The following is a 54,369-nucleotide window of genomic DNA, read 5'->3' as shown; positions in this document are numbered from 1 at the left end:
CGGGGGGGGGGGGGGGGGGGTCTGTGACACCCCCACCCAGTCTAAACCTGGGGTCGCAGCACGGTTCCCTCATCGTTCTTACCATGATTCATTATATATTTATACAGTTGCATTAAGGACTACGTTTCCTGTTTTGTCCACGACCTGTGATACAAAGTAGATTATTTTCTACGCTTGTTGCATAGACAGGACGGAAGAGCTGGCGGAGAAGCCATTGCGCTAAAGCAGGGCAGCACCGTGGACTCTTCTCGATAAACAGTTTCCGTTTCCAAAGGATAAAGAGGGCAAACTGTCGCATTAGTCTTAATTTAGACTGTCTGGAGCGGCAGTCACCTCCTGTCCCTTCAACATAGCCAAGACTGATAGTCCCTCCCCCTAGTGAGTGGTAAGGACTCCCAGGATTTACTCACTAGAATTTACACGCATGATCCAATACGCGTCGAGAGAGTTTGGGGCCTTTTTATAGATCCAGAGACCACGCACAGAAATGACGCGGTAGGAAGACCACAAAGAATGATAACATGCAGGCCGAATTCAGTGACCCCTCATGCAGCAAAATGAGACAAAGTGAAAAACACCCACCTGGAAATTCCAGATACTCCAGAATTGGCTTAAAAAAAAAGCAATTGTGAACTTCGTAGACCAGGACAAGGCCAGAGTGGACAGAAGTTGTGGCTTGAATAGAAAAAGATAAGTGGACAGTTGTCATCTCAAATAGTGACCGGAGAGGAGGGCGTTACGCAGAGGTTAAAGCACACCGAGTAAGTGGTGGGGTTCATCGTAGTGCCAGAGCCCCACGCTGGCACCATCTTACACTGGACCAGGCGTAAGGGGCTTTTCAGGGCGACAGCCAGCCCACACTGACCCCAGGGACGAGGGCCGCTGTGCCTGTGCGCGGGGGCCGCGTGCCCTCCTGAGCCCCGGCACTTCTGAGTTGTGACGGTTTTGAGGGGTCTTTCCGAGGAAGACGTCCATGTTTAAAACCAACACGCACCTGGGTGGGACAGGGCCACCCTGGGAGTCCTCACTTAACCCGCAGCGCCGGCTTCCAGACCGCCTTCCGGGACTGCCGTCTGCTTCCTTTCAGCCAAATGACTTCGTAACGAAGCCGGTCTGCAGTGAGCAGATGAAGGACTTTCTTTACGCCCGGTGTCATGAGGCGCTCTGACCCCCTCGTGACCTCGCTGCACACGGTTTTCATCTCCCAGAGCCTTCATGCGCCTGGACCACTGGCTAGAAGAGATTTCCCATTTAAGCAGCAGGCCCTTCCCCCTCATTTTGCAGACGCATTCGCCCTTCCTAGCTTTGCAGCCAGGACAGGTACTTGAAGAGCTGAAAGGAAATTAGACCCAGAAAAATCAACCAACACTAAAAATAGTTCTAAACTATGGTCATTCGCTGCCAGTGGCTGGTCCAGTGTAAAATGGCGCGGCCGCGGGGCTCTGCTTCCCTCCCGGGCCGGCCGCAGCCTCTCCCCTTTCTGAGAACTGCCTGGTTTCTGTGGAGGGGGCTTTAGCAGATCCAGATTCTGACCCAGGCACCAACCACAGTGTTTGCTGCTGCAAACCTTACGTCCTGGAAGGTGGGGAAGGGACCAGATGCCCCTAAATTCTCATCTGCCCAGTGACCTAGCCCCCCTCACCTGGGTCCCTGGTGGCTGTGTTGAGGCAGCTTCTTTGCGAGCTCTGAGTTGTTCACAGATGGATCCTCTCCTTTCCTTCCGGAGCTCTTTCTCCCTGCGGCCCCCCAAGGACAGAAGTATCTCCCCCCCCCCCCCCCCCCCGGGAGCCAGAGAGCCCCACAGCAGAGCTCCTGTGTCCTACCACTGTCGCCTATCTTTTTTCTATTTTTATCAACTGTCTATCTGAATGAATATTAAATTTTCGAAATTTGTGTCTTGCTCAAATGCCTGCTTGCCCTGGCCTGGCCTACCGTGTACATGTTCTCCTCCCCACCCCCCCTTCCCGGCACCCTCCCCTGGCAGGGCAGCCTGGTGTCGCAGGCCACCGGTGAGCACCATCCCCCTTCACAGGGGTTCCTAGGCTGGGGTCCAGGAAACTCACAGAATTAGGTGTGAAACCGGACACAAGCCTGAGGCTTTCCTCAGATTCTGTATGGGGACTGCCGAGCCACCAGCTGCCCTGGTGCCGTAGTCATGATTAACAGCTGTACTGGGTGGCATCACCGTCCACAGGAGGCACAACTCGCGCCCTGGCTGATTTCCTTTCTGTTGGGAAAGGAATGCTTGATGGCCCCCACGATGAAGTCCTCTATCCCCACACCCCCCTTCAGAAAGAGGCCCCAGAGGGGCGCCTGGGTGGCTCACTCAGTTGGGCATCTGACTTCAGCTCGGGTCATGATCTCATGGTCCAAGGGTTTGAACCCCGCGTCGGCCTCTGTGCTGACAGCTAGCTCAGAGCCTGGAGCCTGCTTCGGGTTCTGTGTCTCCTCTCTTTTTCCGCCTCTCCCAACTCGAGCTCAGTCTTGCTCTCAAAAGTAAACAAAAAAGTCTTTTTAAACTAGAGGCCCCGCATTTAGGGGATGGCATCCCCTCTGCATTTGAATGACCAATGCCAGCTTACTGCAGGCAGACTCTGCTCACTGAGGAGGAGATATGGCATCCTCTTCCGAAGTCACAGCCTTCTCATTAAAACCACCTGGTGGCCTGCCATTTTGGGCAGGTGCTCTCTAGCCTCCCGGCTAGGGGCCTCTGCCTTGGGCAGCAGCTGCGGCCGCCAGGAGCTTAGGACACAGGCCAGGCCGCGGCCCTGTAAGCAGATCTGCCCGCCTCGCCCTGGCGGCCAGGCCCGATGGCTACCTGGCTATAGCGGCTGGCCCTGCCTGTGGCCGTGTGCACGGGGCCGGCTCCCTCGCGCTGGACTCCAGCGGGCAGGGCAGGCCTTCAGCCTCCGCCGTGGGTCCTATGGCAGGCTCTCCGCACCGGCTCTGCACCAGGGGCCACTGCTTCCCTAGGAAGGGAGGGAACACTCCCGGCTCCCGCACCCCCAAGAGCAGAGCCTGTCACATCATTTCTTCCCGTGCCCACTGCCAGGACAGTCCCGGTCCTTCCTGTAAGACCGAGGGGCCTGAAGCTGCTGCTCTGGGCACTGGGGCGGAAGATGCAGCCCCATCCCAAAGGATTAGCAGCCACCACGGGCCAAGTTCATCCAGCACCGACCACCCCACTGGCACTTGCCTTCTGATTCCGCAAAGGCCCAGACACAAAGGCAGAGCTGAAAGAAAATCTGGCTTCTCTGGCGACCCCCCCACCAAGGCCTTCCCAAGGTCACCGTGTGGGAGGACAGCTTGCAAAGCAGGTGTTTGCAGAAACCCTCGCCAAGGCAACTTGTATTTTTAACTCCGTCAGCCCACGGAAGTCCCTGCCGTTCCTGGCGCTGTGGTTCAGCCCCAGCGGGCGGGTGGGGGCAGGCTCAGGTGCACGTGGGACCTGCCTCCCCTGAGCAGAGCCCAAAAAGCACTTTCCAGGCCCTGGGACAAGAAAGTAACAGAGTTGTTTTGTTCAAGGCCAGCAAGACAGTGCTTGGCCACAAGTCAAAGCGGCTGTAACCTTACACCGTCCCCTGATCCATAATGCATGGTCCCCGGGGCTGCGGGACGCTTCCCCTGAGCTGCTATCAGGTTTCCATCGCACAGCTTTGTGACACTCCCTGACTCCTGTGTCTGTGTCAAACTGCCAGTTCCTTGTAACATCCAAAAGCTGACTTCCAGTAACTTTACCCCTTGGTGACACGGCACCATGGGACTAGATCCGGCTTTCGACCTGACCGCTGGCAAATGGGTGAAGAACAGAGAGAGGGGAGCCCTCGCCCTGCTGGGTCTCCACCCACAGCTGGAGGCCTTCAAAGCAGGACTGCACTGCCTTCAAATATTTGCCTTGATTTCTTTCTGCCTATTTCCTTTTAGTCACCGGTGTGATTCTTAATAGAAGGAAGGCTGTTAAGCAAGTACATCTGTTGATTCATCAACTTACCTCTTTTAGAACAAATTTCAAAACAAACACATCGCTTGCTTCTGATGAGGCACCGCATCCAGGGACCCGAGGGCGTTGCTGTCCTTGCTCAGGGGCCGTGCAGCCACCAAGCCCCTCCTGGGCACCTGGCTTGTCTGGGGGGTAACAGGAGGGGTATCTGAGCCCCTGCCTCTGCCGGACCCGTGGGGAATCAACCTGCCCAAAATGCTGATCAACCCCCGGGATACTGAACGGGCACCCTGGGAGCCGGTGGAGCTCCAGGTGAACTCCGCAGGTTGCGTTCCAGGGGGAAAGAAGCCTTAACCCTCAGCCAACACCCTACGTGACTGGGAACAAATTAGCTTTCTTTTGAGCAGCATGGACTGGGCTCATGGTGAGTAAATCTCATTTTAATTAGCTGCTTAGGTAAGCTGTGGCCCAAAGCTTCAAAGACATGAGGCCAGCCCTCCGTGGCCTGAACAAATGGAAACATCTGATGTGTGCCCACAGAGGCCACATCTCCCAAACTAAAACTCAGGACACTGGGGCTGATGGAAAAGGATTTCCAAAAACACTTTAATCACCTGCCTTTGTTGAGAAGCACAAAATGGAAGCAGATTGGGAGAGTCCCAGAAAATGCAGGCCAACAGTGGCTGCGCCAGCCATCCGGCTCCTCAAAGACACTGGGGGTCCACCACACCCTCTGGGGGTGACGTAGGGGAGGATGCGCGCCTCTGCGAGGCTGCAGCGGGGTCACTGGGCAGAGATGCTTCAGGGAGAGTGCCAGATTCCTGCACACCAGGCCATCCCAGGGACTTGAGATTCTCCCGGCAGCCAGAAAAAGCCAAGGGCGTGAGCAAGATGGCCCCTAGGGGCACCAGTGAGGCAGCTCGAGTCCCACTCCTGTTCCAGGAAACCCGCCTACCAGGCTGCTTGGCAGTTCAGGGTCCCACCAGGTAGCTGGTACCTGGAGGGCAGGAAGCCGGGGCCTCTGCCTTCGCCCCTGACCTTAGGAAACGTCAAAGCCCTCCTTGAGCAGGCGCCAGTCTCAACAGCCGAGCTCTAGACGTGACTTCAGACAGCAGTCTACTTCCCCACAGACGGGGCCCTGCGGCCTCCCAGCCATCCACCAGGACCCGGGGGAGTGGAGGCCGCGGCTTCCACGGAGGGCCAGCTTCCCTCAGGCCCCCTCCAGGGGCTCCAGGCAGTCCGGCTACGTGCTTTCTGCCCATAGGACACTGGCAAGAGCCTGCTCTCACCTCCCAGGTCCTAAGCAGTACCGGGATGACACACACGGTTCCCAAATCCCCACTGTCACGGTGTGCCAGCCTCGGGGCCTCTGCCACACACGGTGCTCCGTCCGCACAGTCACCTTTCCCTTCCACCTGCCTCACTGCTGCGTTTCAATTCACCTAAATACCAATGTGCAGCTCACCCTCAGCAACATATCTGCTCACATCTGCATGAACAGCTCTGGAAAGACGTCAAAGAAATAGGCTGACCCGACGGCCTCGGGGAAGGGCGAGCCGGGGCCTGCCAGCATGGGAGCAGGGCTGACAGCGTGCCTCCCTGCACCTTTTAGATTTTGAACCCCAGAGCGCAGGTATTAGCAAAAACACACTTACCAACAAAGCTATGGGAGTGCAAGAATGCCAATAATGGCATTCTCAGTGACCAGAGCTTTCTGGGAAGGCTGGAAAGGAACCTCCCAGTGAGTATAGATGGCAGGAAGCAAGGAGGCCTGGAATGTCACCAGCGATGAGCGACCACAGTGACGGCCCCAACAAGCACCAGCTCTGAATGTTTGGCCCGTGACAGCCTCTGCCCACCTGGCAGCCACAGCCACCAACCCAATGGACAACCTTCATTTCCCGGCCCCCAGCACAGCCCACCCGAGTCAGAAGGTGACCCTGGAGCTATGGGAGCCATTCACTGGGGACTCCCCTCCCCTGCTGCCGCTGCCACTGGAGACTGCCACATGCCAGCCCAGGAGGGCAAGGACACCCCCAGCCTGACCCTCCGCAGTCAGGCCCGGAGTCCAGCACCCCGGGCACTGTCAGTGGGCTTGGGTGCATCACCACAGGACCCCCTCATCTTCTCCGGCCTAAACGCTCAGTCACAACACCGAGGAAACCCCGCACCCGAGTCCCAGCCACCACGCCCACTAGTAACTAGCCAGCACTCACGCAGGTGAAAGAGCAAACCCTTCACCCAAAATACACCAGAAAAGATACAGAAAAAACCCTCCCCTCTTCCAAACCGACCTTGAAAATTAGCTGTCATCTGCTTGTGTGCCACCAGGCGGCCAGGCCACCGAGCAGACTGCGGGAACAGGAGCCACGTTCATTTACAAACCAACAGTTTTGTTTTTTTTATTGGAGATAAAAACAGCGAGGCCCCGCGTACCGTGCCCTAGGGAAAACAAGACCGCGGAGTGCGGGGGGCTATTTACACGAGCTGCAGCAGGACCCCAGGGGCCTCGGCCCCGCACGCAGGCAGCTCTGCACCACGGCGCGGCTTCGGGGACGGGGGTGCCTGCAGGTCAGTGGCAGAGGGCGATGGTCTCCATGTTCAGGAAGCGGACGTGCATCTTGGTCTCGATGTCTACCCCCTGCCAGATCTGGAAGGGACAGAGCAGCACTGAGTGCACATCCCTGCTGCCACCCGGCCCACGCCGTCCCCACCCCCAGGACAGGTGAAAACCAGAGGCCCGGCTCCACGGCCACGAACCAAGCGTGGAAAAGGAACTTACTTCCATCTGCCTTTCTGCGGGTTAATTTGGCTCTGACATTTGGATCCTTTCTGATACTGTCACAGCAGGTTATTAAGTGCTGAACCCAAGCTCTTCGCTCCAAGTCATTTCAATCCCACCTACCACACTGCGGGCTCTGTGATTTTCATGCAAATTCCCAAGCCCCAGTAAACCTCCTCTTCATCAGTACAATGTGGGGACCACCACGTGCACTGGCCATGTTAGGTCACGCCGTGTCATGGGCTCGACGGGACCATGCACGGAAATGCTCTGTAAACTGTTGAGCACTGTGCATTCACGGTTTCACTGACCCATCCTCGCTCATAAAAACCTCCCTGGGACAGGCTGCCCCTGTTCAGCCTAGACAACCTCATGCCAGGAAGGGCAATTCCTACCCCAAGTTGCCCACGGGCACATACCTGGTGCTGGTTCTGCCATGACAGTCTGCGCTGGTCAGGGCCCCGGGGGACAGCTGGGCTGCCCCGACTGAAACTGCCACACTGCAAGCCCCCCCCCGCCAGGACTGCACTTGCCAGCTCCTCAGCCCTTCGAAGGACCCAAGAGGGCCGCAGATGGAGAAATGGCTGGACATCACTCGGCCCCCCACTTGTGAGGACTTCAGACACTCAAGCTGTTGCCTGCGGCATCTCTGGGGACTGCCACCAGGCCGTAATCGGGCTGCGGTCACAGCCCATGGGCACCCAAGCTGGTTCCTAGGGAAGCAACCGGGGCACACACGGTGCTTTCTGCTAAATGCCAGCTGGTGACAGGTCACTGCCCAGGGGAGGGGCAGGGCCAGCGGGTCAGGAAAGGCCCCCCATGGAGGAGGGACAGTCTTGGGCACTGGAGGCATCAGGGTGGGGTAGAGGAGCCCGCCGGGTAAGAGGCTGGGTCTCGCAGGCTTCTCTGCCCGGCCCAGCCCCGGCCGGTGTACAGCGGGGGAGGCTGCCCCCCACTTTGGCCCAGGAGCCAGGGCAGCCCACCCCGCTTCCTGCAGAGCTGGCTGCCAACTAGCCAGGTAGCAGTGCAGCCCAGGTGGAGGGCCCATCTGAGCTGCCCCGGACTCCCTGGGCCGTGACCGCCCAAGTCGCCCATCAGCGCCCTCCTGTGGGTCAGAGGCTGCTGCGGCGGGCTAGACGGACACCTCTGGGTTGTGTCTCCTGACTTCCTGCCCTCCCTCTCTGATCCCATAATGAACCTGGTGGCCCCCTGCGGGGGTCCTCGGCACCAGACACAGGGCAGGGGGGGGGGTCTCTCCACCAGGTACCTGCCAATCAGAACAGTGAAGGGGTCCCAGACCCCAACCTCGGAGCACGTCTGTGACAGTGGAGGCCTGGTGTCCACCCGCAGCGTCTGGGAAAGTGGGCAACTCTATCCAAGGCATAAGAAAAGGGGCAAAACCACACACAGTTGACTCCAGTGTGTGACTCATAGGCATAGAACATTCCAGAACCTGGTTCCCACTGTCAACAGTGATGCTTCTGAGGTGGGGACTGGGGACTTGTGGGGGAGGGAGAGGGACCGTTTTTGTTGCAGCCCGTTTGTACTGCTCCAGTTGCTCTGACCACACGTAAACATTACTCGTCTAATAAAAACAAGTGCAGCCAGTGTTCAGAAGGCCACACGTGACCCCTCTCCACAGAGATGCCAGTCTCCTCCTGACCACCGTGCAGGACACCCCTCACCCCCACTGCTGCTCCTAGACACCCACCTTCAGGAAGTCGTCGAAGGTGATCCCCTCGTAGACCTGATCAGGCTCCTGGGGACAGAGCACATGCAGAGTGAGCGACCGCCACCCTCCCCAGGACGCAGAGGGTTGGGCCCATTCGGTCATGAGAAGCAGGGATCCCTCTGGACCTGCTGCCTCCAGCTGGAGGTCACTCTGAATTCCAACTCGGCTGGAAGGGAGGGTGCGGACTGACCGAGGGAGAACCTGGCGGATGAGGGTGAAAAGGAAAGGGGTGGCCAGAGAGGCACGGGCTCCCCTTCCCCTCAGCCACCGACAGGTCCTGCCATTTCCCAGGCCTGCCTCCCCAGGCCTGCCCTGACCCTCTGAGCTCACAGACCACTGGGGCAAGGGGAGAAAGACCCGCCCCTCTCGCCCAGTGAGTCAGCGTGATATTGTCTGCCCGCGGGGTGGTGCCAGTCTCCATCTGTGTCCTTCCTGCTCTGGGCACACATGACCCCAGGAGACCAGAGGTGGGGCTCCTGCCCCTCTTAACTGCTATCTCGGCCTCTGGCACAACCCAGCCTCCCCAAACCGCACCCCTGCCTGCAGCCCTCTGTGACCGAAAGCCCGGCTGCCATGCCGTGTCCATCAACAGGAGACTAGCTAAATAAAGCGTGGTCCTCCTTGCTATTGATTACCAAGCATCCATTAAGAAAGGGTCGATCTCTACATGCAGATATGGAAAAGGCTCCAAGATACACAGTGGAACCAGCAAACAAGCAAAAAGACGTCTGCAGAGCCGTGCACGCCTGCCAACTTCTGCCTGAACCACTGACCAGACTGCCGCCATCTGCCCTGGGGACGCGCGGGTCAGCACAGACAAGAGGCAGGAGTCCAGTCCCATTGGGTGCACATCACAAATAAAAGACACGTGTATACATTGCGGGGGGGGGCGGGATAAACCCCAGCCAGGGCTGTTCCCTTTAGGGAGGAGCGCCTGAGGGGGAGGAGAGCAGAGCTTCACCTCTCTTCTTCCCGCACCTCCCTGGAGCTTCGTTTAACCTTTTTTAATGTTTTGCTTATTTTTGAGAGGGAGAGGGAGAGAGAGCGAGAGTGGTAGTGGGAGGTGGGGTGGGAGGAGAGGGAGAGAGAGGGAGGCACAGAATCCGAAGCAGGCTCCAGGCTCCGAGCTGTCAGCACAAAGCCCGACGTGGGGCTCGAACCCACCAACCGAGAGTTCATGACCTGAGCCAAAGTTGGACGCTTAACTGACTGAGCTGCCCAGGCACCCCTGGAGTTGTTCTGATATATTTTTAATAGCAGGTACTCCATGTCTACTGTTCAGGTTCTGTTCTTACTCCCATTTTACAGATAAGGCCACTGAGGTGCACAGAGGCAAGGCCACCCGCTTTTCCAGCTGGGAGCAGCATGCATGGCTGACTCCGAGGGTGATAGGATTCTTCACCCTGGGGGGTTTCTTTACACTTGTTTTTAATACGGAAAACAAATCTGTACGTATGTCTTAATTTTATAAATGTGACCAGTTCTCAAATGCCCGGTTGGGTCCCCAGGGCTCCCTACTCTTCCCAGGCCCCCTGGGGCAGCCTAGGAGAGCTAATTATAGACCAGGCTCGTATCCTGAGAGCTGGGAGGGTGGGGGAGGCTACGCGGGCTGAGACCCCAGCCAGGCAGCCCCACCCTTAAGCCACAAGACCTCCCCGAGGAAGCAAGCCCTGCTCCGGCCATAACTGGCTCTGCAGTCCATTAAAGCAGGCGGGGGATCCGCTGTCCCTGGTGGGCAGCGCAGGCCGGATGGTATTGAACGGGGCGCGTGCGTGTGTGCACAGCGCATCTGTTTATCTGGCTGACGTTTGCATGAGAAAATATTTTAAGAGCACACGGAGGACCCATAAGTCCTCGGGGCCCAGACCCAGGGGGGCGGCATCGGCCCTGCCCCTCCGTGTCTGAAGTGCTGACTTTTATGCCGATCAGGAGCTGCCGGCAGGTTCACTACAGCCAATTAAGGGAAGTGTCCCCCACTGGAACCGGAGTGGGATGGGGAGCAGTTTAAAGGAGGAGAGTAATTCAATCAAGTGGGAACTTGGCGCAACCACATGGCAGGGGGATCCCTGCGCTCCCCCCTGAGGTCACCGACCCTTTCTGCTGCAGTTAATTTGCTGAGTGAGGTGGTTTCACCAAAGCCAGAGGCCTCCCCCGGGGCCCAGGAAGCAGCCAGATAAAACACAGGCCAATAAAATGACCACAGCCCCTGCCACTGGGAGCAGGCCCGGGCGTGCCACCACCTTTGATGGCAGGCTGGGGACACGGCAGGAGCTGGCAGAAAAACACCCCTCCACTTGCTGGAAGCACACAAGTGTGGAGCCGTGACGACCAACCAAACCCTCAGGGAACCGAGCTGTCAAAATGGTCAGGTGCCTGTCCTCAAGGTCCCCAGGGACTCAAAACCACTGTGTCAGAGGCTAGCCAGGCTGGACCCAGTCCTACAAGAGTGCGTCCACCAGGCATGGTAAAGATCGCTGCCCCCTAATTCCAGAACATTCCTGAAGTCCTTGGGCCTCAGTTTCCCAACCAGTAAAATGAGACCAAGAATCTATGAAACCGCGCATGTCTGCACATGCCGTGCAATCACACTCAGGGAGAGGTGTGCACCCGCCGGGGCCCCCACACGCCCCACAGCCACTGCTCGCCGGTCCCAGGGCAGCGGCCGCTCTGCTCACCGTCTGTTTCTGGGCCCCTCTAGTTAATGGCTCCTCACTGGGGACAATCCTGTCCCCCTGCCAGGGTCATCTGGCCGTGTCTGGAGACATCCCTGATTGTCACAACTGGGGGGCGGGGGGGGGGCTGGCCTCTAGTGGGTGGAAGCCAGGGACACTGCTAAACACCCTACAACACACAGGACGGTCCCCACCACAGACGGCTGTCCCCCGTCCTGAGAAACGGTCCAGCCGCTTTTCCACAGTGCTCCCGCCTGCCTGTCCCCTCACCCCACAGCCCTGCCCGAGGCCCTCTGCAGCCATGCAGCACCCTCCACGGCTTCCTGCCTCCTGCCTGCGCGTCCCCTCTGTGGCCGCCTGGGGGCTCCCCCGCCGCAGGCGCCAGCGCTGAGGCCGAGCCCCCTCCTCGGTCTCCATTACGCGTGCCCCCACACACCAGCCCCGCCGCCCTGTCTCACGGCCAGAAATGCCCTCCCAGCCGCTCATCATCAGTTGCGTAGGGCACGCTAACCGCAGGACGCTGGGGGAAGGCGACACAGCTGGGGCTGCGGGGGGGGGGGGGGGTTCTCCACCCCAGGGGTCCCCTCAGGGCAGGAAAGCAACAGGGTAGGAGCAGCGAGGCAGACGGGCGGGCACCTAGTCTAGGCCCTCCGGAAACACAGACTACAAGCCGGCAAGGTGTGGCTGGAGTTAGCCGGGCTCCGGAGGACGGGACTGGGGATTCTGGGGCCATGGCTCCCCGCACCCGGGGACACGGCTCACCATCTGCCCCACGCACACGCTGGCCGCCTCCATCATGGCCCCGTCGGCGATGGAGCGGGCTGACTCCTTCTCGATGTGCGGGTTTCCGGACAGCAGCTCCTCCACCACCTGCGGGGCGTGCAGACGCGGGGTGACCTTGGGCCTCCGCCCAGGCTGGGGGCAGGGAAGGGCCAGGAGCCCTGGCCCGCAGGCAGAGGAGCATACTTTACATTTCGATATTCTTCCAGGGTGATGCGGCCGTCGCTGTCCGAGTCATACATGTGGAACAGAACTGGGGGCGGCAGGGGGAGAGAGAAGGGCTCGGTCAGACCAGCCGGGAGGGGAGCCCCGGGTCCTCCTGCTTCCCTAACTTTCCTGCTCAGAAATCTACCTCAAAATGAGCAAAAGATGTCATAATGAAGCCTAAACGGCAACCGTAGGAGTCAACGGCACTGCCATGGGTCCAGACCGCCTAGGTCCTGCTGGGTGGCCTTGGGCAAGTGACCTAACTTCTGAGCCTCAGCTCTCCCAACTGTAAAACGAGAGCAACATCAGTGTCTACCCTCAGGGCGTAACAGGGGCTCCGTGGCTACCGAGCTGGGGGACGCGGACGAGTGGTCCCAGGCACGTGGTGAGGACACGTGCGACACTCACTCAGGTGAGGACACATCAACTTCGTCCCAGACTATCCTCTCCTCCAAGACCCCAGAAGGCAGCTACGGTCGGCAGGTCGTGCACCCCACTGCTGCTGTTCCAGACCCCTGGCTGATCTGAGCCACTGCCCCATGGGCATGAGGGACATCCGTCTCCTCTGCTTTTCCACGTGGGGACACGCACTCTGTTCCTTCGCTGGCATCGCTTGGCATCTGGCAGCCCGACAGAGGCCAGGAGCTGAAGCAGGAGCCGGGGCCGGGTGGGGGCAACCTCTCTGACCCAGCGCTCACCCTCACACAGTCCCTGCCCCCAACCCAGCCTGGACCAGACGTCCTGTGCTGTGCCACGTGCGGAAAATGTCATTTCTTCTCACCCACACATGACCCCATGAGGCAAGGCTGCCCTGAGCCCATTTCACAGACTGCATCCTTGAAGCTCAGAGAAGTTAACCTGTTTGCCCACGGCTGTCCCATGAAGGGAAGGGAAACCAGGGGCCCCCACGACCTCTGACCCAGCCCTCTGACCCACCAGGCTCCCCCCTGGTCCAGGGCCATCAGAGGACCTCAGGGTACCCAGCCTTGGGGAGTTCCCAGCAGCCCTCTCGCCTGCATTCCAGAGCTAAATACAGCCCAGTCCCCATGTTTACACGTTCCTGCTCCTGAGGCTGAGCCTCCAATGGGGTGGGGGTGGGGGCGGGATGTCAGGAGTCGTGGGAAAGTCTACACAGGGAAGGGGCATGTGACGCTGATGCATGGGACCCTGGGACCCCGTGCTGCTTGGCCGGCCCAAGCCGACTCCAGAGCTCCCCCCCCACCGCCAGCTTGGGAGGAGAGCATAGTGGGGGGGCCCTCCAGGCTATAACCCAGGACTGGTGCCTCCCTTCCCCCCGCTCCAGGGGTAGGGCCCCGATGTCCACGCACATCTCAGCTTCTCTTTCCGGCACAGCTGCACCTGCTCCTCGTCCATGGTGGTGTCGATGGGCCGGAAGTAGGACATGATGGTCAGGAAGTCCTCAAAGTTGATCTCGTCAGCCAGGCCACTGGACCCCTTGCGCAGGTTCCTGCAGGCGTACAGACCGGATGCCGGCAATGGGTTAAACGCTGGGGCCCGTCCTCCAACTACCAATGCTTCAGAGAACTTGGCCCTTCTGGGCCCACACCTCGCCCACAAGGGCTGTCTGAGCCTTGGGTTCTGTTTCCCAGCAACCCGCCTACAGGGGGGCGGGAGGGGGCAGGAGGTGCTGCCCTCCACCCCAAGGGGCCAGGTGGGAGACACCGAGTCCTGCTGTTGGTGAGGCCCGGGGCGGACGGCTGCCTGGGTGTGCAACAGTGCACCGGGCGGGGCCCTCAGAGGGGGGAAACCAAGGCACCAATTCTGTAACTCAGGCTACATCTCCTGACCCTTTCCTTCAGACCCGAGGCCGGCAAACCACAGCCTGCGGGCCGAACCCCCCCCTGCTGCCAATTTTCATACAGTCCGTGAACTAAGAAGAGTTTTTATGTTTTTAAAGTAGTTGAAGCTATCTGTTGGGGGGGAACCAAAATAGTAATAGCACTTCATGACCAACTGTCGTAAAAATTACATGAAATTTGAATTTCAACGTCTATAAATAAAGTTTTATTGGCACACAGCCACGCCCATTCATTTACTAACAGTCTGTGGTTGCTTTCATGCTACCAAGGCAGAGTTGAGCATTCGTGACAGACACTGCATAGCCCACGAAGCCTAAAATATTTACTCTGTGGCCTTTTACAGAAGAAGTCTGCCGACTCCTGCTCTCTCTCAGCTAGCTGTCTGAAACTCTAGTGGGGAGGGGGCGGGGAGGCGGTCAGCTTGACAGAGCAATCGGTTTACTACCGAAGTGAAAAGTTAACTCTAAACTTCAGATTTTTTAGTAAGTCAAGGCAGGCCTGAGGTTGTCCCCCACTGGCATGCTTTTCAGAAGGGGCAAGAAGGGTTCGTGTTCCAAGTGAGGCTCAGGCTGGATCTGCCTCATGGCGGGCGCAGTGCCAGGCACTCAGCGGGCGCTCAGCAAACAGGCAGCTTTCACGCTCTGCTGCAAAGATGCCCCATTTAGACAGTATTTTGCATCCTTCACTTTCTGAGGACCCTGTAAGATGCAGCCCTTAGAGGTGAGGAAGGACCCTGCTCACGCCGCCCTCCAAGACCGGCTTCTCCGACCACAGTGCGGTTTCCTGAGCGTCTCAGGAAGCAAGGCTGACCGCGCGGTTTCTGAGAAGAAAACTCTGTCTCTGGCCCCTGCTCCAAAGTCCTTCCTTGCTGCTTCCCACCCCAGACCTTCCAGGGCAAGAAGCAAAGGATCGACAGGACAAACATGCTCTAAGCTGCAGCCCCCAGGTCCCTCTTCAGAGGCTTCCGGGCTCCCTGCCCACTCGCCTCCCTGTCATGGCCACCCAGCTACGCCACCCCGCAGGACCCTCCTCCGCTGTGCCCAGGAGCAGCAGCTTTGCAAAATGCACAGTGGACCCCATTGCTCCCCTGCCTGAACCCTTCCAGACACTTGCGTTCCTGGGAGCACCTCCAACTCCCCCATCTGCTATGCCAGGCCCGGGAGGTGGGTCTGGGTCTCACCATCCACCCCAGCCCCGGACACCCCCTCCTGCCGCGCTCCGGCCCCCACTGGCCTGTCTGGCTGTCTACCTTCTGGACACTCAACACTCCTTGACCACTGGACGTCACTTCCTCCCTCCTGCGGGCAGCACCACACCTGCCCCAGCCTGCCACCCACTGTCCTAACCCCGGACCCTCTGAGTGAGGAGGGGGTGTCTTCTCCTGCCTCTCCCTGTCCGCCCCGAAGTCCAGTCCCTGAGCCCGGCAGAGGCCTGAGCGCCGCCCCGCTCCCACGCCCCGTCCCCTCGGCAGAGGTCATGGCTCAGTCGCGGCAGCACAGCAGACACTCGAGTGCCACCCGAGAGCTGAAACGCCAGCTCCTGAAGCCGTTCCCGGTTCCCACAGGTGTCGGATGAAAGCTGAACTGTGACCTCAGGTCAGACTTGTTTGAAAGCCCCAGAACATTCTCACCCACGCCAGGAGTGCCCTCTCTCCAGTCTGCGTCCACTCTCTGCTGGGGCAGCGGGGAGGGCAGAAGGGCCAGCCTGCGAGTTCCCGGGCTGGGCCGGCCCCCGCAGGGCTCGCCGGTCCCTCCAGGGCCACCGCCCTCTCCCCACCCTGGGGGACCCCATGCTGTGGGAGACTGGCCCCTCCAGCTCCGCCCCGCTGGGTCCCCGGTGCCCACCAACTACACACGTGGCCAGGTCTGCACGGAACCTTTTGGAAACAAGCCACACACACACACACACACACACACACACACACACACACACACACACGGGCAGGTACCCGTGCACACACCCTCACGCCCCCGTCTCACACCAGGCACAAGGCTCGGATCTCCCTTTACCATCTTCCTGTGGCACCTTGAACCCCAGACCCCAAGAGCCACACCCCCTCCATGTCAGGGGCACCATTTCCAGCCTGGTACCCCCCACCCCGCCTCAGCACCTCCGCACTCCTGCTCCGCCTCACTGCCCGCCCAGGCCTCTTCCGAGACGCTCAGACAGAACCAGGGTCACCGAGGAGGCGGGCGCTCTGAATCCACCGTGGGCCGTGCACCTTCCCTCTGGCGACAGGACAATCCGCCATGAAGGTTCCTTTGTCACCAGCTCGTCACCTCCGACCCCAGACCTCACTTTCACTCCATCCTCCCTGAAGTTGCAGAGCTGCCCACGGATCTCCTTCTCCACTCAGCAGCCCTGCCTCCAGCCTGGGGGACCATGGTCCCGCCCCCTCCCGGACCCCGGACCCCGGACCCCTGCAACGTGCAGGCACAGCCCCGCACACCACACCTCACCTTAAACCCGTTGGCGCCCCCGCCCCTGCTCCCAGGTTGAGTTCAAGACCCCTCTTACTGGTCAAGGGGCCGCATGATGCAGCTCTGCCCTCCACACCGCTCTCCTCTTGCATGGCTGCTCCATGCTCCGGCCAGACCTCCTTTCTGCCACGCACACTTGCTGTGCTTTCTTGTGCCACAGGGCCTTTGTACATGCAGTTCTGTCACTCTTGGTCACTCTCTCAGGCCTCGCCCTGCAGGCAGGCCTCAGCATCCTCCAGGGTAGCTGAGGACTCCTACCCCTACCCCACGAACCGAGGAGGCCCAGAGAGGCTCAGAGAGGGACGCACCCATGGCAGAACGAGAGCTGAGTGGCTCAGGCTCATAAACCTGAAACCTGTATGGGAAGTCACTGCCCATCTTCTGGCCACAGCATGCCTGGTCCCTTCTTCCTCTTTCTGCCCGTTCTCCCGGTTTCTTGGCCATCTCTGCAGACCCTGGGTGTCAGGCCCAGGGCCCTGGTGTGTTTGTCCAAAGGCCCAGGCAGCCTGGAGAGGGTGTACCTGACCCAAACCTTGATAGAGCCTCAGATACAGTGAGCCTCCATCCTGTCACAGGAGCCTTCCAACTTCGACAACACTAGACATTTGAGGACATGAGCTCTGGCTGGAGCCTCAGCTCCGCGACATTGGCCAAGGTGCACCACCTCTCTGTGCCTTAGTTTCTCTATCAGGGCAATGGGCAGAATGATCGCCAACCTGGTACACGTCAGATCAGTGTACCCTCAGCCATCCCGCAAGATAGATGCTATCGTTACATCCATTTTACAGATAATGAAACTGAGGCAGCCTCCAAAATGGCTCTCAATGATCCCCAGCTCCTGGCACTCAGCCCCTGCATGGTCCCCTCTCCTCCTACAGGAGGATCTAGTGACTCACTTCTGATGAAGAAAACACAGCGAAAGTGATGGGAGGGCCCTCGCAAGATTAGTTTATAAAAAGATGGGGTCTCCTGTCTCAGGGGCTCAATCTCTCCTCCTTTCCCCCAGTGCAGAAGTCATTCTGCAGGGACTGCAGCTGCCGTGTGTGAGCACCCTGGGGAGAGGTCCCTGAAGCGTCACTTGCTGACAGCCACACGTGTGAGCTTGGAAACGGCTGCCCCCAGTCGAGCCTTCAGAGGACTGGAGCCCCAGCTGCCCCCGAACCCGAGAACTCAGCTAGTTTGCCCCTGGACCCCTGATGCACAGAAACAGTGAGGTAGTATTTGTTTTAAACTGCTAAGTATTGGGATAATTTGTTACGCAGCTGTAGCTAACTAATAAACAGGCCTAGAGGGATTGAGTTAGCTGCCCAAAGTCAACCAGCCAGAGTTTCCTGACTCCAAGCTGTGCTTGTAACTCCTACCCCAAGCAGCCCCCTCCTCTGCTCAATGACTTAAGGGCCCATTCTGAGCACACGAGCATGATAAGAAGGCACAAAGGTAAAACACTCCCTCAAAGCCAAAGTCATCTGCTATAAGGCTTGTTCAGGGACAGGGGCCCACCTGTTGTCAAAGAAGGCACGGACGATTTTGGATCGGATCGGGTTGAGCTCCAGGTCAGGAACATTGTTGAAGTTCTCTTTGCTGGGTCCCAGGAAGGAGAGGCACCAGGAAAAGAAAGAAGAAAAAAAGATCAGAGGTCAGATGCCATGTCCACCATTTATCGGGCTGTAATTTTTAAGCCTGAGTCCCGAGAAGAGTTCAGGGACAGGACCGGAACTTGCTGCACTGGCCCCCCTGGCTCAATGATGCTATGTGTCCTCAACATTCACCCCCCAGAGAAATGCAGACACAAGATGCACACACCCCTCTCAAGGACTCAGAGCCCACCAGAGGCCCCTCACAGACCCCCGGTAAGGAGACCCTGATTCGGCCATTCTGGAACTGGGGCATCAGAAGAGTGGCCTGGACACTAGAAGATAGTCTGGCCAGTCCTCTGTGGGTGTAATGGAGTGTTACCGCGTGCCCCAGCAATTCCGCTCCTAGATATACGCCCAAGAGAAACGAAAACACGCCTCCATGTAAAAACTTGTACGTGAGTGGTACCGAAGCCTTGCTCATAACATAACAGCCCAGCTGAAACTTCCCAGGCATCTGTCAGCTGGTAAGTGGATACATTGTGGTCCATCCACACAAGGGAGTATATCCAGCCACAAAAAGGAAGAAGTGGGGATCCACGCTGCAACACAGAGGAGCCTTGGAAACACCAGATGTGCCAAGTGACAGCAGCCAGACACTACAGACTGCACAGTGTATGATCCCATTTACACGAAATGTCTAGAACAGATGAATCCGTAGAGACGGAAAGTCGATCAGTGGTTGCCAGGGGCTGGTCAGTGGTCGATCAGGGGCTGGGGCAATGACGGAGAGTGACGGCTAAGGTCCAAGGTCTCCTTAGGGGATGATCCAAATATTCTGAAATGGATGGTGGGGCTGGACGCACACCTTCGAGTGTACTAAAAGCCAAGGCATTAGACATGTTTTTAAGCTTTCATTTTTAAGTGATCTATTTTTAAGCCACCCGCCTGGGTGGCTCAGTTGATTAAGTGTTTGACTCCTGCTCAGGTCACGATCTCACGATTTGTGCATTCGAGCCCCATGTCAGGCTCTGTGCTGACAGCTCAGAACCTGGAGCCTGCTTCGGATTCTGTGTCTCCTCCTCTCTCTGCCCCTCCCCTGCTTGTGTTTTTTTTTTCTCTCCCTCTCTTTCAAAAATACATGAATGAACATTAAAAAAGAAGGGAGGGGGGAATGGGGAAGAGAAGAGAAGAGAAGAGAGAGGAGGAGGGGAGAGAGAGGAGAGGAGAAAGAGGAAAGAGAGGAGAGAGAAGCAGTCCGCCTGGCTCAAAAGGCCACATAAGAGAGAACCCATGTATACACAGGGACCGGAAGGGACAAACCCAGAGAGACAGGAAGCAAAGAGCTGGGTGCCAGGGTGGGGGAGCTAGAGGGGCTGACAGCTAATTAGTACAGGGCTTCTTTGAGTGCAGGGGGTGAGGGGGGAGTGGCAGAAATGTCCTCAAATTGAATGTGTACTTTTTTTTTTTATTAAAAAAAAACTTTTTTTAATGTTTACTTTTTGAGAGAAAGAGAGACAGAAAGTCAGCAGGAAAGGGTCAGAGACAGGGAGGGAGACACAGAATCCAAAGCAGGCTCCAGGCTGAGCTGTCAGCACAGAGCCCGACACGGGGCTCGAACCCACGAACCGTGAGATCATGACCTGAGCTGAAGCCGGACAGTCACCCAAATGAACCCCCCGGGTGCCCCTGACAGCATGCTCCAAATCTGTAAACTGTATGATATGTGCATTATACCTCAAAATGGCATTTTAAAAAAATCCCTAAAATACGTTTAAAAACCAAAATGCAAAGAACTGTGACTCTATTTACATAGAGAACAAAAGGCACCAACACTAACCCCTGCAGCTTGAAGTCAGGACACAGGTCAGCTGCTCTCGGGGAGGGTGACCAGTGGGGACACGGGGAGACTCTGAGGCAGAGAACACTCTGCTCTTGATCTTGCTGTCGGTCATGGGTATGCTCAACCCATGAGAGTCCCTCTCTGTGGGGCGCCTGGGTGGCTCAGTCGGTTAAGCGTCCGGCTTCGGCTCAGGTCATGATCTCACGGTTCGTGGGTTCGAGCCCCGTGTCAGGCTCTGTGCTGACAGCTAGCTCAGAGCCTGGAGCCTGTTTCAGATTCTGTATCTCCCTCTCTCTCTGACCTTCCCCCGCTCGCACTGTCTCTCTCTCTCTGTCTCAAAAATAAATAAAAAGCATTAAAAAAATTAAAAAAAAAAAAAGAGAGAGAGTCCCTCTCTGTGATCCGACACGCTTTCGCCTCTCTCTGCAAATGTCCTCCCACCGCTGCACCGGCCTAGCAGGAGGCAGCCGCAGGAGATGGCAGACAGAGCCCCCAGACCCCTTCGGGGCACAAGGCTCATCAAAGGGGCCACTGGAACTGCAGAGAGAATTTTGGGAAAATGGGAAAGAAACCAGCCCTCCATGCAAGTTAGTACATGAGACCCCAAGTATCCTCTGGCTTTCGCTGGTCAGAGGGTCATGGCTAATCCTTCCTTAGCCTCAGTTTCCTCATCTGTAAAGCAGGCACACAGACGCCGTAGATGAAGACTCCATGCACCAGAGAGCACCGAGACAGGGACTCTCGTTTGCAAAGCACCACATTCTCAAGCCCCCATGGCTGGGGGGGCGGGGGGGGCTCACAGGGGCCCAGGAAGCGGAGCGGAAGGGATGGTGAGTGGGGGTGGGGCTTGCCTCATCCATTCTGTCCTGGACACCCTGCTGGCGCCTAGCTCACTTCCCCTCCCAGGGGTCCAGACCCTTCAGCTGCTCCCAGGACTTCCACTTGGACCCTCGGAGACCCCCAGTCGTGCCTTGCCGAGCTCGGGAAAGGGCTACCAGAGCAGCCGTCCCCAGAGCCACTGATCTGGTTAATTCCCTGAAACTGGGGCCATCAATGGGGAGACTGCGGGTTGTAGGGAGCTGGGAGAACCCCAGGCCTACGCTTGGAAAGGGGTCAAGAGGGGACCCACCGGCAGCCCTCTGGCCACCTGGAAATCCCACAAAGGGCCAGAGTGCCTGCGGGGCTGATTCTGGAAGGAGGGAAGGGCAGAGGGGGGAGGGACCTCGCAGAGCCTGCCTCCCAGTGTCTGCAGCATATTAAGAAAAGAAGCCTGACCTCCCACTGACCGCAGAGGAGGGGAAGCAGATGCCAGGACCCAGAGCACGGACACAGTGTCCTGGGCCTGGCATCGCAGCCTCTGGCACGTCTGTGCAGGGGTCACAGAAGCCTGGCGGCCCTCCCTCCTCTCCACAGGCACCTGCTGCACACACACACCCCCATATCTCAGCTCTCTTTCGTACAGGCACCTTCCTGACACTCTGTGCCTCAGTTTCCTCCTCTGAGAATTGGGTACACACCCAGCACCACCCACAGCAAAGAGGACGTGTGGTCCAGCGCACCCGGGGCCTGGCTCAGGCTCTGATCTTTGCCAAGCCCATCATGGGGGGGGGGCTCCCCACATCACAGAGCCTTGGCTCGCTTATCTGTGAAACGGGGGTCCTGGGAATGTCCAGGTAGGATCATGGGGTTCATGGAACAATTAAATCCCATAAATATACATAAGGCACTTAGCACATTGCCTGACACACAGCGAGCTCTTAATTTTAAAGTCAGAATAACAGGGCATCCGGTGACTCCATCAGTTAAGCCTCTTGGTTTCGGCTCAGGTCATGATCTCATGGTTCGTGGGTTTGAGCCCCACATCAGGCTTCTCACGGACAGTGTGGAACCTGCTTGGGATTCTGTCCCTGTCTGTCTCTCTCTCAAATAAATAAAAACTTAAATATATGTATGTATATATATATATATATATATATATATACATACATATATTTAAAATCAGAATAGCTGCAGCTGACTTACGGACTCCCAAGGTGGCAGGTAACTGCTCTAGAAGCTTTATGTCATTCACCTGCAAGGCAGATGTTTATCCCCATGTTAAACAAGGGGAAACTGAGGCAGACAGCTAAAGAAACATCTTATTGCAAAGAAGAGAGACAGGCAGCAGGTGCTAGGAGGACTTCGGTCTGGCTGCCAGGCTCCGGGGCACTGGCGGATATTTGCCAACCTCCTTTTTGAACAAGGCGATTGCAGGCCTCGAGCCCAGAGCCTGGGAGATGTTGACCGCAGGTTAATGGCCCATAAATGCCAGTTTCAGTCTTGTTTTCCTTCCTTCCCCACCCCCAGGCACCCACCGGGCTGGTAGAACCGGCTCAGCCAAAGGTTCCGTGTATTGGTGTCACCAGCTGAAGGTGTGGAGGCCAGGCTATAGCCGCGGGAAAGGGCTCTGCCTCCCCCAAGCCCAGGGCTGTGGGGCCACAGCTGGGAAGTGGTGGCAAGGGGTCCGGCCACGGGGCCCCTGTGACCAGTGGGGAGGAGGGGTCTCCCACGGAGACCCCAGGAGCACACAGCTTGCACACCTCCTCTGGGTGGGGGGGTGAGCCCCAGGGTTTAAGGATTCCTGCCCCCCCCCCCAGGGCCAGGCTGTGCTAAGCACTTAGGAACACACCCACAGTCCCCATTCTGCAGGTGAGAAAATGGGGCCCAGGCAGGCCAAGTGAGGAGGCCATGGCCCCCCCAGCGGGGAGGGGAGCTTTGAATCCGGCTCTAACCGCCCCGCACACCTCCTCTCACTTGCTACTTCCTCCGGATTGCATGGGTTTACTTGAAAGAGAACACAACTGCAATCATGGTTGGGGATCTGCCCCCACCCAGCCCCAAGGGGCCCCATCCGGGACCCAGAAAGAAGGCAAGACAAGTGTCCGGCCCGCGAGGGAAGGAAAGACTAAGAAACTGCCAAGGAGGGGCCCCCCGCCCCCGCCAAGCCTCATCATGTGGCTGGTTTCCGGTGGCTCCTCTCCATGGGCGGGGGAGCGGCCCGCGGGGTGGGCACAGGGCCAGGCCCCAAGGGCTCCCAGCCTGGAACTCAGGCCTCCCTGCTCCACCCGCTCATCAGAGAAGGGTCTTCACCGTGGGGGCTGCCTGCCCACCCCTCCTGGACGCCCCACCCTGGGGAAACTGGGGCCCCAGGGGGACTCACGACGGTGGGGGGGGACCCAAGCCTCCCTTACCACCTGTCTCCCTAGTCAACCCAGAGTAGCTCAAAGCGCGGTCCCTGGCCTGCAGCGGTCTCATCAGGAGTGTGAGACATGCAGAGCCTTGGCCGGCCCGCAGTCAGAGCCTGCATTTTAACTTGACCCCAGGGAGACTGGTGTGAAGGTTAGGGTTTAAGAAACATGAGGGATTCCCCACATGCACCAGGCGTTTCTCCCACCCACAAGCCTTTGATGAGAAAGATCTGGAAGAGGGGCGCCCAGGGGCTCCGTGGGTTAAGCATCCGACTCGGGCTCAGGTCCTGATCTCACAGTTAGTGAGTTCAAGCCCCAGGGTAGGTTCCATGCTGACAGCTCAGTGCCTGGAGCCTGCTTCAGATTCTGTGCCTCTGTGCCTCTGTGTCTGTCTCCCTCTCTCCCCCCCCCCCTCCCCCTCCCCCACTAGTACTCCCTCATGCTGGCTCGCTTGTGCTCTCTCTCAAAAATAAACAATAAAAAACCTAAAAAATGTATACATCTATATAATGAACCTGTGTGCATGCCAGCTCCCTCTCTGGCCCTCCCTCCCTCCACCTGCTCCTTCCCCACTTGTCCCCACTCCAGACAGAAGTCCCCGTTGCCTGCTCTTGCAAGGGCTGAGTCCTTAGCAACCCTCCAGGGGAGAGGGTCTCTGTAAACACTTGCTACCCGCATCCCTGCCAATCAGTCAGGTCCACTTAGAAAGCCTCGTCCTGCCTCAGGGACCCCTTGGCACCCGTCACGCCAAAGGGACTCCCGCTCGGCTCTCCGGGTCACCTGAACGGACAGGAGAGCGGCCTGCTCGCACCCATGTGGCCTGGGGCATTTTACAAGCGACTGTGCGTTTTTCTTTTTGGATGAACCTGCATCATGCCAGCTGACGCCTGCAAGGGAGGCCGTGTGAACTCCCAGAACATGTAAAACCCTGACAGCAAATCGGCCTGAAGATGAAGGCAGGCCCTCAACTCCTTACTGTTGTACTTTGGGAAAAAACAGCAACAACAAAAAAGGAAATTTCTAGCTATTTGACAAGTTAAAAGCAAAGTGACTAGATTAAAATTACTAAAGAGAAATGCAATATGATCACTGTAGGTTCTGGCTTTTCTTCTAAGCAGGGGAAGACCCGCCCTAAGTAAACCCATCAAAAGATACAGCTTTTAAAAAAGTTTTTAATATTTATTTTTGAGATCATGAGACAGAGTGCAAGTGGGGGAGGGGCAGAGAGAGAGGGAGACACAGAATGTGAAGCAGGCTCCAGGCTCCGAGCTGCCAGCACAGAGCCTGACGTGGGGCTCGAACCCACAAACCACGAGATCATGACCTGAGCTGAAGTTGGACGCTCAACCGAGAGAGCCACCCAGGCGCCCCAATACAGATTTTTTAATTTTTAAGTTTGAGAGAGACAGATACAGCATGAGTAGGGGAGGAGCAGAAAGACGGAGAGAGAATCCCAAGCAGGGTCCAAGCTGCCAGCACAGAGCCAGATGCGCAGCTTGATTCCACAAAACCGTGAGCTCATGACCTGAGCCGAAACCAAGACTAGGACGCTCAACACACTGAGCTACCCAGGTGCCCCTAAAAGTTTTAAGTAGTGAGGAAAACATTTATTTGGGGGCCTCCAGCTCTGCCTCTGAACCCTAACCCTGCTGGGGGACCTCATCCTCTGGAGCCTCGGTTTCTTAATCTGGAAGATGGAATAATGGAGTGAACTTCACAGGCTTCCTGAGACCCCTGGGACCACGCCAGTGACCATCAGCGCGGTGCCCGGCACATGGCCAGCCCTCAGCTAACGGCAGCTGGGGCTCCTACGTATGCCCTTGACTGTGAGCTGACATTTAACACAACAACGCAGGGTAAGTGCTGCCAGGGATGCAAAACAGGACTCAGAGGTAGGACTCTGCCAGTGCCTGGCGGGCGGCCTATCAGAAGGCTGCTCTGGGTTGTGGTGACAATCAACCACGAACCCCGCTCCCCGTCTCTTAGCCTTGTATGTCCGTGGTTCCGTTCATGCCACGACTCACTCCACGTTCGGGGGCCTGACAAATCTACAGATATTTTTGGAGTGTGGCTCTATCTAATCAGCCCTCCGGCCTGCACCGCTACGTCTGCCGTATCCCACAGCATCTATTTCTGGGGCTTGAGAGCCTGCCCCGGGTCCCTTCAGGAAGTCAAACTCACAGTTTAAGACACTCACCAGTCAAGCGGCCCAACCTCGGAAAGAAAAAGTGGGAGAGGCAATTACTGTATGTCCCTCACTATCTGAAATTCGTATCGGTTCCTGGGTTCACTTGGGGGGAGCGCCTCCCCCCCCAGAAGAAGACCTTTGTGAGGACAGAAGTCTGCATCAGGACTCCATCCATGTGCCCCGCTGACCGATTTCTACCCAAGCATTTCTCCAAGAGGCCATGGAGCTCAGTGCTTTGTGGTCAGGGTGGATTCAAGGTTTTGGGGGTCCTGAAACATGTATAACTTAGAGGGGCCCTTCAAGAAAAATAATGCATCTTTATGAATTTTTGTTTTTTTAAATCAGATGCTGGACCTTCTAAGAAACACATGTGTACAGAGCAGGATCCTGACACGTCAGCTTTTTTTTAGTTTATTTATTTTTGAGACAGAGACAGAGCATGAGTGGTGGAGGGGCACAGAGGGAGACACAGAATCCGAAGCAGGCTCCAAGCTCTGAGCTAGCTGTCAGCACAGAGCCTGACACGGGGCTCGAACCCACAAACCGGGAGATCATGACCTGAGCCAAGGTCGGACACTTAACCGACAGAGCTACCCAGGTGCCTCCTGACACATCAGCTTTGAGGCCTCAGGGAGGGCATACCTGGACACCCTTAGATAATTTTCGGAAGGAGAGGGGACCAACTAAACACAGATAGGAAACCGATGGGTTAACGTTAAACCTCTTTTGGCGGTTTTTGCCTTGTGGGATTTTTTTAAAGCTACATGCAATTTATCAAAGTCACAAGTTCAGGAGCTCCATTCTTCATTAAGAGTTTCATATATTTTTTAAGTTTACTTATTTATTTTGAAAGACAGAGCAAGTGGGGGAAGGGCAGAGAGAGAGACGGAGAGAGAGAATCCCAAGCAGGCTCTGCACTATCCACACAGAGCCTGACGCAGGGCTCGAACCCACGAACCATGGAGATCATGACCTGACCCAAAACTAAGAGTCAGATGCTTAACCAGCTGAGCCACCCGAGGGGCCCCTCTTCATCTTTTAATGCAACTTACAAAACTCATTAGGTCCATGTTTAAAGCCTGCAGGTTTACATGGCCACTGTTAACGGGACTTTCACGCTGCGGGTATTTACCCCTCCCCCCCAATCACTGCCCTATGGGATCCTAGGCTCTCGGGCACCTTCATTTTCTGAGAAGGCCGGGGCAAAGGGTGCTGCTCCCACCCCCACCCACACCCCTCAGAGACTGCGGTGCTGGGTCCCCACCCAGTGGACCTCAGTCAATGCCTTTCACAAAACTCAACCCTAAGGAAACGAAGCTCCTTTCCTTACTCAGAAACCCCAACATAGCACACAGCCCTGCAGGATGTGCCCAGAGAGGCTGATGGCCCGGCCCAGGGTCCCTGGGGAACCCCGCTGGCAGTGTGGGGACAGGGCCAGGGAGGGGATCACAGCCCCGGGGCCGCGCACCACTAATGCCTGCAGGACCAGAAACCTGTCTCCCTTCTCCAGCTCCTGAGAGGCAGGTTAGGGGCCGGCAGAGTGGTTCTGGGAGGGGCCTGCCTGTTTGCAGAAACACTGTGGCCTATCACCTCCTTCCTGCTGGGCAGGGCTGGCACTGGGTGCCGCAGAGACTGGGAGACTCGGGGCAGGGAGGGGATTACCCACGCCCACCCTGGGACGATGGGGGCAGACGGTCCTCAGAGGCCGCTCACAGGTTAAGGCGATGTCCACAGCTTCCTTACGGAGGATTTCAGCACTGGGCTCCTCTGCTTATGAGCTGTGTGACTCAGGAACAGCTACATGACCTCTCTGAGCCTTACTTTCCCCTCTGTAAAATGGGGAGAACAGGTGTTCCTACCTGTGGGGTCTTGCAAGGCTCAGTAACGGGGCTCCAGCTACGCAGCCCAGAAAACATGCTCAGATAACAACAGCTCACATCGGCGAACACTTCCTACGAGCCAGGCCTCAGATAAGTTCTTTCCCGGGGAATATGTAAACCTTCTGCAGGGAGACAGTATTAACAACCACGGGCCTCACAGACCATGCGTCGTGGCCTATCAAGAGAACTTTGGCAGCCCTGGGGCACCCGGCTGGCTCAGTGAGTGAAGCATCCCATTCGGTTCAGGGCATCAGCTCACAGTTCATGAGTTTGAACCCCACGTCCGGCTCAGAGCCTGGAGCCTGCTTCGGATTCTGTGTCTCCCTCTCTCTGCCCCTCCCCCTCGCTCTCTCTCAAAAATAAACAAACACTAAAAAAATATATAAAGAACTTGGGTAGTCCTTATACTCACTTCTCCCTCATTACTCGGGCCTCATTCATTCATTCATTCATTCATTCAACCAGCCAGTGGTCGTGCTCTCCGAGCACGCAGAATGTTAGGAGCCCTGCAGTCAGCACTAGGCCCAGGGGAAGAGCCCCAGTGCCCGCCCTGCATGGGGCCAGCGGGCTGTTAGGGGCCCAGTTACAATCCTGCAAGTGGCGGGATGGGCACTCCCAGGAGGGGGCCATGGGGATACAGGAAGTAGGGGGGTAATCCTGGAGGATGCGGGGTCCACACCGAGACCTCAGCAAAGCAAACACCAGCATCCGAGGACACTGGTCGGCCGCAGTTAGAGGACGGACGTCACCTTAAAGGCACAGGGGAGCAGGGGCTGCTCACTGGTCTTGGCAGATGCGCCCAGGGCTTGCGTGAGGGCAGGTGTGGGAAGGGTGGTGTGTGGGGCGGCCCGGGGGGGGGGGGCGCAGGAGAGAGGCAAATGGGCAGGGGTGGGTGGGCAGAGCTGATGGCTCGGGTTCCCACGCCCTGGCCGAGCCCACAAGTGGGAGGCAGGAGCCTCAGTGCCTGAGGGGGTACAGCCTCCACCCACAGAACCCGGGGGCCCACCGGGCACCATCCTCAGCGCCAGGGAGGCCGGTCTGCCCGCGACCACCCCTGCTTGTTGGGAATGCAGAGTCTTCGGCTGGAATCCAAACCCGTGAATCGACCAGGTTCCCAGGTGATTCTCACGCACATTCACTCCCAACGTCCCACAGGGAGGCGAACTGAAGTCACCCTGTGCGGCCACAGAGAAGACGTAAGGGGCCCCGAGAGCCTGACCAGGTACTGACCGCCGACCGGGTCGGGGGCATCATCGAGGCAGACTTGCTGAGGAAACGATGCTAAGACCCAACAGCCTCACTGGGTTTAGTCAGAGGAATGGGAGGCAAGGCAGGGAGGCCACAGGCTCCAGGGGAGTGGAGCAGGTTGGGAACGGCCAGGGGCCAGGAGAGCTGGGAGGCCCCCGGGCTGGTCAGTGGCAGAGGGAAAGGCAGCTGCATCTGCTGAGCACTAACTATGGCCTAGGCACCGTGCCAGCGGCCAGGGCCCGCAACTCCCAGTGAAATGCAGAGTCTCAGGCCCCACACACCTGCTGAGGCTGAGCTGGCATTAGGAACATTCCCGAGTGATCCACATACACTCGAGCTGGGAAGGAATGTGTGCAGGGCACAATGTTTCAGTTTGTCCTTGCAGAGGCCCTGGAGGGGGTGGGGGCACAGATGCTAGAACCTCCAAGTGGGAGGGGCTCCAAGGGCCTCCCAGCCCCCTCCCCACCCAGCACCTGCGCTCCCTACCGCCACTCCCACCCCACGGTCAGACATCTGCTAACGGGCATCTCCAGGTTGCTCCGCAAGGCTGCCCAATGCCAACAACCCAGCTCAAAGCAGAACCATCCTGCATGGTATGTGCTCACTTTCCAAGCCCAAATCATAGCCCAGATGACCATGCTCGCTTTACAGATGAGCAGGCAGGCTCAGAGACACAGAGCAACCGACGCAAACACACACAGCCCCTCATATAGAGGAGGCTGATGCAATCTGTTTCTCAGGTCTAGGTTTTTGCCTGATTCCTCCAAGTCTGAAAATCAAACACACATGGCATGTGAACTTAAAACCTCTCAATAGGCAAGACCCGCAGACCTTCAACCAGAGCGGTTTCTTACGGGGCTTACGGTCTTGAGAAAGGGGGCCCCGCCTTCACACATCGCCCACTGTAAACCACATCCAGCAGCACAGGTACTGAGCACCTGGCACAGAACACATGCCCATGAGCTTCTGAAGGAAGGAGGGGGCCCTTGACACTTCCGTGTTCCAGTAGCCAGGTCCTTAGACTCGTGGGTTGTCATGCTGAGGTGTGCGCACCCTAAACGGCTCCTCACGCCTCCCCACTTTCCCACTGATGGCCCAGCCCCACTCCATCTGCTCTGGGGAAAAACAATTTGCATTTCGAGCCCCGGCCACGGTGATTGGCTCAGACTTGGACATGTAACACTCTCAGAGCCAATGAGAAGCCAGATGACTTTCCTCGGGGCTCACTCCCTCTCCTTCATGGGGCTTAGCCAGATGTCATAGTTAAAATTAAAGATAAGAGTCCTAATTGGCTTTAATTCTGCCTTGGATTCAATCAAATTGAGACAGGAGGCCACAGGAACCAAGAGATTACCAGACTCTAAGCTCTGGAAATGGATGCTTTGAAAATATAAGGCATGGGATCAACGCCATGCTTCTGTTTAGACAGACCAAGGAAAGAGATTGTTTTTTCTGTCAATTTCCATAAAACTTAGGGGAAATTTTAGTTTGTCTGCTAAGAAGGAAGTTCCCCTGGATTACTAAAATGTTGGATGTTCAAAGACTGTAACCTTAAGACCTTGCATATTTATTTTAGGAAACTCCATCTGTTAGAAAGCTCGTGGTAGAGGGCTGTCCACTCTGTGCTGAGAACCCTTCTTGCTACTGTTCAACTCGAAGCTTCTTCCCTGACAGGGCGATGACCAAATAAACACGCTAACTAGGACTGCTCACTAGCTTAGTTCTGTAGAACTCAACCAGCATGGAAGACTGAATACACTCTCTCGTAGGGCAAGGAGCACGGTTTAGAGCATTCATCTTCATAAAGAAATAACCTACACAGCTTCTAAAAGATTAACATTAAAAATGCAATGTAGGCGGGGGGGCTCAGTCGGGTACACATCCAACTTTGACTCAGGTCATGATCTCGTGGTTCATGGGTTCAAGCCCCACATTGGGCTCTGTGCTGACAGCTCAGAGCCTGGAGCCTGCTTCGAATTCTGTGTCTCCCTTCCTTGTCTAGAAGGGACCAAAAGAGTGACAACTACAAGTCTGTGGCAGGAAACAGGGCCACCCAGGGGCTCTTCCAGAGTCACGCTGCACTCAGGGAGGGAGGGAGAGAGAGAAGAGAGATCCTCAAGGGCCACGGAGCTGCCCAACGCCCACACCCAGCTGCAGGTCTTACCGAATGGTGGGCTGGTCTCCACTCAGCTGCTTGAACCTCCGGTGGAGCTGCTCAATCTGGTCTGAGGAGACTGGGAAGTAGGGGAGGGAGGGAGGGAAACAGAGAGAGAAGGCATCACTGACTGTGAACTTGAAGCCACCAGCAGGAGGCTGGTGACATTTTCCCCCACTTCCCAGGGGGGCAACACCGAGTTACCATCAGATGAAGAAACCGACAAAAGGCTTCCCACTCCTGGCAACGCACCCCTGGAGCCGTCACCTCTCATCCCCCCGGCAGTACAGCCTGTGCTACGAACAGCAGCTCCCGGGACGACACAGAAGTGGGCCAGCTCATTTCCCCTTTCCCCCTAAAGAGATCACATCCGTGTGACCTCTTCCCTTCCTGCTCCTGAAGACAGGGGTCTTCCTAGCTGAGCAAGGGGCTTCCCGAGGTCACATACTGAGTGACAGAGGAGGCTGGCAAAGACAGGGGTTCGGGCTGGTGCCAGGAGTCGTTTGGGAGACACGTACGAAGACGCGGAAGGAGAATCTGGTGCAGCAAGGGGATTGGAAGGAATAGAAAGAATTTTGATAACTGCGCTGTGGATGATGTACTTAGACCTTCCCAGTAGTTCCAGAAGACCTTAAGTACAGTTTTTCTTCATTACCGTTTCGGGCTGGCGGGCCGCACTTCTTCCCCAGTAAGACTGGACCTTGTCCGGCCCCAGTTTCATAGGGGTTCTGTCCCCACGAGGCATTGTTTGATGATGCGCTAGTATGACCTGCATTCCCTCACCTCCACCGCACAGCCCCTCGGAAGGGAGTAGACCCACTTTTCTCTGGATAATTTGAAACCTGCAGCTCAGAGCAGTCTAGACCACACAACTGGTGACGGGCAGAGCCTGCCCTACCTTGTAACCTGGAGTTCAAGGCCCTGCTGCTAGTTCCCCTGGACTAGTTCAGGCAAAACTTTCCAAATGGGCGGGGCTGAGGAACGGCCACCCCTCCCCCCCCCACCTCTTTCCCCACCTCCTCCCCCCACCTCCCATGCCCTCAATGTCTTTTCCCCTCTGGTTCCAGAGCCGGCTAATTTCTGAGGCATTAGGTTTTTTATTTTAAGTATTAAAAAATAATTTTTTTTATTTTAGAGAGAACGTGCACAGTTGAGGAGGTAAGGGGCAGAGGGAGAGAGAGAAAATCCCAAGCAGGCTCTGTGCTCAGCTCAGAGCCCGAAGTGGGGCTCGATCCAACGATCCTGGGATCACAACCTGAGCTGAAATCAAGAGTTAGACACTCAAGTGACTGAACCACTCAGGTGCCCCCTTTTTAAGTATATTTTATGTAGTCTCTATACCCAACATGGGGTTCAAACTTACAACCCTGAGATCAAAAGTCTCATGCTCCACACTCTCACGATTTGTGAATTCGAGCCCCACATCGGGCTCACTGCTATCATCAGCGCAGAGCCTGCTTGGGATCCTCTGTCCTCCTCTCTGCCCCTTCCCCTCTTACCCTCTCCCCAAAATAAATAAATATCTTTTTAAAAAAGATCTACAGCTCAGAATTCTCCAGCCTCCCTAGAAGCTGTCGGTGTCCCTTAAGGACAGCCAGCTGCTGGGAAGGCCTCTCTGGGTGCCGGATGCACATCTCCGCACCTCGGCGCACCTCTTCCCCATGGCACCCAGGGATGGGGCTGTCTCCCCGTTACAGGCGTAGACGCTGACCCTTAGAAAGGTGGGATGACCGTGGTGGGGGGCAGTACCACCTTTCTGGAGGAGGGCTCAGCCATTTACATCACATGGGTACCAGCAAGGACACCTGCATGCTCTTAAGGCCGAGCCATCCCACTCCTGAGCACACGCCCAACAGAAACGCAGACCTGCGCTCCTCAGGAGACGTACAGAAGGAGAGGTGCACCGCAATACAGTTTCAACAGCCCTAGACCGGAAGCATCCGAATGCCCAGCGACGGCAAAATGAAATGTTGAGGCGCAGTCTAGGCAGGCGGTGGAATAGTATACAGCAAGGAAAAGGAGCGAACACCGTGCATCATAACTTGGGCGAGTTTCAACATAAAATCAAGCAAAAGAAGTCAGACGTGGGAGAGCAAGTACTTTAGGATCCCATTTACATAAAGCCCCAAAACGGGCATAAACTCCTCTACGGTGTTAGAAGTTGGGATGGAAAGATTACACACTGGAAGCTTCCAACTAGAGGGCATTCTGGAAAAGGCAAAACCACGAAGACACAAGAAAGGTCAGAGGCTGTCAGAGTTTGTGGGGACAAAGGACGAACAGGCAGAGCATGGAGGGTTTGGGGAGCACTTATGAGATCCTGGCATGACGGACACACGTCACTGAAGGTATGCGCAAGCCGGCAGAACCTACACCACAACCGAACCCTGACATAAACAATGGACTTTGTGCAATAATGACGCATCGATGTAGATTCATCGACTGAATCAAACATGCCACAGGTGGGACTCTGATGATGGGGGAGGTGATGGCATGTGGGGAGGTAGGGGCATAGCAGAAAACTAACTTCCTCTGAATTGTGCTAGGAATCCATCTAAAACTTGTCTAGTAACTGTTATGACAAGGTGGTGCCCAGGGGGTTCAGACAGTTGGGTGTCCGACTCAGGTCGTGATCCCAGGGTCATGGGTTCGAGCCCCGCGCTGGACTCCACACTGAGCGTGCAGCCTGCTTGGGATTCTCACTCTACCCCTCCCCCACTCACATGCTTTCTATAAAAAGAAAAAAAGTTTTTTAAAGACTTTAAAATACATAATGAAAATGAGGATGTTGTCTTAGTTTTTAAAAAGTGAAGTCAGGATAGCAGTTGACCCTGAAGGGGGAATAGCGATTTGAATGGGGCAGGAGGGGCACCTCTGGGTGCTGGGAATAGTCTAGTTCTTCATTCAGGTCCGTGTTACACACGTGTGTTCTCCACAAGCACATGGAACCATGAGCTCACGGGTGATGCGCTTTTCTATACCTGATGTCACAATAAAAGGCTTACTTGAAAAATTCAGTAATTCTACTTGGCAGAAGAAGTACACCCAACGAGTACAAAAGATGAATAAATGTGTTCTCCTTTGTATTCTTTTTTTTAATGTTTATTATTGAGACACAGAGAGAGCATGAGCATCGGAGGGGCAGACACAGAATCCGAAGCAGGCTCCAGGCTCTGAGCTGTCAGCACAGAGCCCGATGTGGGGCTCGAACTCACAAACCGGGAGATCATGACCTGAGCCCAAGTCGGACGTCTAACTGACTCAGCCACCCAGGCGCCCCCACCTTTGTATTCTGAACAGCTTAAAAAATGGACTCGGCCTAAGTGCTCACCCAGCGTGGATTGGCCAAATATTTTATGGAATGCTTAGCCAATTAAAAAAAAAGAAGGCATGATGCTTTGCAAAGTGACAGCTGTATGCCTGACGTGAAAATGTATTCCACATAGAATGTTTAAAAGTAGGGGAGCCTGGGTAGCTCCGTCGAGGGTCCCACTCTTGAACTCGGCTCAAGTCATGGGCTCACGGTTTGCCAGTTTGAGCCCTGCCAGTGCAGAGCCTGCTTGGGGTCCTGTGTGTTCCCCTCTCTGCCCCTCCCCTGCTCAAGCATGCGTGTGCTCGAAGAGAAACTTTTTTTCAATGTAATTTTTTTTTTTAATTAAAAAAAGGGGAGGGCACCTGGGTGGCTCAATCGGTTGGACGGATGGCTCAGGTCATGATCTCAAAGCTGATGGGTTCGAGCCCTGCATCGGGCTCTGTGCCGACAGCTCAGAGCCTGGAGCCTGCTTGGGATTCTGTGTCTCCCTCCCTCTTTCTCCCTCTCTCCCTCTCTCAACATAAACTTTAAAAAAGGAAATGTTTAAAAACAGCTTGCTACAGACCTGGCTGGCTCAGTGGGGAGAGCATGCAACTCTCCATCTTGGGGCTGTGAGGTCAAGCCCCACACTGAATCCGGAGGTTACTTAAAACAAAAACCCAACAGCTTGCTACAAAAACAGCATGACCTCATGCTGGGGAAACATGTACGTGTATATATAAACGTATAGAAGTAATGCAAGAAAATCTGGACTCCCTTTCCCCCAGAATAGTAATAGTCTCTCTCAGTAGCGGGATTAGATTGCTTTGGTTTAATTGATCTGTATTTTCTAAATTTTCTCTAATACACAATCATTTATTAGTCCTGTAATGACACTTTTAGGCACACAGTATGGTACTGCATGGGACAGAAGAGAGATCTCGAACATATTGCTACTGATGAATCATCTGTTGGCAGAATACCATGTCCTGGGCACGTGTGGTCTTATTTAATCCTTTCCATGACCACATAATGGAAGGACTGCTCCCATCTTACAGAAGGGCAAACTGAGGATCGGGCTAGGTCGCTTGCTGAAGGTCAGTCACTAAACTTGAAAGGGAGACCCAGGATTTAAGCTCAATTTGTCTGGCAGACGTGTGCGGTGTTACATTTGTGTGTTACTGATCAAAGGCAGCCCAGCTCTCAACCGCAGATGAAAACAAACAAACAAAAAAAAACCACCGATGAAAAATAACAGAAATTATAGCCAAACATGTGCTCCTAAACAACCTCTAGTAGAGATGAGTTACCTTAAAAAATGATGCTAAGTGAAAGAAGCCAGTCACAAAGGCCACACGGTGCATGAATCCATTTATAGGAGACGCTCAGACTGGCAAATCCAAAGCAGACCAGGGCTTGCCTGGGGCTGGGCCAGGGAGTCACGCTCAGAGGTACCGAGCTTCTCGGGAAGGGGTGGGTGGGGAGGACGACAATGTTCCTAAGTTAGATTAGGAAGGGTGCACAACCCTGTGATTGTGCTAGAAACTACGGAGTACACTTTAAGTGGGTGAAACGTATGGACTGTGAGTTACATCTCAACGGAGCCATTAAGAAAATGAATTCCGTGCATCATCGTGAGAACCACAACAGCCCACATGAACTGAGCATTCACAGTGTCCAGGGCACGGCTCCGCCCTGCTCCTGATAAGCCCTGGCTCACAGAGCCCTCCCATCAATCCTATCAGCTAGGGACGGATTTTATCTCTGTTCTAGAGATGGGGACACGGAGACACGCCTGAGCTGGCACAGACAAGAGGTGGCATGTACCCAGAAATCCTCAGACACCGGGCTTCCCTGATGCAGTTCCAGCTAATTGCATCCAAAGCGCATGCGCCCCTCCTGTCGTGCCTGATTGAAAGCAGAGGGATGAGGATACCAGCCTCCCATCTCTGGTCCCCAGTCTTCAGCACCCAAGTCCCCTGAGCCAAGCACTCAGAGGCCTCCCCGGCCTCGGTCACTGGGGGAACGAACGTCCAAGGCCTCACAGAACAGACTCTCCAAGACCTCCCAGGCTCCCGGGTCCAGGGGACCCCCAGGGGGTCTGTCTTGAGGGCACCTGTCATCTGTGTGACACCTGTGTCCCCAAGGATGGAAACTTTCCCAGTCTCTCTACTCCTCCCTCAGCCCTTTCTCCAGGTCCCCATGAGGTCACGGTTGCCATGGAGACCAGAGGCAGAGTCACCTGGGTGCCAGGCGTGTTGACCTCGTTATCTTTGGTTTTAGATTTCAACCTGAGGGTTGATTCCACACCCTTCCACAGGCTGGGGGGAGTTTCAGTGGCTCAATCTTTGGGTGTGTGCGTTGGGGGAGGGGGCCGGTCACTTTGTATCAAATGCTTATATTTAACAAAGTACCTACCAGCGGATCCCTAGACACATGTGGCTGCTAAGCCCATGCAAGGTGGGGAGTCCATGCGAAGACAGAAGGTGTGAAATCATGTATAATGCACACCAGCTTCCAAAGACTTAGTACAGAAAAGACTGTATGCAGCCTCCATAATTTTCATGCTGGTCATACACTGAAACGTTTTTAGACATAATTGGTTAAGGAAAATACTTTTTCATAGGTTAAGTAGAATACTAAGATCAATTATATCTTGTTTCTTTTTTAAACACGGCTACTAGAGGGGCGGTGCCTGGGTGAGTTGGTTAAGCAGCCGCCTTGGGCTCAGGTCATGATCTCAAGGTTCATGGGTTCGAGCCCCACGTCAGGCTCTGTGCTGACAGCTCAGAGCCTGGAGCCTGCCTCGGAGTCTGTGTCTCCCTCTCTCCCAGCCCCTGCCCCTTTCCCGTTTGTGCGCTCTCTCAAAAATAAACATTAAAAAAATTTTTTTAAAAACATGGCTTCTAGAAAATACAGAATTAAATTATATATGTAGCATCTAAAAACAATTGCAATTATTCTGCCTTGCATTATATTTGCACTGACAGTGCTGGGATCTGTGCTTTTAACCAGCAACTTGATCCCTCAGGAACTGAGACAGGTATACAGAGATCAACAGGAAGAGTAATCATTGTTGCCTGTTTAAAACAGTAGAAAATGGGGTTCCTGGGTGGCTCAGTCAGTTAAGCGGCTGACTCTTGACTTCAGCTTATGGTCTCACTGACCATGAGATCGAGCCCAGCATCGGGCTCTGCACTAACAGTGTGGAGCCTGCTTGGGATTCTCTCTCTCCCTTGCTCACGCACACATACTTGTGCATGCATGCACGCTCTCTCTCTCTCTCAAAATCAACAAACTCATGGGGCACCTGGGTGCCTCAGTCAGTTAAGCGTCTGACTCTTGATTTCAGCTCAGGCCATGATCTCATAAGGTTAGTGGGTTCAAGCCCTGTGTCCGGCTTCACATGGACAGTGTAGAGCCTGCTTTGGATTCTTATGTGCTCTCTCTCGCTCTTTATCTGCCTCTCTCCTGCTTGCATGTCATTCTCTCTCAAAATAGACTTTAAAAAAAAATCTATAAATAAATATATAAACAAACTTTAACATTGGGGAAATGGTGAGCTACAAGGAAACTGGTTGGAATAAATCCTGGTACATCCCAAAGACAGCATACTACAAAGCCATAAGAAACATTTTAAAAATATTTAGGGGCACCTGGGTGGCTCAGCTGGTTAAGCATCTGCCTTTGACTCAGGTCATGATCTCGTGGTTCATGGGTTCAAGCCCCGTGTCAGGCTCTGTGCTGACAGCTCAGAATCTGGAACCTGCTTTGGATTCTCTCTCTCTCTCTCTCTCTCTCTCTCTCTCTCTCTCTCTCTCTGCTCCTCCCTCGTTCACACTCTGTCTCTTCCTCTCTCTCTCAAAAATAAACATTAAAAAAAAATTTTAAGTATTTGGAACAAAAAACGTTGGTGGGACATCACTACAGGTAAAAACCAATAGGCCACAGGATTTCATGTACATGAAAGTCCATAATGGTATACGTGTGCATACACAGGAAAAACAGGAAAGGATGCACAGCAAAATAACACGTTGCTTCCAGGTGGTAGGGTTACAGGACATCCCTCTCTTCCTCTTGTCCCTTGTCTTTGCTGACCTGCCCCTTAGCTTGTCTGTAATTATTAGAGATTATTTGTATCATCTTCAGTTTGAACTTTGATGGCCAGGATGAAAAAGAAAACACACAGTAACAAGTGCTGGTGAGACTGTGGAGGGACAGACATCCTCACGCACTGCCGACGGGACTGTCGCACGGCGCAGCACGGCAGACACAGTTCCGTGGATCCTCAATAAATTATACATTGAGATGCGTCTGGCTGACTTGGGCGGTTTAAGCCACCGGCTTCGGCTCAGGGCATGATCCCACAATTCGTGGGTTCGAGCCCCGCGTCAGGCTCTGGCCTGTCAGCTCAGAGCCTGGAGCCAGTTTCGGATTCTGTGTCTCCCTCTCTCTGCCCCTCCCCTGCTCACTAGCTTGCTCACAGACACACACACACACACACACACACACACACACACACACACTCTCTCTCTCTCTCTCTCTCTCTCAAAAATAAACATTAAAAAAAAGTTTTTAAAAGTTAAACAGATACGCCACAATCCAGAAATCTCACTCCCGAGTACACACCCAAGATAAATGAAAACACACCCACACAAAAACCCACAAATGAATGTCCACAGGGGCACTATTCACGTAGCTTAAGGGAACCACCCAAATGTCCACCGACAGATGAAACGATAAACACGACGCGGTCTGTCCGTACAGCGGGATGGGACTCGGTCACAGGAGGAATGAAGCCTGGACACGGGCTCCAGCCTCGATGAACCCTGAGCGCATGGCGCGAAGGGAAGGAGCCAGACGCAGGTCACGTTGTAGGATTCCATTCCCGGGGGACGTCCAGAGTAGGCAGATCTCGCCATGGAGAGTGGATGCAGGGGCTGCCAGGGTTTGGGATGGAGAGGAACGCGGAGTGACGTGGACATGGGGTCCCTGCTTGGTCCTGGGGTCCCCTGGCGGGCTGTGGGGGCTGGCTTACGGCCTTGCTCTGCTGAGCAAGGGGCCACCGGGCAGGAGGAGGGCGGCGTAGACCAGGGGTCAGAGACAACCCTCGAGGAGGTGGAGGCAGGAGCTGGCAGGCAGAGAAAGGGGTGTGAAACCCCTCATGAGGCCCAGCCTCCCTCATCTGACTCGGGAGGAGATCAAACGCCAGCCTTCGCCACACCCACCATCGTGTGGCCAGGACCACTTGAGCCTGTATCTCTAGGGGCTCAAGCCCAGTGGCAAAGAACACCTAAAATAGCACTTGGTCCTTTCTGAATCCATGCTGGCTCCCAGGGACCTGACTCCCCCATGGTACAACCCTGGGTCATTCGACCCTCAGATGGATGCCGTTTGTTAAGAGACATTTCCCAGGGCACCCCGCTTGGCTAGGCTCCTGGTGGATGCAGGGGGTGCAGGCACAAGGGGCAGAGCCCGCGTCTGCTGGAAATGCACGTCACCTCGCTGGGATCCAGGGTAAGAAAGGTGGCGTCAGCTTGCCAAGGAGCACCCCCAGGGAGCCAATGCCCTGTGGGATCCCGAAGGCTGAGGGCCGGGGAGGGGGCGACTGGCAGAGCACGGTGCCCCCCGCTCTCTGACATGAACAGGAGGCAGGCTGAGGACAGGGGAGAGAGAGGGGAGGTAGTGGCTGTCACACATACCGAACGCAAGCACTCAGACCTCACCGGAGTTTGCAGAGGATGCTAAGGGAGGAGACAAGATCCCACGTGCCAGGTGACAGAATGGAAGGTGGACGCCAAGGACAGGACATGTGGAACCCAATGAGGGACCAGTTGGCAGGTGTAGCCGTCCGAAAGGCAGTGGCAAAGGACAAGGGTGGCTGAAACTATGCGCCTGATCTGGGGGCTGCCCAAGAGCTGCCCCGCCTCCCTCACCCCTGCCGCCCTGGATGTGGGCCCAGGACACCAGGTGGCCTCACTGGAAAGGTCTGGGTGGCTTCCAAAGCCCCCAGAGCTCTCCTGCTGGCCATGTCCTGACAGAGGGACCAGGACTCAACCCGAGCACCAGCGAAGTCCCGGAATACAGAGGTGAGGCGGGCCAGAAAGGTGAGCTCATGACATCGCTGCCATGAGCTGCTGGCTGGGTCCCCAGCTTCCCGTCCTACTAAACTGTCCCCCCGAGGTGGGTGCCACCTCCTCCAGAATGAGGGATAATAATAGCCCCGCCCTCGTGAGGCTGTTCACACCCCAGAAAACAATCAAAATCACGTACACACGATGCACGATCCCCGAAAGGTAGAACACCCAAGTGTCTATCAACCAATGGAAACATGAACCAAGTGGGGTAGCTCTGCACAGCCCAGCACTGTCCTGCCATGGACGCCTGCCACAGCGCAGATGACCTTGAAACCATTATGCCAAGGCCACCACTGTAGCCGAGACAGGAGAGGCCAGGGGCGCCTGGGGGGCTCAGTCGGTTAAGCGTCCGACTTCAGCTCAGGTCATGATCTCACGGCTTATGGGATCGAGCCCCGCGTCAGGCTCTGTGCTGACAGCTCAGAGCCTGGAGCCTGCTTCAGATTCTGTGTCTCCCTCTCTCTCTCTCTGCCCCTCCCTGCTCATGCTCTGTCTCTCAAAAATGCCTGTTAAAAACCATTCTGAAAAACAACCAGAAAAAAAAAAACAAAATAGGCGAGTCCACAGGAACAGGAGGTAGGTTTGTGGTTGCGAGGGGCTGTGAGCAGGGGCAGCTAACGGGCACGAAGTTTCTCTTTGGAGGGGAAGGATACCCTGGAACTGGGCCGTGGTGATGGCCACCCAACACCGGGAAGGCGCTTGACGCCAGTGAACTGTAGGTTCGAAAATGGTGAATATGGGAAACCTTAGGTGGTGTGAATCTTTCCCCAATTAAATAAAAAATCAGGGGCGCCTGGGCGGTTCAGTCAGTTGGGCGTCCAACTTTGGCTCAAGTCATGATCTCATGGACCGGGAGTTCAAGTCCGGCGTCGGGCTCTGTGCTGACAGCTCGGAGCCTGGGCCCTGCTTTGGATTCTGAGTCTCTCTCTCTCTCTCTCTCTGTCCCTCCACCATTCATTCTCTTGCTCGCTCGCTCTCCCTCTCTCTCCTTCAAAAATAAACATTGATTTTTTTTAAATTTAAAATAAAAACAATCACATACATTTTGCACCGGACCTTGCTGGAAGGGCGGAGACACCACAGTTGCCAGGAGAGCGAGCATGGTGTCCTTGACGCAGCCATCCTGAGGTACCTGCTCTGCTCCTCAGAGGCCCGGCTCACTCAGGGGAGGGAGCCGCATGCTGCCTGGGCGGCAGCCAAAGCAATGACTAATCCTGGGCCCCGGGAGGGAGGAGGAGGGGGGGAGGTGGAGGCAGGGTAGAGGGCGACCTCCACAGCCTGGAAGGGACCAGCCAGTCCTATGGAAGAGGCTTCACACATGGGTACATGTGTCCCCATCACAGACCACAACTCATTGCCGGGACTTTTAAATAAGCCAGAGATGCAGGGCGCCCGGGCGGCTCCGTGGGTGAAACGTCTGACTCGTGATTTCAGCTCAGGTCAGGATCTCACAGCTCAGGACTTCGAGCCCCAAATCAGGCTCTGTGGCTGGCAGTGTGGAGCCCGCTTGGGAGTCTCTTTTCTCCCTCTCTCTGCCCGCCCCTCCCCTGCTCACGCGTGCGTGCTTGGTCTCAAAAATTAACTTAAATAGAAAAAACCCCCACAAAGATGCACTCGGCCTTGAGAAGGAAATTATCAAGGCCAATTCTAGTCTCCGAAGCAGAAGCAGCATTAAGAAGGTCCTCTACTGGCTTTTTTCCACCACCTTCAAACACTTTTCATGCCAACTTCAACCCAGTCTCTAAATTAAGAGCCAAGGAACACCTGGGAGGAGCTGCCCAGGCCCCGGCTAGCACTGGGAGGGTGTTTATTTTAAGTCGCAGGGATGGAGGGTCTCCTAACGCTCTCTGCGGGTTTCTTTCCAAGCGGAATGCATCTTCCGTGGCAGAAGCGGAGACGCAACTGAGAGACTTGACTTTGGGAACTATCCTTCTCTCATGAGCCATAGACGCCTTGGCACACGGTCAGAGTGGGTGGGCACGACTCTCGGAATCACACGGCCCGTGCTTTGCTCATCAATGCTCACCTTCCTACCGCCCTGCTCTGTGCTTGGCCATTTGCCTGATCACAGCAGTAACTGCCGAGCGGTAGCATTTCCTCAGAGCCAGGAGCTAAGCCAGGTGCTTGGCGCACACTCTCTTGTCGTCCTCATCGTGGGGCCTGCCCCTGAGGGTGGTTATCGCACCCACTTTACAGATTAAAAAAAACAACTGAGGCCCAGAGAGGTTAAGTCATCTGCTGATGAGTGCCAGGACTGGGATTTGAACCCGGGTCTCTGGCTCCCCGGATCTGTTCTCACAACCCCATGCTATGGCTCTGGGCCCAGAGTGAGGATGAGGCGGACAAGGAACACATATCATTTATGTCACTAATGAGACAAAGAGGTCTCCATTGTAATAAAAAGACTAAAGATGGTCGAAGGCAAGGAGGGGAGGGGAAATGCCAGTGAACCAGCAGAGATGTGAAGAGTGGGCGTCTTTCAGAGCATCCGGGGAAACAAAATGGTTTCCCACCTCCTTCCAGAACTATTTTCAACGCCAAAATTACATGGAGGTTGAATCAAGTAGAGATAGGCCCACCGAAAGTAGGAAGGCTTATTATTAGGTAAAGAACTCCAGTTCCTGGTACGTGGAACCACGCACACCTTCCACTGCAGGGCAGACCCCTGAAGGACCGATAGAAAAACCTCACACGCACCACTAAGCTCAAAGGAAGGGAAACTCTCAAGGCCGGAAGTGAGGAGGGATGTCACACCCAGCAGGGAGGGAGGATCAGATGCTCCTGAGGTGGCCCAGGGTGTGGGAATGGTTGCAGGCTCTAACAGCAAAGGGTGGGAAGCTTCCGGCCCACCGAGAGACTGACGTGGCCTTGGTTCTGTGGAACCTAGAGGCGAGATTCCTATCAAAAGCTGAAACATAAAAGGCTGCTTCCGATGGAAGATGGGCCAGCACTCCCTACTGTCTCAGAATCAACAAGGAAGTGGACTTGGCTAAGGAGGTGACCGGACGCAGGAAGGGAGGGGACAGGCCTCTGTGATGAACCAAGACCCCAAGGCTGTACCATGCACAGGGGAGACATCCGAATCCGTATGGTGCAGGAAAGCCACACCGAGCAATCAATGTAAAAAGCAGCGTGAGGGACCCTTGTGGGAGACATACTTTAGGTAAGCCCTTCCCCACTTGGTTTGGCCTCAGCATAAATCTGGAGTGATCAGTCCTTCCAAAAAGGATGTGAAACCAGGGGAGACAGCCCATATGAACACGAGCTCATCATCAAAACCCAAACCAGGCAGCAAACGAATCACCGTAAGGGACAATCGGCCGACACAAATAACAAAAGGAAGGGCACCCTTTTCATCTTAACTTTGTTAATAACATCACGATCGAGTGGGATTTATTCCAGGGATGCAAGCGTGTTTCAATATTTGCAGATCAACGTGATATATATCACACTAACAAGAGAAAAGATAAAAGCCTTACGATCACAAGATGCAGAAAAAGCATTTGACAAAATATTCATTCATGATTAAAACTCTCAACAAAGTGGACTGAGAGGGAACATACCCGAACTAATAAAGACCACAGCTGAAAAGCTCCTACCTAACATTGTACTCGATTAAAAAATAAATAGAGAGAGAGAGAGAGAGAGAGAGAGAGAGAGAGAGAGAGAGAGAGAACTTTCTCTCTAAGATCAGGAACAAGACAAGGGTGTCCTCTCTCTCCACTTTCCTAGCTGACAAGCTATCAGACACAAAATAAACTTCCAGTAAATTTGTAGGATACAGAATATACAGGAATCTGTTGCATTTCTATATGCTAATAATGAAGTGACAGATAACAAAATTAAGAAAACAACCCCATTTATAATTGCACCAAAAAGAATAAAATACCAAGAAGAATCAACGTAACCAAGGCGGGAAAGACCTGTACTCTGAAAACGAGAAGACACTGATAAAAGAAACTGAAGAGGACACACAGATGGGAAGACATACCATCCTCATGGATTGGGAGGATACTGGCAAAATGTCTATACTACCCGAAGTAATCTACAGATTCAAAGTAATGCCTTCAAAACAGCAATCGCATTTTTCACAAACTAGAACGAATCAGCCTAAAATCTGTATGGAACCACAGAAGACCTGAAACAGCCAAAGCAATTGTGAGAACGATGAAGTTTGAGATTCCAGATTTCAAGACCTACTACAAAGCTGTAATGCTCAAAACAGCAGAGTACTGGCAGAAAACTAGACATCTGCATCAGTGCAACAGGAACAAGAGCCCAGAAGTAACCCTATGCTCCTATGGTCAATCAACCTATGACAAAGGAGGCAAGAATACACAATGGGGAAGCAGCAGTCCTTCCAATAAGCAGCGCTGGGAAACCTCAGACAGCTAAGTGCAAGAAAATAAAACTGGACCAGTTTCTTACACCATACCCAAAAATGAACTCAAAATGGGTTAAAGACCGAAATATGAGATCTGAAACTGTAACACTCCTAAGAGAAAACATAGGCACTAATCTCTTAGACATCAAACTTAGAAACAAATGGGACCACATTGAACTAAAAAGCTTGTGCACAGCAAGAGGAACCTTCAACAAAACCAAAAGGCAACCTGCTGAATGGGAGAAGCTATTTGCAAATGACATGCTCAGAAAGAGCTTAATATCCAAAGTATATAAATAACTCTTATAATTCAAAACCAAACCCCCTCCAAACAATTCTATTTAAAAAAACAAGCAGAGAACTTGAATAGACATTATTTTTCAAGGGGGAATAGATGTCCGGGGGCACCTGGGGGGCTTGGTCAGTTCAATGTTTACTTTGGCTCAGGTCATGGTCTCAAGGTTCGTGAGTTTGAGCCTTGTGTCAGACTCTGCTGTCAGCACGGAGCCCAGGTCCAACCTTCTAACCCCTTCTCTCTCTGCCCCTTCCCTACTCATACTCTGTCTTCAAAATAAACATTAAAAGGATATAAGAAAAATGATGGCCATCAGACACATGAAAAGATGCTTAATATCATTCATCAGGAAAATGCAAATTTAAACCACAACAAGATCACCTCACACCAGTGAGAATGGTTAAGATCAGCAAAACAGATAAGTGGGGGCGGTGGAGAAAACAGACACTTGTGCACTGCTGGGGAGAATGTAAACTGGTGTAACTGCCGTGGAAAACAGCCTGAAGTTTCCTCAAAAAATGAAAGAATACAAGTAGCCTACGATCCAGTAATTCCACTCCTGGGTATTTTACCCAAAGAAAATGGAAACACAAATTTGCAAATACACGCACCCCTGTGTTTATTGCACCGTTATTTACAGTAGCCGAGATATGGAAGCAACCAAGTGTCCGCTGATAGGTGAATGGATAAAAAGGTGGTGTCAACACACACACACACACACACACACACACACACACACACACAGAAACCTGACTCAGCCAGTAAAAAAAAAATGAAATCTTGCCATTTGCAACAACACAGATGGACCTAGAAGCAATTATGTGAAGTGAAATAAGTCAGAGAAAGACAAATGCCATAGGATTTCACTTCTATGTAATATCTATGAAACAAAACAGATCTTGAGAACTGGTAGTTGCCGGAGAGGAGGTGTGGGAGGAGGAATGGGTGAAAGGGATTAAGAGGTACAGACCTCCGGTCAGAGACGAAAGGTACGGCATGGGAAATGGAGACAATAGTGCCATATAACACTGCACGGTGATAAACGGTGACCACACTCACCGTGGTGGGCACGGAGTAATGTTCAGAATTGGCAAATCACTAGATTACATACTAACACTGTCAACTATATTTTGATACATTTTTTTTAATAAAAAAATTGGGAGGGGTGGGGGCCTGGCTGGCTCAGTCGGTAGAGCATGTAACTCTTGATCTTGGGATTGTAAGTTTGAGCCCCACATTGGGGGTAGAGTTTACTTAATATTCTTTTTAATTTTAAAAACGAATGGCCAGGGGCGCCTGGGTGGCTCAGTCAGTTAAGCCTCCAGCTTCGGCTCAGGTCAGATCTCACGTTCGTGGGTTGGAGCCCTGCGTCAGGCTCTGTGCTGACAGCTAGCTCAGAGCCTGGAGCCTGCTTCCGGTTCTGTGTCTCCCCTCTCTCTCTGCCCCTCCCCCTCTCATACTCTGTCTCTCTCTGTATCAAAAATAAATAAAACATTAAAAAAATTTTTTTAATAAAAAAATAAAATAAATAAAAAATAAATAAAAACGAATGACCCAAGAGGGTGAAAAAGAGACTATATAGTAAGCGTTAAATTTTCACAAGAACACTACTCTGTGACAAAACAGTGAATTTGAAAACCATATAGAACTTAGAAATTGTTTTTAAGTTTATTTGAGAAAGAACACATGTGCACATGTGCAGGGGGAGGGGCAGAGAGAGAGAGGAAGACAGAGAATCCAAAGCAGGCTCCACACGGTCAGTGCAAAGCCTGATGCAGGGCTTAATCTCACAACCATGAGATCATCATCTGAACTGACTGAAATCAAGTCGGTCACTTAACTGACTGAGCCACCAACGTGCCCCCTATGATTTTTAAAAATCAATGTAATTTAAAAACTTAAGAGGCAGCAAGATGCTAATAGCTAAAGAGAGTATTAGTGAATTGGATGAGAGACCTAAGGAAAAGACTCCAAATACAGCAAAAAGCAATAAAATGATAGAAAATATCAGAGAGGGGTAAAGAGCCATTCAGGATAGAATGATATGGTCCAATGTATTTCTAATAGGAATTACTGAAGAGGAAAATAAAGAGAAGGGGTAGGAGAGAGAACATTTTCATACTTTAGGACATAAGCCTTCTTTAGAATAAAACAGCATAAACCATTCATGGGCAGGCTAAATAAAACAAATCCACACCTAGACGCAGAGCAGTGAAAAACAAAACAAAATACTCCCAAAATCTCAAAGAGGTACAAAAGCAGATTTCAAACAAACAAACAAACAAAAAAAAACAGACCAAGAGCTAACTTCTCCACAGCGACAAGAGACCAAACCCAAAGTGCTGACAGGAGATACATCCAGCCAGCAAGCCCCCGTGCATACCGGCAAAATCTAGTCATTTTCAGACAAAGCTGACGACTCAGAAAGACTCACTGAAAAACCCACGGAAAGGTGTAGCACATAAGAAAATGAGATCTACAGGGAAAAACCTGTTCCAAGAATGGACAGAGTCTGCATAAAGCAATACTCAAACCAATGAGTAGGTTTTCACAACATGGAAACAGCACTACGGAGCGGTGCGAACAAAAGCATGGTGAGGTCCTTGATCATTAGTACAGGGAAAGACAAGACTAATGTCCCACGTGTCAAAGATGGCAGCCATGTCAAAAAATGAAGTGAATTAATGAAGTTACAGAATGCCCTAGAAAGGGAGAAATGCACGCAGCGCCTGGTGGCTCAGTCGGTTAAGCGTCCGACTTCGGCTCAGGTCATGATTTTATGGTCCGTGAGTTCAAGCCCTGCGATGGGCTGTGTGCTGTCAGCTCAGAGCCTGGAGCCTGCTTCTGATTCTGTGCCTCCCTCTCTCTGCCCCTCCCCACTCTCACTTTGTCTCTGTCTCTCAAAAATAAACATTAAAAGAAAATTAAAAAAAAAAGGGATGAATGTAGGGTACCTCGGTGGCTCAGTTGGTCAAGCATCCAACTCTTGATTGGGGATCGAGCCCCATATCAGGCTCCACACTGAGCATGGAGCCTGCTTAAGATTCTCTCTCTTTCTCTGCCCCTCTTCCCCACTCCTGCATTCTCCATAAGATGAAAAATAAAATTTTAAAAAGGGAGAAATGTAGCCAGCTTCTGAATGGTTTCTGATGGAATTAGTCCTTTTGCCGACAACTACTGAACACTTACATGTGCCGAGAGCTTTACTACGACTCTCATTTAATCCTCCCAATAGCCCCGCAACACATTCCCATCTGACAGATGAGAAAACTGAGACAGGGCGGGTGCAAAGTCACTCACCGAGACAGCAAAAGGCAGTGCTACGATTCAAAGCCACATCTACCTGCTGCTCAAGGCCAAGGTCGGGGGAGGCCAACATGTGCCCATTTGGGACCCAGCTGCAGTCTTGGGGGTGAGGACAAGAGAACCCCTGGCAACATCAGGTGTGTTAGGTCTAGCTGCTGGGGGGGGTTCCTTTGACTACTGGGACCCCAGCATGAGCGCTGAGGAGGGAGGGAGGAAGGAAGGGAACCCCCCCTCCCCCCCCCTTCTAACCTCAGCCCACAGGCAAAGCCATTCGGCGTGGCCACCCTCTCTCTCCATCACGGTCTGGGACTCAGCCACGCCAACAGTGAGGTCCCCTGCTGGCCGCCTGCCCAGCCTCCCAGGGCCACCTGATCCCCAAGACCTGAATGTGTCTTCTCACCTCCCGGGGAGCCGTGCCAAGAGCCCAAGACCCACTTCTGACAGCCTGCCCATCTGCAAAGGTCACGCCGCTGGGACAACAAAGGGCCTTTTTGTCCTCGTGCTCAAGGTGGCTGCCACTGCCTGCGGAAATCACCCGCTCGACCTTCAGGCTTTATGAATTAATAATAAAGTCGGAAGGGGGGCAGGGCGGCTCACCGGCCCAGGTGCCACCACCTCCCCAGCACCTTGCCGGGTCCCACCAATGTGGGAACGAGAGGGCCCCTTGCCTTATGTCCCCAAAGCAGTGGGCGCTCCTGAGCCCAAAACACCGGGTTCCCTCCGCCGGAGAGAACCGATACCGGAGTGCCGGTGTGAGAGGAAAAGCACCTGATGGATGCTCGAGGGGTTCCGTCTGGGCGATCGGGCCCCACGGCAGGTCTGGGCACTGAGGACACTCAGTGCTGCGCTCCGGGGGCCACTGACTCACAAAAAGATACCCCGTCCGAGTGGGGCTGGGGTGTGAAAGAAAGGCGTAAGGGATCTGATTACTCCTAATTCAAAGCGCTACAGGGATTCAGGAGCTGACTGCCGATTACATCCACGCAGAGAAAATACAAAATCTTCCTCCGAAACACCCGGGCCACCGGGGAAGATCCCACGGAACGGAGAGGGCAGCACATTCCCGCTCTCGCTCTCAGAGCCCCCAATTCCCCTCAGGATGCCCACCACCAAGCCTATCCTCCCTGGGGACAGTTCTAGAACTTTCCATAGCACAAACCCAAGCCTGTCTGCCTCGAGGTCCAAATCTCCCCCTACCAACTTAGTAAACGAGCCTGGGGGACCCTGTCAACAAGGTCACGGTGTCGCCACTCCCAGACATACCAGACCCATGGTCTCCGTCCAGACCGTATGGGGTTTGGGTCACGTGGGAGAGGCAGCTCTAGATGTGGGCTCCACACTCAGCATGTAAGTGACCTTGAGCAGTGCCTTCGAGTGTCTGAGCCTCCGTTTCCTCACCTGTAAATTGGCAACAATATGCTCTAACGAACGGGGAGATGATCCCGCCCAGCCGGATTACAAAGTATTCGCGGTGCTCAGAGGACCAAGTATGAGCAGTGCTGGGCCGGAGGTTGGGGGTGGGGGGAAGGACAGGGTCTTCCAGTGCTCAGGAGTTAAGTTCACGTCCCACCCGGCCCTTTCAAAGGCTTCCAAAACCAACCTGCACGTTTCCACACTACAAGCGCCCAGGGATGAGCAGGAGTGAAGAATCTTGATCCTGCCCACCTTACCAAGGTACGGAAGGTTGCGGAGGACTGGGACCACTGTGCCCACATCACCACCAGCCCACCCTGGGAGCTCAGCCTGGGGGGACAGACCCTCCCCAGCCCACAGATGTTGTTTATTCCCCCTTGCCTGGGAACCGTTTTTCATCTTGTTCTAAAAAATGTTTTTAACTGTTTTTTAGAGATAGGATTTATACTTTACATCCAGTGAAATACATCTTCCCGTCTTGAGACCCTGATGAGCCCTGGGGGTCTGGTCCCGAACCCCAGCCTGCCAGGGCTGTGGAGACACAACAGCACACCCTATTTCGTGGAGCTTACAGATCGCCCCGGGAGCCCAGGGTAAAAGCCTTCGTCCACCTGCAGGCAACAGAAAGGGCGCTGGACAGCTGTCGCTGGCCACCTGACTTCACCGGACTCGGCGATGACAGGAGGGACTCAGTGGTGCCGGCGAGTGCACCCACACCCCTCGAAGTCCCTGAGCTCCCAGCCGGCAGGGGAGGGCTCTGGTCCGCCTGGGTATCCAGAGCGAACATGGCACAAGGCAAATAGGCCGAGGCTGTAGGCTGGGGCCACTTGAGGGCTTTCTGACCTCAAAGCAGTGCCCAGCGGCAAACATACTGGCACCCACACCAGCCCGCCACCATCCCCAGTGAAGAGGTCTGGGGTTCAGACCAGAAACCCAATCCTGGCTCCACTTCTCAGTAGCCTCTGGCCTCAGGCAAGCAGCCTGCTCGCCTGTTTCCAGGTCCTCATCTGAGAAATGGGCATCCACAGTGTCCCGGAAGGGGCGGGGGGTGCCCACAGGCAGCTGTGCATATAAACTGCATAGCTCGGCTCCGAGCTTTGGCAGATGACAGGCGCCTGGTAAACCCTCACTGTCACCGTTACGAGGTCTAACTCCAGATCTGGGACGTTGTTTTCTCTTCTTCCTTCTGGCAGCTTCTTGGCATCTACACAGATATGCCTGTGGAGCTGTTTGGGAGCCTGAAGGAAAAAATAGACCCTCCACCTTTCCCAGAATTCTCCACTTATTATTTCCTTTCCAGCCTCAGGAGCAGGCACGGACAGAGGCGGGCAGGAAGGGGCCACCTCCACGCCTGCTCAAGGTGCCGAAGGGGAACCGCCTTGGGTGAGTGATTCCAAAGGGGCCTTTCTTCCTGTCTGGGGGCCACCCTGTTCCTGCTGTGGAAGGAGAAAGGCTGGCTCAGTGTTTCATGTGGATTTTAATAATCTAGGCAGTCCACTTCGTTGGCTCAGAAAAGATGTTTGGGAGACTTTCTTAGGGTTTCAAATCAATCAATGAGACCCTCACAGGCTAGGCAAGGTGGGTGTGGAACCCAGAGATGCCCCATGTGGGCACGCTGGCGCTCAGGCCTATTTTTGGCAGTGCTGGCTCAGCGCTGAAGCCCACGGGCTGCATCTCCCAAGAGCGAGTGTGGCCAAGGCCAGCTCCAGAGGGGCGGGAGGGAGGGGGGAATGCCACCAGGGATGCTCCTGGGCTCACGCCTGGGTTATCAAGTCCCCAGGGCCTCCGCCCCTTCACCACCATTGGCTCCATGGCCTGAGTATCACGTGCACATGCAGAGGTGAACCAGACCCCATCCCCCTGCTCTCAAAAAGCTCCAAGCTCGGAGGGGGTGGCTGGTGACAATGCTGACAGCTCCATCAGGGAGTGCGGGGGTGCTGTGATGGGAGGGGAGGCAGGGGGCGTGGCCGTCTGGAGGATGCGCATTAACCCTCAAAGGTTGGATGGAGAGTAACCAGAAAGGCTTCTGGAAGGGAGATACAGAGCCCGGGAACTTTGCCATCTTCACCTGGCTGCTGGTTACAGAAGCGTCCCCTTACATCAAGGCTAAATTATGCAGAGTCCAGAGTGCTCCAGGCTGAGGGCATGGCTTGCGCAAAGGCCCGGAGGTGAGAAAAACCACCCAGCCGCGTGTTCCTACCCCTTCTGTGTTCCTAGAAATCAGAGAGGCCGCCCAACACGTGAGTGCACAGGGTTGGCAGGAAATGGACTCAGGGATCCTCTGAGCCCCTGCTCCTCCACGTGGGACCCATGGGGCTGCAAGCAAGCTGCTTCACCCCTTCAGGGCCTCAGTTTCCTTATCTGTAAAATGGCCATAGGGCCATCTTCCATGGAGAGTTATTATGAATATGAAGAGTCTACCAGAACACGTGCAGAGGGTTCAGCACAGGTCTGCTGCTCAAGGAATCACGTCCATTCCCACCATCCTGTGCTCCTCATTTCCAGAGGGAGTCCTCAGGAAGGGACCAGGCTGACCTTTCAAATTAGGGACTGTCTTGGTCCTCCAAGAGGCCAAGGGAGCCCAGCAACCTTGTGGGCAGAGCCCATTCCTTGGCTGATGGGGCCTTTAGGCTGAATGTGTCCCAAGAATTCTTGTCGGGGCAGGATTCTGGGAGCCGACTTTCCCATGCCAAGCATGGAGATATATATATATATATATATATATATATCACACATACATATATATACATACACACACACACACACACCACACATCAACTTACTGACCCCATATAACCGCCCAAGGATGCAGATGGGACACTGACGCTCAGAGGTCAAAGGACTTGTTTAAGGCCATGCAGCCGGGAAGAAGCAGGACCAAGCTTTAACTCTTAGCCGTGGCTCAGAGTGATGGGGACATACAAACGGGCCTAAAACATGGCCAATAGTGCTAAATGCTCCCAGCAAGACCCTTTAAATCAGGCTCCTCCCACAGACTGAGCCCCTCATCTCACACAATTCTCATGTATTGTCCTCAAGGTCTTCCCACCACAGGGCCCTTGCACTTACTGTTCCCTCTGCCCAGAATGCACTTTTTCCTGATCTGCACATAGCCGGTTCCTTCTTATTTAGGTTTCTGTTCTATTTTTGCCTCTGCAGAGAAGCCCTCCTGATCCTCCCTAAAGAAATGTTTCCCTGCCCCTCACCTGATTCTCATGCCACCGTGTAACTCCCCTCAAGAACGTGAGCCTCTCTGGGTCACCTCTAAATCCCCAAGTCCTTGGTCAATAAATACTCACTGAATGGGTAAAAGCACCCAGACTGTTCCCAGCCCCTTTCAGACCTTTCCACCTGCTGAGAGTTCGGAGAACTGAAGGCATTCATTCTCCTTTCTGACTTGAGAACCCCCTTCCTGACCGCCCCCCACCGTCTCTCTTCCCCCTTTGGGGAATGAAACTGGAATCCTGGGCCAACGACATGGAAGCCACATCAGCCACTTGTAGGAAAGCTACAGAGCGAACCTCCAGCATCAGTCTCCCCGGCCCGCCCCCACTGGACCCAGGAAACTGACAAGATTCCCAGCGTGCTCTGCAGTCCCATCACCTGTCAAACTCACCGACAGATGGAATTCGCCCCAACTGCCTGTGTGGGGGCTGCCTGAGGGACGGAGGCTGGTGGCCAGCCCACCCTTTTGGCCGAAATCCCAGCTACAGAGAACCCGGACTTCCAGATACAAGGCAGCAAGAGAGCATGCAGCCACCAGGGGAAAGCCAAGAAAGACGGAAAGACCTCCCCTCTCATGTTAGCCTGGGGGTTGAACTGGACTTAAGACTTTTTGAAGATGAAAATATTTTTTAAAAATTATAATGAAACGCTCCCTCTCCCTTCATCCCTTCCACCAAACCTGCAAGCATTCATTATTCTCCCCTGTGGATCCTTCCAGAGTCCTTGATGTAAACAAAGCAATTATAAACATGCTATTAGTTATTATTTTTAAACCAAAAAGCGTTCGGTATTACATATACCGCACACTTTTATCCCCCTCCAATCGCAAATACTTCTGTATTTGTACATGGAAAGACAAACACATGTATGTACGTGACATGTGAATGTGTGTACACATACATACCACCTACCCAGACCAGTTATTAAGGTGTTTTCTGTAATTTCATCCAATTCTCCCGGAAAGAGATGTTTAGATTAGGGTCAGGAGTCGCCTTTCAGCCTTGGCACAAATGGCCAGGTCACCTCCACCCCCACCCAGGTGATCAAGTATGGAGCTGGCTGACTGCACTAAATTCAAAGCAGGTGCCAGGAGACAGCTCTTTTCTTGAAACAACACTGCAGCTCCCATATCTTGAGCATCTAGCAGTTACTAGCAGAACTTCCGTGCTAGAGAGAAGGAAACAGAGAGGTGAAGTGACTAGTCCAAGGTCACACGGCCGGAAAGTGGTGTTGGCATTATTCACACCCGTCTGTCCAGTGCGCCCCCTCACCTGGCCTCCCTCGGTCTCCAGCCCACACTCCCCTTCCCAGCGGGCGGCAGATCAGACCCCAGGGTCAAGTTCCCAGCCGCGCTGGACTGGGGCGGACAAACGCTTCCGCCTGCATTTCCCTGCGGTCGCCTTGGGCCCCAGCGGTCCGACCGCCCCGAGCGCCCAGCCTCGGGCCGGATGCCGGGCGCGCAGCCTCTGCGGGTCCCAGGAGCGCCGGCGAGCTTCGGGAAGGTCGCCGGGCTCCAGTCCAGGGCTCCGCGCGTTCTGCCGGCTACGCGGGGAGGTGGCCCACCTGAACCCACTCTACAGATGGGAGGACAAGGAGAGGCGCAGGGGAACGGGCTCCCCCGCCCGAGGTCACACGAGCCCCGCTGCCACCCAGGTCCCGGCGACTTCAAAACTTTCCGGCCCCCGCGCCTCGCGAACCCGAACGACTTTCAGGTGCGGTGCGCGCACTCCGGCTGGGCGGCACGGCGCTCGCCCTCCCGGCCGGGACGCCTGCCCTGCTCCGCCCTGGG

General features: G+C 54.5%; 1 protein-coding gene across 1 annotated transcript; it reads right to left on the bottom strand.

Moving 5' to 3' along the window:
- Positions 1-6,312: 6,312 nt before the first annotated feature.
- Positions 6,313-30,802, bottom strand: TESC (tescalcin). Its single transcript, XM_029921619.1, has 8 exons — positions 30,781-30,802; positions 30,538-30,607; positions 17,914-17,994; positions 13,442-13,581; positions 12,098-12,159; positions 11,889-11,996; positions 8,434-8,481; positions 6,313-6,590 (listed from the first exon to the last, which is right to left on the bottom strand). Exons 1-8 carry the CDS (start codon positions 30,800-30,802, stop codon positions 6,513-6,515), a joined length of 609 nt encoding a protein of 202 aa, XP_029777479.1. The 3' UTR covers positions 6,313-6,512.
- Positions 30,803-54,369: the final 23,567 nt, after the last annotated feature.

This window comes from Suricata suricatta, chromosome 14, assembly GCF_006229205.1.
Source record: "Suricata suricatta isolate VVHF042 chromosome 14, meerkat_22Aug2017_6uvM2_HiC, whole genome shotgun sequence".
NCBI lineage: Eukaryota > Metazoa > Chordata > Mammalia > Carnivora > Herpestidae > Suricata > Suricata suricatta.
Note: the sequence above shows the minus strand (reverse complement) of the source record. Positions and strands in the feature narration are given on the sequence as shown.

What these genes read in the sequence shown, in the direction of transcription:
- TESC (XM_029921619.1), bottom strand. Translation starts at nt 30,802, where the DNA reads ATGAGAGGTGACGGCTCCAGGG. An exon ending in GAGAGGTGACGGCTCCAGGG is followed by an intron (nt 30,608 to 30,780) that starts GTGCGTTGCCAG and finishes CCTACTTCCCAG; the next exon opens with TCTCCTCAGACCAGATTGAG. An exon ending in CCCTGGAAGAATATCGAAAT is followed by an intron (nt 11,997 to 12,097) that starts GTAAAGTATGCT and finishes CACGCCCCGCAG; the next exon opens with GTGGTGGAGGAGCTGCTGTC.